The sequence below is a fragment of the Oryza sativa genome, chromosome 5 (genome assembly GCF_034140825.1).
Source record: "Oryza sativa Japonica Group chromosome 5, ASM3414082v1".
NCBI classification, from domain to species: Eukaryota; Viridiplantae; Streptophyta; class Magnoliopsida; order Poales; family Poaceae; genus Oryza; species Oryza sativa.
This window is the reverse complement of record NC_089039.1, coordinates 5,838,399-5,910,487: the sequence shown is the minus strand read 5'-3', so window position 1 is coordinate 5,910,487 and position 72,089 is coordinate 5,838,399. Positions and strand designations below refer to the sequence as shown.

General features: G+C 40.0%; 2 protein-coding genes, 1 long non-coding RNA gene and 1 pseudogene across 3 annotated transcripts; 3 read left to right on the top strand and 1 right to left on the bottom strand.

The window, feature by feature from the left end:
- Positions 1–15,425: 15,425 nt before the first annotated feature.
- On the top strand, positions 15,426–19,385 carry LOC4338039 (transcription factor MYBS3-like). The gene is made up of 3 exons (XM_015782179.3): positions 15,426–17,848; positions 18,192–18,388; positions 18,500–19,385. The coding sequence occupies exons 1-3, from the start codon at positions 17,485–17,487 to the stop codon at positions 18,800–18,802; spliced, it is 864 nt and encodes a 287-aa protein (XP_015637665.1). The 5' UTR covers positions 15,426–17,484; the 3' UTR covers positions 18,803–19,385.
- Positions 19,386–41,369: 21,984 nt separating this feature from the next.
- Positions 41,370–43,513, top strand: LOC4338037 (zinc finger CCCH domain-containing protein 35-like). Its single transcript, NM_001420246.1, has one exon. The coding sequence runs from the start codon at positions 41,453–41,455 to the stop codon at positions 42,659–42,661; it is 1,209 nt and encodes a 402-aa protein (NP_001407175.1). The 5' UTR covers positions 41,370–41,452; the 3' UTR covers positions 42,662–43,513.
- Positions 43,514–54,963: 11,450 nt separating this feature from the next.
- On the top strand, positions 54,964–58,040 carry LOC136356537 (uncharacterized; annotated as a pseudogene).
- A 10,432-nt stretch (positions 58,041–68,472) lies between these two features.
- LOC9266622 (uncharacterized) lies at positions 68,473–71,743 on the bottom strand. Its single transcript, XR_001545922.3, has 3 exons — positions 71,619–71,743; positions 69,216–69,347; positions 68,473–68,776 (listed from the first exon to the last, which is right to left on the bottom strand). It is a non-coding gene; the product is annotated as an uncharacterized lncRNA (long non-coding RNA).
- Positions 71,744–72,089: the final 346 nt, after the last annotated feature.

Here is a 72,089-nt window from a genome sequence, read left to right as displayed (position 1 = left end):
ATCAATGTTTTTCTTGAGCACCTCTAGGATGTTCTCAACCTCTTCTTCGCCCATGTCGCCCCCTAGCGATACGAGCTTTGTGGGGTTGGCATCATCAATCTGTATCTTGATTACCTTGCCGTGAGGGGCGGGCTTTGGCGCGTGCTTCGCCCGGTCATGTGGTTTGGCCTCAACATTATGCACTGCCCTGTTGATTATGGCCAGACCGCCCTTTGAAGCAACCGAAGGCTGAAACCCCTTGACCACGATCACTCCTGCCGGGTCAGTCATCTTGAGCTTAAGATAATTGTGGTGGGAAATGGCTTCGAACTTGTTCAAGGTCGCACGGCCGAAGATGGCATTGTAGTTGTACGGGATGTCGACAACGTCGAACAATATTTGCTCTTCGCGTCTGTTTTCGCCTGTGCCGAAAGCTACCAGCAATTGCGCTTGGCCTAGAACTTGGACTGCTTCTCCGTCGAAACCACGGAGCGAGGCCGGTGCTTGGGTAAGGGCTAGGGTGGGCAATCCTATCTTGGCATATGCTCCGGCGAAGATGACATCGGCCGAACTCCCTTCGTCCACTAAGATTTGCCGGACCTCGAAGCCAGCTATCTCAGCCAAGATCACCAGAGGGTCTTGATGCGGGAACATTACTCCTTCAGCATCTTCCGGCCCAAAAGAGATTTGCTGGTTCAGAAAATGTGGGGCCCCTTCACCCGCCGAAGTGATGTTGTTGACCATTCGAAGGTGCATCTTCTTTTGCCGTTTCGACAGCTGATTCGGCGGGTCGGCCCTTGTAATCACTTGAATTACTCTGCGCTGCACATCTTGGCGCTGTTCGGCTAGGGATGCTTGTTCTTGAACGGCTTTGCGAGGTGCTTCGACAGCTGCTCCCTGCTACGGCCTTAGATCTTGCGCGTTGCCACGCTGCCGAATGTTTCGGCATTGCTCCGTGGTGTGCGAAGAGCGTCCGTGGAAGGCACAGTAAAGGTCTTTTCGGACCTTCTTGCGAACTGGCTACTGATGGTTGCTTGCTTGCTGGGCATCGAACTCCTTGCGGAGGGCTTGAACTTCTTCGACATCCATCACAGCCTTGCCCGCACGGTCGGTTCTGAACTTCCTCCAGGTTATGGGAGCTTGGCCTTGCCTTAGCGGTTGTCCTTGGTTCGCCGGCTGGGGCTGGCGAACAGCGAGAGGAGGTGGTTCGGCGACCTGAGCTTGTGCTTGGGCTTGGGCAGCGGCGACGGAGGCTTTATCATACTCAGCCTGAATTGCTTGCCGTCGCTTGATATACTGCTGCGGTCGAAGGCTGCCCGGCGAAGTACAATGGCGCTTGCATGGCTTGTGGCGGAGGGGGCTGGATCGGTGCTTGTGGATAGACTTGGGGTGGGACGTAGCCTGCCGAATACTGGAGGATTGAGGCCGAAGCGGCCTTGGCCCACCTCGCTGCCTCGTACGCCTGCTGCTGTTCTTGCATCTGCCGAAGCATGTCTTGGAGTCGTGTCATGTTTTGCCGCATGGCTTCCATGTCGGCTTCGGCCTGTGTTTCGGGGTCAGGGTTGACTTGTACAGCGGCGAGCGCAGTCGAGGCCGCTGCCGGCTGTGACGGAGCGGCTTGGGGCACCAGCAGTTAGCTTGTCGAAAGGATCTCCGCCCTAGTTTGGAGTGCTCTTGCCGTCGCGGCCGCCTTCGCCGCATCAGCCGTGTTCGGCACCTGCCCCAAGGAAGCGGCAGGAGCCAAAGACGGTAACAGTGGCGCGGATGCCGAAGCCGGTGGCGCTTCGCCATCTCCGGCGATGGGCGCCGAAGGCTCTACTCCCTCTTCGGCGGCCATCCCCCTCCAGCTTTGCTCTCCTTTCGCCTTGTAACCTTCTCCTTCACGACCCTCTTCGGTGGCATTCGCTCTCAGTGGTTTCGCTCGGAGGTTCCCACGGTCGGCGCCAGCTGTTGTCGAAACGACAACTACATACGTCGAAAGATGTTGAGAAAGACGTGGTTACTCAACAGTGGTTGGAAAAGAAGTAAAGTGTATTAAATTGAGAATTTTTCTTGGGATCCCCCTATTACATGGCCCTAGGAGGCTATTTATAGCCTCATTACAGGTTCTTACTACTAGGGTTTAGGTTACACAGGGGAATTTACATGGTTGCCCTTATGAAAGGGACATTTACATGGGCATACAGTGTAATTGAGGTATATAGGCTCCTAATGGGCAGCCAGGCGATCGCTGGCCCAACGGCCACTGGGCTTGAGAGGCTAGGATGGCCTCATCGGCCTTAGCGAGGCCGAACTTGCTATGGCAAAGTCGTCTCCCTTCGGCATACACGCTTCGCCTTACATCCTTCGCCCAAGAGGCCTTTGGCTTCGCGAGATACCCACGCGATTCTCCGCCCTTCGCCGTCCTTGCTCCATAGTCTTCGCCATGGGGGCTTCGCCCTGACTAATCTTGACGTCTCAGGCTTGAATCCTCGCTGGTCTCATGGTTTCGGCAGGTTTAGTCGAATGGCCTCATGTCATACCGCCAACAAAATATATTAAAAAATTATAATGTACATGGTGAGATTAATGTTTTCTAGCCATCGAGTAAAATGAGGAAAAAAAACTCACTTTTGCCCTATGGATAACCATGGTAAATTCAAATATGAAACGATCACTACAGGATAATGTTTCTAAAAAAATTGTTGTTTCTTGTGATCCAAATACTCCATCTTCAATTGCTTCATGAACTGAAAGATTTCTTGATCATGTTAGGCAGATATAATTCTAACATTCCTGTGCAAAAGGCACATGAACTGGGCACATCAAAAAGATATGCTGCAATGTCTCCTCTTGTCAGCAAATACACTCCTTCCTCTAAACTGACACCAATATTAATATGATAGCCAAAACATTCCAGAACACCATAAATTTCAGATAGGATATGATGAGGTATAATATTTGTACTAGGCGTATCCCATGGAAGCACAATATTCGACGTATACTCAGCTACTCCCTCCACCCTAAAAAAACAAATATATTATGAGATGTGACACATCTAGTAATATGAATCTGAACAATATCTATCTAGATTCGTCGTACTAAAATATGTCACATCTCTGTTGACGACCAAATTTGGTAAATTATGAACCAGGTTCGACAATTGGATTGAGGCGGATTCGATAAAGAGATTGATTCGAAGAACAGAGTATGCATCGGCTGCGAAGGCATCGGCTAGAGTCTGCATCGGCTGAGATGGATTGGACAGAGGATAGCCGATATCGGCTATAGAGGTGACGCGGCCGATTCCAATGATAACATTTTTGAAGATATTTCTAGAATCAATCAAGGCGCTTCATGAAGATTGCCGCGACGGAGATAGGGCTCTCAGATAGGCAATTGTATCTATTAATTAGGATATTTCATGTAATTTCCTTAGAGATATGTTTGGGCAAAAGTCTGCCGCAAAGACTTATGGTATCTTAGAGTTTGTTAGAGATAAGTGTCGTGTCCGGTAAGGACATATATTGTATCTCGGGTATAAATAGAACCCGAACCCATGTAATCAAACAACAATCATTCAATACAATCTCGACGCATCGCCACACTTTTTACTTTCGTTTATTTCGACGAGTTCTTGCTTTCGAGTTGAGCTGCATCGATTCGATCTTCAACTAGAGGTAAAGCTTGTTATGGCGGCTTGCGTTCTCGGGGTTAATGCTTCCATCTTTATGATACTTTAACCCTGTTTATGTAATCCGTCGAGTTATCATATACATGTTGCAATCTACGTTAGTAGTGCTATATAACTTGTTACCGGCTGGTTCTTATCTTTAGGAAGCAATCGGTAGAGTTATGTTTTGTTATTAATCTAGATTGTATCGTGTATCTACCATCTCTTGTAGATTTTCATCATCCTGCTTAGATCTCATACTTATCTGTATGCTTAATGCTGCATTGGTTGAGTTCGATCTATTAAGTACTATTTATAATTGTGATATCTGGCTTGTTTTATAATTATCGATAAAGATAGTATTGGGGTTTCAGCCGATCTTACCTGATTTAGCTTTATGTTTTATGTGCTTAATTGATATGCTAAGTTTGCCCTTTATGTTAAGATCTTGTCACAATAAATTATATTAGGCTTCTGTTTGATATATTCTATCTATGTTATTATCTTAATGTAGAGTGGTATCAGAGTATTAGCCGATACATGCTAGATCTATCTGATCGGCTATGCTATAAGCGTTTATAATCTTCATGTTAACGTATACTTCGATCTAAGTGATTTATACTGTCTCGGCTATTCACTAAGGTGTGATGGCTCTGCTTCAATCCATTTTCTTGCTCCATGCCAATCGAAGATGAACCATTCACCTGGGACCGATCTATCCCAATCACTTGGTTTAAATATACATCGACAAAAGGATTATATAGCGTTAATATCTACAGCCGATCGAGTGGATTTAGTCTTATTTTGCTTACTTATAACTGCCGATCGATTCACATATGACATCGGCTCGAGAATAAATGATATGTCATCGGCGGCTGGCCGATCGGCTATCTTTTATGGATTTAACCGCGGTTTTTTTATCTTTATTTCTTGTTGATTGCAGGATCAAATCAACTAGCACGCTCACGAACCTAAAGGCAAGATTTTGGACCTGCACTGAAGTTAAGCATATCTTCCAGGCCAGTGTGTGTTTTTCGCATCAACAATCTCATACTAAATTTATTTTTTTATGGGACATAGGGACTACCTTAGTGGATCACTCACGTACAATTACATTTTCTTAATACACAATAGAAAAATAGATAATTTATTTTATGCTATTGAGTTTACCCTACTTCAACGATTTTTTATCGATTCTCTCTCTCTCTAATATACCATTGACTATATCATTTTTTCTACAATATGACATTGCGGTGGATTCTTTTTAAGAAATGCCTAAAATACCCTTCAAGTCATACAAGAGTTGATAATTGTTTGACCCACTAGAAGTTTTAAACATTATAAAAGATTTTTTACTTAGCCTTCTTACAATATATTTTTTTATATTTTAATATTTTCTTTCATGTTTTTTTAAAAAATTTTATGAAGCATATGAAAGAGGAATCACATATACAAAAGATTGTCGCATCAAGAAAAAAATTGTACAACATGTGAATGATTATGTACATAAAAGAACATTAATACAAGATTATTATATTAGGATATAAAATATAAATTATAGTTTGTAAAAAGTTAATATATGAAAAATGAAAATATTGAAATACACACAATTCTATATTATGTAAGTTGTAAGTCTTAAAAGGCATTTTGGGGTATCCACCTCAATAAAATAATATAGAAAAATTTGATAAAGTTAGTGACATATTATAGAGAAATCCAATGATAAATCGTTAAACTAAAGTAAATCAATGGAATAAAATAGTTTCTCTCGCAGAAAAATGTTTTCCATGACCTCTCGTGTTAGTACATTGTGCACGTAACAACATATATGTAGATATGAAACAAAAGATCAAAAGATAAGACCATAGGAGAAGAGACAAAAGGTAAGTAATTAATTAAAGCACTTCTGTAGGATTAATATTGATTCATCAACTTGAATTTGGTCCAAATGATTTATTCCCTTGGACCAATTGAAAACATGAAAATTAATGGAGGACAACTCCTAGCTACAGGACAGCCAAATAATCCTTGGTGAAATTAATTACAGGAAAGAGAGACCCACCAAAATTCATATGACGTCAGTGTAGTACCTTTTTAGAAATAATTAACAAGAGACACGTATGCATTGATAAGCCTCCTGTCTAATTGGCAGCACCTCCTGACTGATTCTTCAAACAGAAGGAGAAGAAGATTATTTTGTTCACTGTCAAATCAGGCCATGTAGCTATCACATTCACATGGATATGTTTTAGTCATGCAGGCATTACATGGAGCAACCAATTAAAAGAGGCATTATGATCTCTGACAAACCAATGTGCACGTGGTCGATCGATCTTCCTCTTGATTTTTTTTTATTTTCTTGCAAGGACCAGCAGATACGACTTCTAGTAGCTGACACTAAATACGTTTGCCCATTTTCCTAACCATCAGTACAAATATTTCTTATTGCAAAAACAATCAAATTTCTAGGATCGATGCGTGTGAATTTCAGGCCAGCTTCCGCTAGCTTCTTGGTGTCTCCCTACCCATTCAACTATGGTGGTAACAACGACGCTAGATTTAAGGGTTCAAGTAGAATGGGAAAAACCCAAAGGAGGAGGTTGTCGCAGAACGAGTTGGGAACTTTCTTAGGATCGGAAGGATGGCTAGACTGGGACCATAGTGACATGGCAATTGCGTGAGTGAATTCTAATCTCTCGAGGTGATATCTTCTCCTATATTTTTTCTTTCAAATTCGATACAAATAGTTATGATTTTTTTTAAAAAATGACAATGTATAATATCTATCGGTCTAAAATATCAAGTTCAAATTTAACCTACACATCAAGAAACAATAAAGACAAATTTAGATGTGAACGATATGCTACTATTCATACACTGAATTTCTTTTTTATATCTTAACGTGTGAGTTAAGTTTGAACCTAAAATTGTATGGTGTTGTGTAGATATGTTGTATGGGTATTGTCAAATTTTTCTAGAATTTTTTATAACCGTTTAGATGGTTTTTAAGCAAACAATGGAACATCCCCTAAAGGGATTAAAATAGTTTCCCCAATAACAAGATATTTAATTATTTGCCACTCTTAGATGTGGCATTTAACAATTTTTCTTTCGACCCACATGTCATAGAGTATAAGAGACAAATTGTTAAATGCCACATCTTAAAAGTGACAAATAGTTAAGTAATTGGTGGTGGTATCACCGAGCCTACACAAACCAGTGATAGGTAGAGTGGCGATGATGCTAACGAGGCTAAGTGGACGTATTGGTAGATCTGGTGTCAAAAACTACTGAACTAGGTGAAACCCCGCGCATTGCTGCGGGAAATCAGTATGATAACAATAAGTAAAAAACAATGTGTAAGATACCTAAACAATATAAACTTACGTAAGCATTAGAATCAATTGATGTGATATGGCTTAATTAGATAAGAGAGAAATAACATTAACCAAGTGAGGATAAACTTACATATGTACATAAGATATTATTAAAAAATAGTGAAGATATATATTGAAATATTATGTGAATTACGTGGGATGATGATTTAACATGCTTTCATTTTAAAAGCTCTAAAATGTAATAATTTTAAATTATAGATAACATAGTATGTTTGCATGATGTTAAATGCATTGATTGTTAGTGGATGATGATGTGTCAACTTGTTATTCGATGATGATATGGCATCTTTGTATGCTAAGCTTTAGGAGTTAGTGGGTTATAGCTTTATAGTAAGATAGGATATGGTGAATATGGTTAGGTGGGAGGCTATAAAAAAGAGGTACTCTTTCCATTAAAAAAAACAATCTAAGTGAGGATGTGAGATCACCTAGTATAACGAATGTTGGCATGATGGTGTCACATATCCACCTAGTTTTTTTTTTTTTGGATGAAGGGAGTATATATGTATGTCTGATCCAACCCTTGTTTACTTGAAACTACAGGTCACATACGCCTTATGGATTATAAAATGTCTTATAGATAGGATTCATACATGAATACTCATATATACGACTAAATTATGGAGTCATTGTTCATTGTTGTGTAGGGATTCATGAAATAAGATTGAATTTTTCTTTCTGTTCTGGTTCTGTTTCCAAGAATCCATTAACTCTCGGAAATAAGAGGCGTGATACCGAGGGCTTGATACAACTTATTCCCAAACTTTAGTGCTACTTTGATTCCTCCTGACCAAACCTTAGCCTCACATTGGCTTAGCACATCAGCTCACATCAATTCTCCCTGCCTAGATGTTTGGAAATTGGCATGGATGCCACTGCTTTCAGATAAAGGAGACGATTTTGTGTAATAAGAAGATTTGTGAGTGGATGGTGGCACGAACTGCTTTGCAGATATCAACTGGTTCCAAAACACTAGCGTGCCGCCTGACTGCACTAGCTTCTCCAACCACTATTCCACTTCTCTCACATGTTTTGTTATAAAACCAGCCCGATATAAACCTCGTAAATCCCAGTAAAAAAAGATATAAACCTCGGAAACTGAACATGGAAGAAACGCAATAGAAGATCCAAACATGAAGACAACACCGAGGCACGATATTTGTTAACGAGGTTCAGCCGAAGCCTACATCCCTGAGGCTCTGATTACGGACGCTCCTCCCCGATCCAGTATATTACAGTGTATCCGGGTATCCACGACCCTCCGCCGGCTAGGCCACCAGGCCAGTCGTACCCACACCTATGCTATTGTCATTTTATGGTTATAACAAGTCGGCCCCTCTATTTAAGATAGATTATAGGATAGAGTCCGACTATTACTCTAGTCCTAATACTTATTATAACTCCAAGTCCTAAACTGTAACCGACTACGTACACATATTCGACACAAACTCCAGCAATGCCCTATTATAACTCCAAGTCCTAAACTCTAACATATTGTACATATACTCTAACAATGCCCTACCTAGAACTTGAACTGTCAATGAGCCGAGCTTGAGCGATCAGGCTGCCTAGGCTTGAGCGCAACACATTCTCGAGATAAGCCTAAAACATGTGTCAGTGTTGTGGATAAGACATACCTACTATACTTGGGTTCATATTATACAAAAATATTATATCTCTAATCCCTTCTTACTATAAAGTTATAACCCACTAAGTGCAATTAAGATCCTAAAGCTCAAACCTCAATGTGCCACATCATCGTTAATTCTTAGTCATTGGATCAGTAGATTTGATCTTCTTTGAACCGTTGGATGAAAAAACACAGCCCAATCCATCTCACACCACAATCACCACAGGAGGCCCATCTAATTTGATCGTGGCCCAATTCAATAGTGAGGGATTTTTATACAACTTCAATTTACCAAATACAACCACCAATCTCAACAAAATATCCCACTGCAATGCGTGGAGTTTCAACTAGTAATATAAGAGAAAGTATCCTTAGATATGGTACTATTATAAGTCTGGAAGGAAATTGCCTTTTCCAGGATAGAAGTGTCAGAGTCCTAAGGGGGGATGGGTTGGGGATATCGAATCACAAGCCATAGCATAGCCAGAGCCACATCGAGAGATAATCTAAAGCAAGCCGAAACCCTAGTCACCAAGGAGATATCACCGAGTGTACTTGGCGAGTTCTGTTCGGCAAGTCATATTAGCTTCTCCCTCTTTTAATCCGTGTGACATTTTTTTTCTAGATATACATATATACTAGAGTAGTGTTACTCATCTTCAGGGCTGGAACCAGTATAAACCCTTGTCCATTGTCTCCAATATATGATCTTGTGTACATTTTGGTCCCAACGTTCTTCACACTTTACAAATATTGTAGGCTAGTATAACTCGTCGACAACATCTTTGAGCTTTCTAGCAAGCTCGGCTCAAATCGGTTAGGCTCGAGAGCTTGACCTGAGTAAGGGATAATATATAGGTATTTTTTTTGAAAGAACAATAAATTTAAGTTAATCATATTAAATAAAAAGGTACTCCCTCCGTCCCAAAATATAAGTATTTTTGGACTCTGACACGGTCTCCAAGACGTTACCTTGACCAACAATATCTATGAAACTAAGATTTTTTTAAATAAAAAGAGTTGCATATTATGATAGTTTATTTAATGATAAATCTAGTAACATCAATTTTACATGATTGATCTTTTTTGTTCTTTTGCTATTAATAATCAAAGTTAAAAATGTTTGGCTTGTCACTATGCTAAAATGCTTATATTTTTGGATGGAGGGGTATGGATACATTGGTACTAGGGTGTACGTGAGATTGTAATAATGAAACGGGAAATAGAGATTTTTATACTAGTTCAAGCCCCTGAGATAGGTAATAGCCCTAGTTCAGCTTATATATGTGGCTCTGAGATATATCACACCAATTACAAAGAGGGAGCAAGCTAGCTAATTTAGCCTATCAATTAGTATTCGTTGAGAACTAACCCAGCGACTTGCAAACGATCGGCGGCTATAGCTATATAGGCTTCCTCCTAGTTGATCTTCAATGTGGCTTATGGTTATGGCTTGTAATTAAATGCCCTCGCCTCCTGGGGTCATTGTGTTTACATGGACAGACAACCTCTTATTCAAGTAGAACTCGAAGAATCCACGTGAGATATGGACAAATAAGATTTTGTAGTCCCTAGGTCAGAGTCCGACATCTTTCCTTACCGGGGAAAGAGTTTTCATCTTTATCTGCAATATTCTCATATATGGGTATAACTTTCCATATAATGTTAGGTATATATGTGGTATTTCTGCTGACTACAAATCAAGTTTTAGATGCATATCAGATCTGTAACAATGATACAACTTGGCTCGCGAGACATATGAGCTCGACTCAACAAAGCTCGCGAGATTATAATGGGCTCGGACTCAGCTCATCAAGAGCTTGAGCCGAGGTCAAGCTCGTTAGCCTTGAGCTTTATGACAGCCCTATTTAGAACATAGGATTAGTTTTTAATTTCCTTGATCTCTAGTTCTCGACTTCGAAATTAACTGATTTTATTTTGTAAAATTTCTGTAAAAATCCTTTGAAATAGTTCGTTCCAACCAGTTCGTCACGTCGAAACACATGGCAGTTTCTCTCCATCTAAATTTCCCATCACATCATGATCAATATCGATATATTGAACTCTTCCATCCTTGCATCAGGTTTCGTTATTGTTTTCTAACCACTTGATTACCGTGAAAATCCATTATATTTTAAAAACTGTAAAGAAACTTATCTCACGAGATAATCGCGATAACTATAAGCTGCAATAAGCTGCAAGCACACATTCTTCTTCAGCTCTTCTTCCAGTTTTGCACCTTGAGACAAAGTTGACATGAAATAAATACGATTTCGTGGAAAATAGTAGATTTTAAGAAGGATCACCAGTTGGCAACGCAAATTTAATATATAATAAAGGACACATGATCACGTGTGAATACTTAATTAATTACCAACCCCCAAATCGACTGCATGTCTAAATTAACAGTTAATGTAACGCCTATGGGATCCAGTCGACAGGGGTGCAGGCATACGTACTGCATGCCGGATTTTCTTTTATGTAGTAATTTATTTATTTATTAGAAACACAGTGGGTTGGTCCTATTGTTTATATACACGTGGGATGTTCAAACCATCTTTAAAAGGGAAAAAATAGATGTATTATTACTCCTGCCTGCCTCGTTGATACGCTTATAAATCGGATGGTAAAAAATGGGGGCGTTGTTTCACTACGTATAGGAAATGATTTCATCACTTCGATCAAATATTTCAACTCATTTTATAAAATATTTTAAAGAAATATAACATAAAAGAAAAGAACACTGAGTATAATCCCTGCAACCTCTCTATAAGAGTCGCAACAACTGAATAATATTATTCAAAAAAAATCATAAGAACCAAACCTTAAAATATGAGAGAGTCAAAAACTACATACATATATACATACATACATACATACATATATATATATATATATATATATATATATATATATATATATATATATATATATATATATATTTTAAGATCATTTTCAAATCATTTTCACTATGAGAATATGCAATGTATGCACGCTCCCGCCTCACTATGAGACGGTAGACTCTGAGAGGAGATCTATACATGTATGTATGTCTTGTTTAGTGTGTAGTGATAAGAGTGCCTGATTTTTTTGGCTGTCCGGAGTGTCTGATGTTTTAAAGTTCCATTAATACATGTAGCCTTCTCACATTATAATTGTTCTACCAATTAATTTGGCAGCTGTAGCTGAGGCAAAAACCAATCAGCCCCTTTGGAGTAACTTATATGATTTCACTGAATTGTTGTTTCTTTTTTAGGTGTATTTCTTCGTTGCTGCATGCAAGGTTTGGAGAGTATGCTTTTTTTGTATATATCGATATGGTCTTTGAAATATAACCTTGATAGCTTATAATTGTAAAACATTTAAACAACCCGACAAAAAATGATATTTAGTCAAATTCGCTCATATGATTTTTAGTCAAAATACTCAAAAAGATATTGATATTCAATCTTTCGAGATTGACTTAATTTTTGTGACCGAAAGGAGTATTTCAAGGACCTCTTTCTTAATAATAAAAAAATCATCATGGCCTTTGATTAAAAAAAGCTACAACTAATTATATAAAGTTATAGATTGATGTAGGGACGGCCTCCTACATCGATCAATCAACAGTGTTAAGGAACATTCCAAGTGCAAATTAAATTATGTCTTTCTCGTTACTATATCAGTCCCAAAATATAAGGAATTTCTCTCTCATATCTAAAACTGTTGTGATATGAACTATCTTAGATTTTTTACATTTTTCTACCCCTTTTGAAAATTTATTTTATAAATGGACATTTTTTTCTCAGTGCTAGGGATATTGGAGTCAAGGTTCAATGTCCTCGGTGCCAATGACACCTGACGCCGACATCCTCGCCCTTCGTGGTAACTACGTCGCTATCATGAAGGGATCAATGTCAAAGAGACTAGCACCGGGAATCTATTTGTAAAATAAATTTTATAAAAAGTTCAAATGTATTTTTTTTCTATTAATAGGCCATTGGCGCGTGACCCCTTTACATCTCGGTTGCTAGGGAACGAGGGTTTCAATGCCATTGCCATTGACACCGAGATGTTAGATCTCGGCGCTGTTAGGTGTATTCCTTAAATAAATTTATATATTTTATAAAATAAGCTCTCGTAAAAGAGCCGCAATATTATAAAAAAAAAATCCAAAGTAAACTACCACAGAAACTCCATGCACCATACGAGGACTGGCCACTGGCCACATCAGCTCAAATGGCCACAGGGAGAGAAGAAAGCCAAGTCAGAGACGTAGAGGCAGTAGAGCCGTACATGTCAAGTTGGAATAGTTGAAGGAAGCAAATCGATCTCGTCAGACACGACACAGAGCCCACAGGAAAGTTTGTAGTATACACATTTGCTTTCTGCAATAATCTTCGATCACAACAAGGACGACAAATTCAGTAGAGTTGGTGTCCAGTACTCCAGTAGATATGTACTCCCTCCGTTTCTTATTTTTCTAGTATTTAAAACAATTTTGTACACATTCCAAATATAAAGATTTCTAGTATTCAAATTCTATAAGCAATGTAAGTGTTTTTCAGATACTTATTTCAATACACAATAATCGAAGCGTTTTCAGCCAATTATGTTAGGTACATGAAATTCAAAATTTAAAAATTGACTAATGAGATAACTGAAAAGAAAATATTTTTCCTATATATCTTAATCTTAACCAATTGTATTAGGTGTTTAGGAGGGAGTATATAGCCTCGGCTGTTTTGTTTCACCTGGTAATAGGAAAAATAAATTTACCTTTAGTTTGTTACTGGAGTTTGTATCCAGTAGGGTAGCCTCCAAATTAATACTACAGCTATACTTGGAAATTAAGATAGTACACTGTGTATATGGCACCTAGTACAGCATTAAGCAGCTTTAAATGGCCGGAGAAATAATTTTGTGGAGATATGTATTTATTATGAATAGCTCTCTCTTAGCTTACTGTTGAAACTTGAGTGAAGTGAAGTTGAAGCTTGAATAAATATATGATCACGAAAGCAAAAAAGCATTACCCGCCAAAAAAAAAAGAGAAGCAAAAACCATGTTTTTCTAGTCGAACGATCGATACAGAGGTCAGGAGTTGTACTTTAATTACTTGTCTATGAATACCTGGCTGTCTAGAGAAGACTTGCAAAGTGCGAAATAATTGGATATCTATATCCTTTTTCTTTAAGAACTTGGGCCGTATATCAGAATGGACGGATCTTATTGTAGGCCCAATTTCTGTGTAATGAAAAGGAATAAGCCCATTTGACATCCCTTATCTTTTTGTCGAGTTTGAGATCCCTAAACCGCAATACCATAAATCTTCAACGCCCTCCATCTTGGCAAAACCGTCCAAGTCAGGTAACATGGCAATATGGATGATTGTTTTCGCTAACATGGCATCCTTGTCAGAAAAATAAAATCAAAAAACATGTGGGGCCCATATGTAATTGAACTTCCACATCTCCCCACCTATTGTCTCTCCTTCCCGCTCCACCTCTCCCCTCTCTTCCCTAGGTGCTTGCCGACGGAGAGAGGAGCGGCAACTGATGGACGGAGGGTCTAATTTAACCTGGTTTTGTAAGTTGGGTTTCAAGATTTCTGGTATTGTAGTTTAGGGATGTCGATTAAACTCGACTTTAAGATGAGGGACAACAAGTGAACTTATTCCTAATGAAAAAGAGCCACAGTATCACTATCCCGGCCCAGCATTCATTTGGGCCTCCATGACAAATGCTTGGCAAATTAGTGGAGAGGATCAGCTCTTGGCCCTTGTCATGAAAATCAGTAAAGGCAAAATGGAAAAATGTTTTGGACATATGTGAAGAAACTGTGTCGGTTAATGCTCATAAAGTGTGCACAGTTCGTAGCATGGTACTACCGTACTAGTGCTGCGATCTTATCATCTCTTTTTCACATGGAACAGCCACGTTCTATTTCCCAAACCAAAAAAAATACATATACTATAGTATGTGCTTTGATTGCAAGTAAAGACCAAATAGTAGCTTGACTAATTCATAGCTAGGACAAAATACTCACTGTGTGCATTCAACTATTTTGATCTGGCGTATGTGATGTTGCAATATACAACATGGCAAACTGTCCAATTCCCACTGTAACCTTGACTGAACATGACATAATTACATGACAAATTGCCTCTCTTTGGAGCACGCAAGGTTCCATAAGTTGGTGTAAATGCAGAGCCAATGTTTGTGGCTTTCTTGCAAGGTCAGATATACAGATGGTTATTCTTGCTGGGAGGTACATGTGCAGTAGTTCTACATTTGTACTACTGCCCAGCTTCAGTTCACCTTGAAATGAGGAATAATAGGGAATCCAATGAGATTGTCTGGCTGCAGTACACAAATTTGATGTCTTTTCTTGTCCAAACTGCAGACTTTGGAGCGACTGGATGAGCAGGGGACATACATATTTCTCTGGATCACTGTCTCATGCATTTTCTCACAACATATTTCAACACTGGGTAAATCTGAATCCTGAAAGTTGGAGCAATGTATTGAATATTCTAGGAAAAACCATTGATGTCAACATGCCTTGTGTAGTTTTTCGTTATTTTCGTCGAATGAAAAAGTAAAGCAGGCTATGGTGATTGATATTATACTCCTATCCGACTGAAAGTTCTCGTCCTGCACAATTTTGTTTAATTTCTGTCAGTACTCAGAAAATGAAGTACTGACAGTACAGATACCACCAAATGGTGCAGAATTATGTCGCTGAATGTCTATCTTCGTTTCCTTTGCCATCATCCAAGAACATGAACCATATCCCCACTTGCCATCTGTTTTAGATTTTGATATCCCTCCTACTTAATATCTCTGTTCCTTTCCATCTTCTATAGTTGGTCATAATTCAGAACCAAGAAAAACCTTGTTTTATAGCAATCTTCAAAGAACATCTTGTGGCTTACCAAGAAGCTGGTCTGCTGGTGATGGCACCTGAATTATCATTAGTGTATGTTCATTCATCTGTGCTCAGGTACATATTATGCTTTGCCTTGAAGCGCAGAAGTAGGTAAAAAAAATCCTAGTTTTTTTTTTTGAACGGAAAAAATATCCTAGTTAGAGCGATAGGCTGATTGTCAGGGCATACACTACTTGGTTCTTGACTCTTTTTTTTTTCTTTGATGAATCCTAGTTTTGCTTTTATTTTTAAGCCAAAATTTCACATCTGTAACGGCTCCATGTTCTAAGCTGCAACAGATGAGTCTCCACATTTGTAACTGTGGGTTGTAACGACTGCTCTAACCATTATAGATGTAGGGTTCTGTGCTAGTGTTCACTTGCAATACAATTGCAATTGCATTCCTGAAATCATATTTTCTTTTTAGAGAATGAAATGAAATTCATTTCAGCTTTTGTTTTAAGGAAACTACAACCAATTATTGAAGAGGTTGCAGGTTGAAGGACTCCGAATTCCCGTAATCAGCTAAAATTCAAAAAATATGGGCATCCAAATCAGTCATAGGATTATTTGAACCAGGTGGGTAATTGGAATGTTCCTTTATTGTTCTTCTATCCTCATGCTTTTTCCCGAATGTGGACTAGGCAGAATAACACAGTATCTAACCTAACCGATTTGATACTGATCTACTGTCCATGGAGAAGGAATGTAAGGCATAGGTGCACTTACTTTTGATGGTTCTGAATTTTCGTCCAGTCCAGGCATAAGTACTATTTTTGCTGGTCATAGTTGGTCAATACCTGGAATAGGTTTGGAAATTTCAGGTTTTCAAATAATAATTAGATTATCAAGTAGCTTTGCAGACGATTTCCGGTCATATAAACAACTTGTTAAATTTTATTTATCAGTTAAAAAACAAATATGGGTTTGAATTCACGAAAGCAATACAAACTTCTCACCCATTCCCAAACGGTCAGATTAGGTTGTCCAACAAACTCTAATTCTGTCCACTGATTTTTTTTTTCAGTTTATGTCTCAGTCTAATGTTTTATCAGCAGCTGACATCCTTGATGTAATCCTCTCTATTTGAAACAGAGTTGCACCTCCACTTCCTATTTTCTAAATGAAAAATCTTTCTATGATTGGTCAAGTGCTGTTGCTATTTCTCTGCTGATAAACATCAGTGATGAATCTTGATACTGACTCTTATTTATTTTTTTCAAGAAACATCCAGAAAATAAATATATGTGCCCTGCTTCTCACTGTTCCATTATCATCCTAGAATAATCATACCCTCTCTCTTTCTCCAAATGATGGTCACTTTGATAAAAAAAACAGGCCCCATATTTAACACATGCTTAACCTATAGCAACCTGATTGATTTACAAGTTTTTTTTCGGTCAATTTGTACGAAATACACGTTACCAAGGAGCATATCCTGTTACAATCATCTGACTCTCTGTGATTGAAACCTTGTCTCTGAAATGCTTGAGGGCACAGCAATAAGTATTGAACAAATGTGTGATTCATGGATACATACGGTGTACTGAAAGTGACACCAAGCAAGAATTAGTATCATGGGCTCCAAAGACACCTGTGCTCATTCTGTTGGTTCTCTACACATGTTTTAGAATAAATAAATAAAATTAGGCCATATTTGCACTGAAATGTCTGCCATAGGGAGGTGATGCCAAGATGTCCATTTCATTCAGACAGGAGTGCTAGATGATTTCCCAAGTAGCCCCTACCACATTTTATTGCCCTCTTTATTAAGCCCTCTAGCTAGCTATAACACCTTACACACACCAAGATTAATTATCTATCCACAGGGACAGAGAAGAAGAAGAAGAAGAAGAAGACTATCATCTTGAGCTTATTCTTCCATTTGCTCCATCTTGAAATCATCAGTAACCATGGCTAGGAAGTGCTCTAGCTGTGGGAACAATGGCCACAACTCCAGGACTTGCAGTGGCCAAAGAGTTCTTGATCACAGCATCAGCAGCAGCAACAGTGGTAGTACTACTGCTGCTGCTGCTACTGCCTGTGGTGGCTTGAGGTTGTTTGGGGTGCAGCTGCAGGTAGGAGGAGGCTCATCTCCTCTGAAGAAGTGCCTCAGCATGGAGTGCTTGGCATCACCAGCATACTATGGAGCTTCTGCCTCGCCGTCGGTTTCGTCGTCGTCATCTTCGCTTGTTTCGATTGAGGAGAACACTGAGAGGGTCTCCAATGGGTACCTCTCTGATGGGCTCATGGGAAGGGTTCAGGAGAGGAAGAAAGGTGAGCCTGAATAAACATCAGCTTGTGTTCTTAGTAGCTTCCTCATGGTTTTGATGGAGTAGGGCTAATTACAATTTACACCACAGATGTGATTTTTTTTGTGTTACAACATTATCTTTGATGGTTTGCAAGTCCAGTCTACTTATCTTTAGTTCTTTACCTTTGATTTCTCTCGTTATTCACTGAATTTTGCACTTATCAAATGATTGATTGTTGCCACTTGTCATTATCAGTTGCTTCAGGTTTACTGAATATTTAAGTTGACTCTTAAAAGATCAGTTCAACATAGGAGTTGCTTGGCATTTCAACAAGTGTATGATGATCTGTAACTTCTGAATCTCAGGAGTTCCATGGACTGAGGAAGAACACCAGATGTTCCTCGCCGGCCTTGACAAGCTCGGAAAAGGCGACTGGCGGGGCATTTCTCGGCACTTCGTCACTACCCGGACTCCAACGCAGGTCGCCAGCCATGCCCAGAAGTACTTCCTGAGGCAGAACAGTATGACACAGAAGAAGAGGAGGTCCAGCCTCTTTGATGTGGTACATGACTCAGCTCAATTCTCAGATATCTCATCACATGTGTCACCTTTTGTTCCATGACACTGTATCTGTCATGTAATATGACCACCCTGTCATGTGCAAACTCTTCAGGTTGAAGGTATCAAGAGGGCAGCAGCAATGCCCATTTCAGGATCTGCATCTGAACTGCAGATCCCCGGCATGTCGATCGGTGTCGGCGTGGTGAAGGAGGAGGTTGTCCTGCCTCCATGTCTGAACCTGATGAGTAACAGTTCATCAGCATCACAGCACTCACCTTCCCTGACATTGCTGGCAAATCCTCAGGTGCAGCTCCAGATGCCTGACCTGGAGCTAAAGATGTCCACATCCCGGTTATCTGACCAATCCGGTCCGTCGCCGAGCACGCCTTTCTTCGGGACCATCAGAGTTACCTGATCTTCATCTTCAGTGCTCCTCATAAAAGTGGAGGAGTTCAGAAAAGGGTGTTTTGGAGATCATGTACCTCAATCAGAAAGTTAGGTGTTACTGTAATGTTAGAATGACAATCAGTGATCAGCCCATGCACAAAATAAGATAAGAAAAGCAAAGAAGAAATGGTTTTTATCATATCATACCATACTTTTGCAATCACCTTATAGCTTTATGTTGACACAAAGGCATGGCAAGGGTGGTTGCTGGTTTGGATTTTCAGAGCCTGGAGAAGGTGAAAGATGAGCTCACAATATTCAGTTTGCAGTGGGCAATGACAAGGACAGGCAAAAACCTCAGCTACCAAAAATTTCTTCTTTCCTTTTATTCACTGCATACACACACATGATCATCTCCTTGTACAGCACATGAGGTTAATTAGCTATGCATGCATGCATGGAACCAATTACAAAAATGTCTAAATTAATTGGTTTTTCTAGTACAAGTTAATTTCTTTTCTCTTTTTCTGAAAGTGAGGTTCTTGTACAGGTTGTGATCGATGTTTACCTGTCGTTTGGTGTGCTGCCAATAAAGATCTATTAATCATTAATCCCCATGTTTTGTCATTACACATGCAAGGAGCTCATTGATCACATAATAACATACACACCTAACTGACTAATGCAGAGGTCAGGAGATGTAACAGTGGATGTCATTTTCAGAAGAGATTGGATCAGATTTGGGTGAAACATCTTGACAGGCCACTTTTAGTACAGAACTAACAGATGGCAGGCATCAGTTACTTGCGTAATGAAGCAAGGATAAATTATGCAAGTTGAGGGGACATATTCTCTTTAAATTGCATGACCATGATCCTGCTCCAAACCTAATAAAGCAGGTTTTGACACTAACAAACATGATGGCACCATCATGAGGGGAGTAAAGCAAGCATCAAGGAGAAGATTGGGATAAAAATCAGACAGGGTATAATTTATACTTCCTTTCATATTATAAGTCGTTTGACTTTTTTTCCTAATCAAACTTTGTCAAGTTTGACCAAATTTATAGAAAAGTTTAGCAACATATAAAATATTAAATTAGTTTCGTTAAATCTAACATTGAATATATTTTGATAATATGTTGTTTTGTGTTGAAAGTACTATTATATTTTTTTATAAACTTGATCAAAACTAAAGAAGTTTGATTAGGATAAAAGTCAAATGACTTATAATATGAAACGAAGGTAGTAATACTCATGCAAAAAAAAAAAAAGAAAGCATAGGCAGAAGGAGAAAGCATGACTTCTGTTTACTGAATTTAACATTTGAATCACTCACTGGGTCCCTGTGCATCAATAAAAGATGAAGAAAATTGTTATCATAAAAATGTGATTGAGGAAGAAACCTGTTTTTTCTGCACTGTCATCTTATCTTTTGATCAGTTCAATTCGTGGTGGATATGAGAGGATAGGATTCTGAATGATTTAGTAAGTTGAAGAAAAAGTAATCTGAACATTATGAGGGAGATGAGCCCACACATCTGGAGACAAACAGCAATTCCGAACTACTATGACTACAAAAATTAGGGAGTAAAATTAAGATAGAATTAAATATGTGAGCTAGGTTTATCATGCGGTCAGTCATGGGTTACCTCATTTTTGGTCTAGCTTTATAAAGTCAAGCATCTCGCTTTAGTTGCTGAGCATTCCAAATCCAGGACAGGTACCAAATTAAGATTGGGAAAATTCTTTATTTATCATTCAATATTACCATTTTTCTACACTGATTTGATTGTTACCGTATTTTCTTTTTCATCGAGGATTGGCATGCCCCACCATATATACCATTGGTACAAGTATTTTTCCTCCTTTTGTGCTATCCATGTCACAGGATTTTTTTAGTTTTTAGTCTTTTCGAAAACTTGTTTTACAAATAATGTCCTCGGCGTAAGTGTCATTGATGGCTTAGTGCCACTCCCTTCACATCAGTGTCTTAGCTTCCGCGGGAGGAGAAGGGGCACAACACCAATGTCATTCGTGCCGTCCTATTGGACCATGAATGGCGCCAATAACACTGGCGTTAAGAAATGGGTTCATTCTTGAAATAACTTTTTTCAAGGATCTATTTATAAAAAATAGTTCTAAAATATAAAAGATCCAGATCCATGTCATATATATATGCCGTTGTACTAAACTACCCTTCATCTTCCTCTACTTTCTTCTTCGACCAATCTTATCTAGCAATGTCTCTCCTTTTTCTGTTTTACTTTTTCTTACTATAGAGCCTTTGATTTGAAAATTTGAACAAAAATAGCAAGTATTGAGGGCAATCTAGAACCTTCCGTTTAAATTTGCCCACTAAGGTTTGTTTGGTTAGCCTCTTTCCTAAGGAGATTGGAGTAGATTTTGGGAGAATCGATTCCACACCTATTAATCCCCTCTAATTTCTCCCAATCTCTATATGAAAGGGATTAACCGAACATGCCCTCTGAAAATAGTTTTGGTCTCGAAGTAGAATAATAGAGAGGAAGAGTTGCAAAGCATCGACGTGATAGAGTTATGGAAGGACTTAGTGCTTAGGTCAAGCACAACGGAGCCCTCTAGAGACATGTGTTTTGGAGGTTGGACGCTAATGTAAACAAACCACAGGTAGCTGGGAATACATAGATCCACTACCCACTCCTCCATCCAGTCTTGAAATTCATGTCTCAATGAGCAAAGGATTTGCTTTCCATACTTTCGATTATAAACCGAAGCATTTTAAAATTTTAGATTATGATTTTTAAGAATGGGACATATCCGGTGAAAACGAGCTAAGTGTTAGAAACTCGTGAAAATTATATCTAAAAGTTTTGTAAATTCATGAAAAAATACTAGAGATAGGTGTAGATATGAAATACATTCTCACCAAATCTCAAGTTCAAACTCAACTCCATTTAGGAGTAAAAAAACAAATTTCATATGAATAGTAATAGGACACTATTCACCAGAAATTTGTCTCTTTTTTTCTCTTAAACGAAGTTGAGTTTGGAGTTGAGATTTGGTGAGAATGTATTTCATATCTACACCTATCTCTAGTTTTTTTTTATGAATTTACAAAACTTTTAGATATGATTTTCACGAGTTTCCAACACTTAGTTCGTTTTCATCAGATATGTCCTCTTTTAAGAATAATATTATGTCACTTTTGTTACACGCAATCTTTTCTTTCCTTGATAATGGAAAACACATTTTTTTATTAATGTAAGTTGGCAAATGATGAAGAAACCCCATAAAAATCAAATTTTAAAAAATCAAAATCAATAGAGTTTAGCCCAACAGGGGTCCAAGTATCCTGCCGGACATCAGTGCCATGTTAGATAAGGTTACAAGTGACCTGATAAGACGGTTGCCACCATGTTGTAGGCTCCTTAGCCTCCTCACCTATGCCATTCTTGAGGTTGTAATATCCATTCAACCTATCTTCTGATGTAAATAGTTTGTGTAAATAGTTGGTGTTGTCGAGACACTTTATATGGGACTAACACGGGGATATGCATCTTTTTTTAAAAAAATTACACAGTACAACGCATGCATCTCCATTTAACAATAATTATTCGACAAATATACAATAACGATGGGACCAAGAGGAAGTGGACAAACAAATAGAGAACGATAAAAACCATTGGACTCCTTGGCCTATGACACTGACATAGCCCAAGGGAAATATTGTCATTTTATTATTTATGTATAAAATAGACTTGTAAAAGTTGCATTTTTTAATGTATAAAATAGACTTGTAATGGTTGCATTTATTTTATAAGAAAACACAATAACACACACGTACACCCTATCCCTTATAAGCACCTCTCACCAGGGCACCTAGCTGTCGACTTGTAAATAATTAGCCGTAAATACGAACCTATGTCAGCTAGGTATATAGGTTTCACCATAAAAAATCTAACTAGTTAAACTACACTCACCTCGCGTAATGGTTGCATTTTCACTCCATGGTAACATGCCAAATAAGTTGCACGTGGTGATGTGGCAAATACCATGCATACATAAATTTTTAATTAGATGTCATATAAAAGACGGTCCTATTTCTATTTCTAGTGCCATATATCAAAACAGGGTAATATTGAGTGGAAACTAAATATTCTTTTTCTCAATTCGTAATGGTTGCATTTTCAATCCACGGTAACATGCCAAATAAGTTGCACGTGGTGATGTGACAAATACCATATACAAATTTTTAATTGGATGTCATATAAGAGACGGACCTATTTCTAGTGTCATATATCAAAACAGGGTAATATTGAGTGGAAACTAAATATTCTTTTTCTCAATTGAATTTGGGAGACATTTGATGAAGAATATCTTAGAACTTCTCAATATTTATCGCAGGGACGTACGTTGTGCAGGTAGGAAAGAGGCCTAGCTAGAAAGGCCCATTCATGGGCTGTGCTGGGCTCTCATGTCATACACGGCAGTGATTTTCCTTTCCTTTTTCTTTTCTTATTTTTTTAGAAACACATAAACGTGCGCATACTCACCCCTATGAGCACCTTAGTTCATCATCTACCATTAAAAAATACTTAATCATAAATATAAGCATCCGTGTTAAGTCTAGAATTTAAACTTAGTTGGATCCGTTTCACCACAAGAAATCTGTTGATCGAGTTACGTCCTTACCAATGGTTTTGGAATTTCCAGACGGCACATTATTGTCTGCATGGCACATGAATATTGGAGTACTTTTGTCTTGTTTTTTTTTCTGCAGCAATCGGGTTGATGTCTTAAGACGTACTACCGAATAAAAACACCGATTCACTACCGACGAATAATAAGGTGTGACATATGTACTAAGGTTAAATTCTGTTGTCTTTGAACTAATTAAAGTTTAAATTGTTGACGGTATCTTTCAGTGTTACAAAACTAAAAATATGAGCTTTCGATGTTATATAACCAATTTTGCCAATTAATAATACGCATATGCGGTACGCTTCCAACATAAATTAAGATTTATTTTTGACATTTCATAAATTAGGCTTCGATTATGTTACACCCTGACCCAATTAACTCGGATGCATGGTCATGTATTATTGTCATGGAGTGTTATCTCGTAATGAAAATCAAAGTAACCATAAATAAAGCGTGAAATCATCAAAATTTTCTTTTTATATGTTAGGGGTCACATTCACGATATGTCGTAGTGTATGTGTTCTTACATTTATCGTGTAATAGAAAAAATGAGAATACTTGATCAGTTGTTCTCGTGGACCTACTAGCTCTCATCATAATAAGCACATACACTCGTTCAACCCAGATCTTTCGATCTCAATAATCTAAAGGCTTGCATTCAGGTATGGCATATTTGCGAAAAAACGCTCGCCGTTGCGGAAATTTCACAGAAGAACCCTTCCAAGGTTCTCTTCTCACGTCTTCTCACATGACCCTGATGACTTTTATCTTCCATGCACTAGCCTTTCTCAACCTCATGTAATAACATGTAAACATGTACCTTGCATTAGTTATATCTACTATACAATGATATTTGGAAAATTGTCTTTACAAATGTTAAAACGTCTTCACAAAATGTCTTTGTATACAAGACAAATTTTAAAGCGCTGAAAAGATACCAGTACAACATAAATTTAACAAAATATTATAAAATATTTTTAAAGTGTTTTTACTATAAAAGTATACTAGGCAATTTTAAAAGTGCTTCTAAAAATTGTCTCTAGACTATAGAAAACTGCTTCTATAAATTTGCCAAAGTACAAGCTCTATATAAGATTTTTGTTGTAGTGAAAACTGTCAAGACACAGGAAAAGAAAATTCGAGGGTTTATTCAAGAAATTACCGATGAGTAAGCAGGTTGTTTCTTCAAAAGAAATGCCCTACACAAGTCCAGCACTTTAGATTGAGAGCTGGTGGTCTAGAGTAATTAAGTGCATAGGATACGTTAACCTTATCATATATACCGATATAAGACCTATATGTACAGAGCATATCCCTGATTTTAGTGAGTACATAAAAGATGGATGTGTGCATAGAATATGTTACCCTCATCATATACCGATAAAAGACCTATATGGATGTGGCACATCTCTGATCTCACTGAAATCCTATAGAAAGCCCGCATACATATATTGTAATATTTGTAGGTATCAGGATCTTAACCCTGACGAGTGGAGTCATACACCCATGACTCCACCACCACGCCACACCACACCACTTGTGCTTTCCTAATACCTATACATTGCCACGACATATCCATGCATCGATCATCCCAAGCATATTACAGTAGCATATTCATTGCCAGCCACATAAATTAAATAGGCCTCCCATGCATGCAGCTGAAGATGGTGATGTGATCATATGAGTTAATTTCCAGCCACACATTATTAGAGGATTGATAACCCCTCTCACCAACCAAACTAATTAATCAGTCTTTGCATGCATATATAGCGGCTAAGCTGGCCTCTCCGGCGGCGACCTGGCGCCTCGGCCGTCGTTCGATCGGCCCCTTCCACACATCCGCTGCATCTAGATCTAGTCCTGGGCCGGCGATCTGCAGATCGATTTGCTAGGTAGGTTGGTAGCTAGGTAGCCAGATCAGTTTCGTTCCGTGCTAAGAATCAATTTTAGTTTATAAGAATCCAAACATTTTCAATATGACAACTATTAGGTAATTAACTAGGAGAATAATTCAAGCTATTCTAAATTTTACTAATAAAGTGACTGAAAGGGAACCTTTCCCTGTTACCTTAATCTTTACTTAAACCATCCTACAAATGTTTAGAGTAGCTAAGAGAGAACATAGAGCTCTATGCACATCCATATATATCACATACTGATCGAAAACTACACCCTCCGTCTCAAAAAAAATCCAATTCTTAATTTGAATCTGGACATAAAAAAAACCAATTCTATGTTTAAATCTGGACAGGATTGGGTTTTTTTTTTTGGGGACGGAGGGAGTATCTACTAGTGTACTTTCCTTTGTATAACTGCCGGCCGGTTGAAACATCGATCGATCGGTAGACGTGTCCCTCGATTAATGAGCTTGATAATAACGTATACTTAGCTAGCTATAACTAACTACGTACATGTGCATCTCCTGTGTAAGAATCTCAACAAAAAAAAACCGCATGCTGGTGCATCCATCGATATGGCTTCTATCATCAGGCGCCGCGTGTGCATGCAAATTAGGAGTACTAGCTAGCTAAGAGCACCTGCAATATTTATCTATAGGCTCTCTACAAGAGATCCATGTCAGCATATTTTCCTACTTGGAAGAGATTAAATGAAGAGAGAGAGAGAGCAAAGCCATCTACTAACCTGGAGATAATCTATAGAGAAAAATGTAGCAATAGATTAAAGAGCTATAGATACACATGTAGACATACTATTAAAGTGGTTTACTATTAATCTAGTCTATTGCTGAGATGTACATATTTTATAGATAGCACCTTACTTTATCATTACGGGTGCTCTAAGCTTAACAGACAAGATTAGAGCGCACTAGCTACCTTAAAACTGATATAGATAGATCGCGATCTGATCCGTCGTACATACGTGTCCCAAGAACTTAATTATGTTCACCCATGTGACATTGTGACACGGCAGGAACAAGCCATCCTATACTTTTCTTTGAAACATGCTACAAACACATGCGCTCATAACACTGCGCACACTTACCTCTACTAGCTAGTCTAGCTAATTAGCTGAAAGGGTATAGAAAGTAGCCCAGATTATAATTTCTTTAAATATAAAGAGCTAGCTAGATTAGACTTTATAGATTAATAGATATTTTAGTTCTTCAAATATAACTCTGTTTAAGGAGCACAGGTGCTTAAAAAAAAGAGCACAGATGACGTGGTACATGTTAGTAGATGCTAAAGTCATGGATCCAGGGTTCCACTTGAAATCCATTATTGTGCTCACGAATATATATAATATTAGTGAGACTACCTACTATGTGTTTGATTGTGATATGTGCTCGGATGTATCTTCCATACACAGAGAATTGCGAAACATAATAATTGTAATTTTGCAAGCGTAAAATAGAAGATTGTAGAAGATATTAAAAAAATACAAGAATGATCATTTGATGCTGTATAAAATACAGAATCGGATGAGAGAAATGGACACAATGAAACTTTTTTTATATAGGTTGAAGCTCTTGATAACTTTTCCTCGAAATCTCTATAAGATTATTGAATTTCAAAAGAAATGATGATTCAATCCGTTGTTTTCAAGGTCTTTATAGTATTTTTCCGATATATTAAAATCCTCAAAAAATCTTATGTATTTTACCAGTTATAAATTAAAGGCCTAAATCTGTTTTTCCTTGTCCGATTTATATGACAGCTCGTATGCCCTTAAAAGAAAAGAAACGGGTGATCTCACTTTGTTTCAAACCCCGAAATAATATGAGCAAATTTCCTGTGTACCCCTGAAAACTCACTTAATCATTTTCATACCCCTGAAATTTACCAAATCCCTTCTATACCCCTGAAATTTCAATTTGATCCCTTCCATGTCCCTACCGTTACATTTTCCATCATTTCACTATTACGTTTGGTTGCAAATGTCCTTTTTGCCCTTGATGCTTTAGGTTTAAATATAAGCTTCAAAAACAATTAAAAATTTTGTTTGAGTGTACAGTATGTGCATTTTATAAAACTAAAGAGACTAAATAATTAGTGCAAAATATTTTGACATAAATTTTGAAAATAAAATAAATGTAATAAATTAAAATTTTTATTTGAAATTTTAATAGGACAAAGGATTTTTTTTTATCGTGAGCATTCATTAAAAGAATGTTGTGAACATTGGTAGTTCTATTTTTATATGAATGCTCCTCATTTTTATGACTTTTTTTAAAAAAATAAATATGTATTTTTTATTTCATTATCTAACAATATTTTTTGGGATAAATAATGCATCGAACAACAAACTCATAACTATAATAGTCTCATGCGAGAAGCTTTTATATTTTTAATAATGTAATTCATGAATTTCTTTGTTTATCCAAGGGTAAAATGGTCATTTTTATAGAAAATAGACGGTCAACTGACGAGAGGGGTATGAAAGGGATCAAAATCAAATTTTAGAGGTATACAAAGAAGTAAGCAAAATTCAGAGGTATAGAAGGGATTAGGTAAAATTTAAGGGTATACAAGGGATTTTCTTAAATAATATAGTAATCGATAAGTAATTAATGCCGTAGATCAATGAAGATCTTTCCTTTCAACTCCTTGATCCTCGGATCGATTATGATTAGTCAAAAGTTGTGTACGAAAGCTATTAGTTAAAAACCTTAATTAGGAATGATCATGATCCATCTTCCACGTGTACGTCCGTACTCCTATAAACTAGTAACCCTAGTTCTTCCTTTCCAAACATTTGGAAGTATAAACCAAAACGATGGCGACATCTGTCACCAATGAGGAGAGGATCTTTCGGTCGTCTTCCTCGTCACTGATGCCTTCATCACCGCCATTGTCGCGCATGCATGTGCTTGCATATTTGCTTATTATGCTGCGTCGTCATCACCTAATTAATTAACTTAGCTTTTGATAGCCATTGCCCATTGCATACCACCGAAGAAACCTAACCTTGTACAGTAAACATTGCTCACTTTCGGAAAATGTTCTCGTGATCGATGCAATATATATACCTCTTAATTGATTTCGTTCAGACTCGTTTGACGGTCGAAGGTAATTAATTAATTGTTAAGCCAAGAAGTTGATTGGAAGAAATAATTGAAGACATGTTAAAATTAATCATAGCTACTACTCCGTCCCAAAAAGAATCCACGTGTCCAGATTCGTTGTTAGGATTAGGTTTTTTTTGGACGGAGGGCCGGAGGGGGATGGAAATATCGAAGTTATGCAGTACTGCAAGCACTTATAAAGTATTTCTATGAAGATTATATTAATTAATAAGATCATTGAAATTAAATTGAATATGATTGTGATTGATTGAATGTTGAAATAGCTATTTTCTACAATAAGATTAATGTTAAAAGTGGCTATATTTTGAGATATAGATATAGGGAGTAGAACTTATATCATGAGAAGTACTCTTGGAAATGGATTGGTTTTGCAAGATCACAAAGTAAGAACTAGGCCAACCAAAGATGATGAATGGTTGGAGTACCCAAAACCAAAACTCTTAACGGAATTAAAAATTACCTATGTAGCCAATAGAACTCGGTCTGACCGGAGTTCTTGCGCCGGTCTGACCGCGCCTATACCGCCGGTCTGATCGGTGTAGATCAGCTAACCGTCCTTCGCTTGATGACGTCGCCTATTGCAGCCACCGGTCTAACCAATGTAGAGACGCCAGTCTTATCAGGCAGTAGCCGCCGGTCTAAACCGTCGTACACTCATTGGTGTGACTGCTGAAATACGACCAAACACAAATCGAAAATCTCTCAAAGTAGATTGAAATTTATTACTTCTATTTATGTTTACAAAGTGCAACAACAACACTCTCAGAAATCTCGACTAAAACTTGAAACCCTAACTTTTCTCTAAACTCAACTCTCACAAAATCGATATCTAGAGATCTTAGCACATCTACTATTTATATTAATAGATAGGCAAACTAAAGCCATGAATTCAGTTTGTACAAGAAGTCCTAAACCCCTAACAAACCTTCTCGTACAAGACATAAACTTTAAAAAGTCCAATCGTACCAAATTTGGACTCCTTCCAAATTCAACTCCTTATCCCATACGCATACAATCTCCCTATCGTATGCCGCATGGAATTTTCACCAACCACATGTATTGATCTTTAGCCTAAACATTCCTCATGATACTCTGATCGTCCGAACGTCACATTCTTCCATGTTGACTCATGATCCATCACTGGCAATTCTCTCTTGAGACATCAAGACACGCGTACACATGAATCAAACAAGAAATCATATCCGAGCAAAAGTTCTTTTCCCGTTTAACTCAACATTAGCATCCAACAGTATTACATACATATCGAAATCATCTGGAAGTCATAAACATGAATTAATCACGAGTATCCAAATAAACAACCCGAAACTGAAGTCGACACAGAATTAGTCGGTCATCATCGGGCTGACCGGTCTGACCGCCCAATACGTGCGGTTTGACTGGCACTATCCACTCAGTCTGACCGGTCACACAGTCAGCAAACCACTTCGTCAAGAATCACAAAATATCAAAACTCAATGATCTCATGTGTCAATTATTCAACACAAAGTAATAATCAAAAGCACCTAATCAAAACATACTTTGACTTCACAGGTTTTACACACCAAGACCAAAAAATGATCGCGTGGATTCATGGTTGAGTGATTGCGACTGATTTCTACGCACAACATTCTTTTAATTTCCTTTTGAAGGTTCTTTCATATTCTTTCACAAATAATTGAAAATTCATAATCTGGATCTTTAATTCCATTAGAAACAAAAATCGAACAAAGAACCCAAACTTAGTACCAGTATATTAAAAAGGTACAAAACTCACTAACTAGCTAGATCGAGTGACCTGCAAGGGAACCAAAAAAAAAAAAACGTCCGTACCCTAACTAACGAACAATCGATTCGCCGGGCGGCTGGCCGACCGGCCGACGTCGCCAACCGACGACGTACGGCGATGGCGACGGCGCGGCGCCGCTGCCATGCAGGAAACCGAGAGGCAACTTCATTTAATGAGCAAGCCACGACAAGGGCACATCTAGTTATTCACCGTACTCTGTCCCAATTAAGGCCTTCTTTAGTTCTAAATTTTTTCTTTAAACTTTTAACTTTTCCATCACATCCAAACTTTCCTTCACACATAAACTTCCAACTTTTCCATCTTATCGTTTCAATTTTAATTAAACTTCTAATTTTAATGTTAACTAAACACATCCTAATCCGTAGAGGTGCCACAGGTGGCATCTACTCTATAGGCTACGTGGTGCTTGCGCCTTGGCGGCGAGGCGAATCCGGCCGGCCGCGCGCGGCGGGGGAGGAGGAGAGCACGCCGTACGGCTGGGCCGGCGTACGTGGGCACGCATGCACCGCGCGGCGCAGAGGGTGCCACGGCACCCCCTTCTCTCGCGACGTCCATGGCTTGCCTCCCCGACCTGCCGCCACCGTCGTCCTTGCCTCCATGACGTGTTGTTTCTGAGTAGTACTTCGTACATTGCTACCGCTGTTGTGTCGTCCAATTATTATAGTTTCTAATGATTGAACATTTGTATAACCATGTAATGGATCGTATCATCGCTATATACTCTCCCTTCGTTTTGATATACGTTTAAAGTTTAACTATTCATTTTATTTAAAAATTTTATGTAAATGTATAATATATAAATCATGTTTATAATATATAAATCATGTTTAAAGATGTGCTATAACGCATCCTAGGTGTGTAGCAACTAAAGTGCGCATCTCACATGGTAAATGGTTTACTACGTGTTATATGTTCTCATATATCTGATAGTAAAAATTTTACTATTATACTTAATACAGTGATTTGTGATGATTACATTCTCAATAAAAAAACACTAACATTGGATGCGTTTTAATTATAAAGCACCCCAGGTGCGATGTAGTTTGTCTTTCATATTTAAAGTATTCACTAGTAAAAAAATCTCTCATAGCGCCCAACCTTATACTTGTCGGTTCATTTAAAACTAGCACCTATAGGCCTTTTTCCACCTTTGCACAGTGAAAAAAAAATAAAGAACCGATACCTTTAAGAAATATAGGTGCCGGTTTAATAGTCAAAACCACTTACACTTATAAAATATTATATGTGCCGATTCTTTTAAAAAACTAAGACTTATACCCAACCGAGATGAGCCAGCCGCCTATATCCACTCGAGTATGTCTCCTCCTTATCCAGTATCCACAATCCACTTGAGAGGCGCGTCTCTCCTCTTCTCGACTTCTCCGACACGCTCCAGCCCCGTCCCTCCTCTCGTCCTCCTCCGCCGCACTCCCCTCCCCCTCCCCCTCCCCCTCTGCCAGATCCGGTGGGAGGGGAGGCGACAGGCGGTTGGTGACAGGCGGCAGCGCCCTCCCCTCCCCTACTCTCCCCAATCTCTATTGCAGAATTTGTTTAGATGTTTTTTGAATTTGTGGATGATTTTGTTGTTAAGTATGTTCATTCAATCTATGATGTCAATTTGACATGGGGATTTGGAGATTTCAATTTGATGTGGGAATATGTCGGTAGCAACCCGATGTGGGGCATGGCGCGGCGCGGTGACAGTGTTGGTGGGTTCGGCTTGATTCGAGCCAGCACTTTTTTTTTGGCTCTTGCAAATCCATAGGTGCCGGTTTCTTCTATTGGTGACATCTATGAACCCTTTGCAAACCAGCACCTATGCCATATTCTATACTAGTGATTTAAAGTTTTTTTACCAAAATAAATCACTAGTATAGAATATGGCATAGGTGACATTTATTTTGGTAAAAAAACTTTCAAGTACACACCTAGGTGTATCTTGAAAATTTTGGTTCATCAAGATTCTGACATCTATGGTGCAATCTAACCCTAATTTCCCTTTCCCTAGGTCTATAGAGGGTTGAAAGCCCATAGGACAGGACATTTTTTTTCATCACATGCTGACCAAGATGATGAAAAATTAGTATAGACTAGTCGGGATCTTTTTTTTTTCTAGATTCATCGGTACGAATCATCCGTATTAGGCATTAATTGTAAACGAGAGTGTAATAGGGTAGCGCATGAACTTGCTCACTTTGCAAAACGGACGGCTCATTGCGTTGTTTGATATGATCATCACTATACACAAAGGCTATTTGGTGCCGGTTGCCAACATCACATAGGTGCTGGATTTGATAACCGGCGCCTCGCAAGCGGCACCTTTGAGTTCTCTCAAAGGTGCCGGCTTCAAGAACCGGCACCTTTGAGGTGTACGGACCGCAAAAAAAAAAACGGCTCGTCTCAATTCGAGTCGATGCCTCCAAGCCAAAAAAAAAAAATTCGAAAAAAAAATCACAAATCATACATTCACATCACCCACTTGCAGCAATCACAATCATCACCAACAAAAATCACACAAAACAATCACAAATCATCAACAAAAATCACTCAACAATCACAAAAAAATCACTCAAAAGCACCGCCGCCATGGGGAGCCTGCCGCTGTTGTCGTGGGGGAGCTCGATGCCAGCTTCGGGAGCCCACCGCCTCTCCGCCCGTGGGGACTTCGTCGCAGGGGCCGCAGGAGCCCACCGTCTCTCCTCCCGCCAGATCTAGTGGAGGGGAGGCGCCGCTTGCCGTCGCCGTATGCCGCCACTGCCTCCCCTCTCCCCGCCGCTGCCGCCGCTGGGCTGCACCGTCTCCACCCGCCGCCACCTCCCGTCGCCCACCGCCTCCCATCTTGCGCTGCCGCCTGCCGCCTCGGCTCCTCGAAGAGAGAAGAAAACGAGAGAGATAAACAAGATTGGGAGAGAGAGGAGAGGAAAACGAGAGAAAAAAAATGGATGGATAAGACTTGGGCACTCGGCCTTATCTCCTCGGTGGGCCCTGCTGGCTCAGCTCGGCGCTGTGGATGGATGGATAAGACTCGGTTCTTTTTGCCGTCACCTATAATTTTTTAAAGGTATCGGTTTTTTACGATTTCAATCCGAGTAAGTGGGAAAAGGCCTATAGTGGTGACACATATTTGATGTTTTATAGTAGTGATACTATGTCTTTTGTTCAACATATATTGCACTAAGTGTGTAATTCTGTGGTCTAATCAATAAAGCTCTCGTTTCCTTAAAAAAAATCTTAATACGAACATGATTACATGACAGCTCCAATGAGGCCGTGATCCAGTCCAGGAATAAATTCAAGATTTCTATAAAAAAAAGTTACTCCCTTCATATTTTAATGTATGACGCCATTGACTTTTTAATCAACGTTTGACCACTCATCTTATTTAAAATTTTTATGCAAATATAAAAATACTTATGTCATGCTTAAAGAACATTTGATGATAAATCAAATCACAATAAAATAAATTATAATTACATAATTTTTTTAAATAAGATAGAAGGTTAAATGTTTATTAAAAAATCAACTGGGTCATAAAAATACGAAGGGAGTACTGTACGAAACCCCGAACTCGATTGCTGCAATGAGGCCGTGAATCCGTGATGGTCCAGTCCAGTCCGGTCCAGTCCAACGCAATACCTACCTGCCCTCCAATTCTCGTACCCGGTGGGACCCACCCCCACCCTCCCACGTCGCGGCCAGAAGCCGCTCTCACCTCGCGTCCACGTGGCGAGCGCCGGGGAGCGGTGTCCCACGTGCGAAGGCGTGGTGCGCGGGATGGGCCGCCCGCCAACGTGGCAGATAACTGGGGGCCCACATCGACGGTGTGGACCCCACTCCCCCCTCCACCTCTTCCTGCCGCTGTCGCCTAGCCACTGGGGCCCACCACCACCACCACCGCCGGATCGGGTGCATTGCACCGTACAAGGGAGCGAGCGGGCCGGATAGGGTGGGGGCCCAACAGGGTCCAGCTCGATCCGTGGATGAATACGAAGCATGCAACACGCAGTGGTGGTACACTGCACCCTGCGCGTACGGACCACCACGCGTCCTCCGCCAACAGTGGGCCGCGACTTGTGCCAGTGAGTAACTCCGGGATCGTGCCACAGGATATGCTTTTGTCCATTTTATTCATAAATATACTTTGCCAATTTAGATATCTGACATAAGTAGTAATATCTCGATCTGGTCGATCGAAATACGTTGGCTTGCCTTAAATTTAAATTCAAGTGGTGTACTCAGTATTTTTTTTAATAAAAGTATAGTATAAATATAGGTTGCAGTAGAAATAGGAACCGACCCTGCACGAGGTGCCCATGGACATGCTATCAAGATCATATGACACACGTGATGTGAGTATAGCTCAATTGGTTAGGTTCCTTGTGGTAGAACGAGTCCACTCGGGTTCAAATCCTTGATTTGATATGGGTGCTCGTATTTACGGCTAATTATTCTTTTAGTGATAGGCAATATACTCGTCGATAGCGAGGCACCAGGGGTGAGGTGCTCATAGGGGTGTAGGGTGTGTGTGCGCGTTCATAAGGATGAGTGTACGTGCGTTGTGAGCGTATGTGTTTGTATTGTGTTTCTCAAAAAAAAAAAGATCATATGGCACACGTCGTCGTCAACTAGATTCAACTGACAGTTGGGATACAGCTGAAGAGGAATCCTCCAAGAGCCCTGGACACGGTCCTCCGTGAGCTATGCTCGAGATGCATCAACCACCAGCCCCAAAAGCATATGCCCCTATGGGCTATGCTCGGGGCACATTTGCCCCCACGCTTGGGCCTCGAGTGCTTGGGGAGCAGTAGCGCATGGATCCTACCAAGACTCGCATTCAATGTGAGGCAATGTATGTTAGCCCGGGGTGCGATCGTTACAACACGGGATAAGACATCACACGCCAAACATGTGATAAGCCTTCATCATCCCAATATGGAAAAAAACGTGGTTGTCAAGCGGCACTGTTGACTGCCATGCCACTAGGGATGGCAATTTTCCTGCAGGGTCGGGTTCGATACGTGGACCCATCCTACGGGGCTAGGGCCGGGTGAAGTTTCTACCCCGCGGGGAATCAAGGCCGAGGCCCAGCAATTGGGTGGGTGAGGGGACGGGGGAGGCATTCTACCCTTGGGGCTTCGGAGGGGGAATATTAGACTTCTTAATATAGTGCTAACTCTACATATAAACCCCATTAGGCCCAACCCAACTTGGTGAAAATCCTAACCTAATACACCCTCACTGCCCCACCAGTCCTCCAGACAGACACGCCACCACCACACCCTCTCCCCTCCAGCCCACCCCTCTCCCTCCGGTCGCACGCGGCCACGAGCCCCTCTCCCTCTCCCTCCGGTCTTCACGTAGCGGCATGAGGGCGACGCACAGGCGCGGCAAGTCGGTAATCGGCGAGCGGGAATGCACGTGAGCCTTCCTTAGGTCTCCCGACAGTCACGCCACCACCACACCCTCTGTGTGTGTGTGTGTGTGTGTCTCCCTCCTCACTCCTCAGCCGTCGCCACTACGCCAGTGCGCCAGTGCGTCCCTCCCGTACCCTCTCCATCTCGCCCTCTCCCCTCCAGCCCTCCTCTCTTTGTCTCCCTCTGGTCTCCACGCAACGATACGCAAGCGGCACGAGGGTGACGCACAGGCGCGGTGAGCCAGTGATAGGCGAGCGGATGGCACACCCGAGCCTCCCTCAGGTCTCCACGTGGCGGCATGTGGGCAGCACGCGGGCGGCATGAGGGAGGTGCATGTGAACCTCCTGCCTTTGTTCCCGGCGACTGTGGGACCCCGGAGGCCGGAGGGGCCAAGGCCGAGTGTTGATTTGGCCCCTCAACTCCACTCGGGGCCGGAGCTGGGTGGAGAAGTCGAGGGGTGGGGACGGGGCCGTTCCATCCCATCCCACGACGTTGCCAACCCTACATGCCATGTGTCCGGTCAATAACCATTATGTTCTTTCTTCCGACAGTTGATGCATGGCCTATTGACCAGGCCCACTCGTCAAGAAGCGTCAAGACCAAACACGCCTAACTCCTATACTGGGAGCTACTTGAAAGAAACAGGCCACTGTGCTATCCCCTTGCAACAGTAAAAGGAGGACCAATGCCACGAAAAAAAATGTGGGGACAAGAGGAATTCATACGGTTAGACTAAGTTAGGTTCTAGCCACAATATAGTGAAGAAGAGATCATCATCTCCAACTTAGAACAACTTGAACCCAAGAACACATTGTAAATATCTTCTTCATCATCATCCATAGCAAGATCACAGAAGTAGGGTGTTATGGTTTCGAGAACCCAAACCTATCTACATCATCGTATTCTACAACTTTGGTTCATCTACGTGACGCTAATCGCTTTATTTCCGTCCACCTATTCCCTGGCCGAATCCCAAGGGGGCTATCTTACCTTTCAGCTAGATAAGCTTCCCGCTCCCACATAGGCGTTTATAATGTGCGCACACTCATATATGTGAATGCATAGACACACACCATACTCATATGAGTTTCCCCAAAATATTAGGCCGGCGTATCTTAGATTGTTCTCCATATTATTTGTATCACTTAATTGAACTTTCCATTATTTTCTTATAGCCAACTGCTCTATTCAATATTAAAAAGAGGTTAAAATTCACTAACGTTTAAATTTCAATGATCACGAATATTACATAGTACTAATATAATTTCAACACAATTTTAGATTAGTTAGGGATTTCCCACTTGATTTTTATCTTATTAAGCATGTGTGAAGCCAAAAAACAAATGCACCAGAGTTTTTTTTTTACATTCTAATGATATGACTATATTTATCATATTCCTTTGCTGAGATTCGGTTCCCGTGATATCACTATGGATTCATGGCATTTCGTATCTGAATTGACCTTGCATTAATTATATTATTAGGAGGTAAATTGTAATAAATAAAAACACAACCTTGCATTATTAGGAGGTAAACTGTAATCAACAAAAACACACCATTCAGTAAAAATGTTGCAAAAAGGATTGTTAAAAAAGATATGTGGAAAGTATAAGGTGATTGGAGAAAGTTGTTGGGGTTCACGATCACAAGTTGTGTCACCTACTAGTACAGAGAACGTTTGTCCAGATGATCCATAAGCCGTTTACATGGGTCATTTTTGACCTGCCTCTAGCCAAGGGCCTTAAAAATTAGGTGTTTTTACAGTCACATTAAGGCCTTGTTTGGGGAGCTTAAGATTCCGAGAATTTTGCTGGTTGGTAGCCAGCTTCTGAGAATCTGGAGAAGCTGGGTTTTCTAGTTTCTGGGTTCTAGTTCATTTTCTAGATTCTACAACTACAGATTCTCAGAATCTTGGTGACAATCTGGACTATTTTGGGAGAGTTGGAGATTCTGGGAGAATCTGCAGCAGCTAGAAGCTCCCCCAAACAGGCCCTAAGAATCGTCTGTCGGTGACATGGGACCGGGAGTATCGTGACTAGAGGCTTGAGGCAGACACAATCGCCCACGTGGCCTGGCACCCTCGGGGGGCGTCGGGCCCGAGGGTGATGTGTTCGCCCTCCTCTTTGTCTCCCTGAGGGGGTCGGACCGCTCCCGCCTCGGCCCCGAGGGCTGGGGCGCCCCGACCCCTTGTGGATTTTGCGCCGCGTGTATGGGTTAGGTGAGCGCAGCAGCGCTCACCTAACCGCATTTATTGCGGTTTGGACGAGCGCGTCACGCCGCATGTAACGCAGTGCAGCGCGCTCGTTTATCCGGTCAGTGACCAGTCACAGACCGGTCAGATCGTGGGTTAGGTGGCGACAGGCGGTCTGACGCACGCCTCGCCCCATCCCGTCAGGACGAGAGCCTTCAAGTACTCGTCCCTAGCCGGAGCCGGCGTGTTAGCTCCTGGAGATGGCACGTTGGTTCCGGTCAGATGTATGCCAGGCTTCATCCTAACCATTACAGGCAAGATATTGTATGAAGAAGGGCGAACATGCAGATTGTTAAACTGACACGTGGTGGACAAGAATGACCGATTTGTGACCGGTCTGACAATGGTCATGTCGTCAGCAAACAGCCATGTTCCCACGTCGCGCCTGCTTCCGGCGGAAGTGGAGGTAGGTATGGGCCGTCCCGTCAGAAGGTCATTCGGACGGCAGCCATGCAAATCTCCGTCCATTAATGAAGAGAAGTCAAGTTGGAGGGAAGAGAGGATAAGTCCCCACAAAAAAGAGAGAGATGGAGCATGTGGTATCCCCTTGAGGTATAAAAGGAGGACCTTGCCCACTTAGAAAGATGGGGGAGGATTTTTAGGAAGAAAAAGAAGAGAACGATCGGGGGCTGGCTGGCATTTTGTAGCTTCTTCATACACAGATCCACCAAAACACAGGAGTAGGGTATTACGCTTCTCAGCGGCCCGAACCTGTATACATCGCCCGTGTCTTGTGCTTTTTCCATGCTCGCGAACCTTCCACACACAGACCAGGAGCTTAGAACCTCACCCAGGGCCCCCGGCCGAACCGGCAAAGGGGGGCCTGCGCGGTCTCCCGGTGAGGAGCCCCAAGCTCCGTCATCGTCCGAAACATATATTTATGCAGGCGGATATTTTTAATCTTCACCTATGAAATACATTTTATATGGGACGTTTCTAAACACATCCATCCTAAAAATTCTTTTCACACAGGCGGTTATAACTTATGAACCGCATACCTTGTTGTATTAGCAAAAGATAAAAACAAAAATCCAGCCGTTATGTAGTAATCAATGTACATACAAAATTGGCATATTTCTTATCAGCACACATGGATATCATCACATTACAAATTCACGGTCACATTCATCAGCAGTAGCCCCACAAAGATCTACAGTTGCTCAAGCCCTTACAGGGGCACACGGTTGGGGGGGGGATCTTGAATCCCCTACCCCGTTCGACTCTATGAATATGTGATGGAGGAGAGAGGGGAAAAGAGGGAGAGGAAGAAGAAGGCTAAGCCCCCCTCTGCTCCAAATCCGGCATTGCCACTGAGCCCTTATAGTCATCTCACCAGCAAGAACTCTCACCACCAACCTAAAATTCAAACTCAAATGACCATGGGAGCTCAAGAGGAAAATGAATAGTGAAAGGAAACCCTAAGAGACACAAAAACAAAAGTGAAATTACCAAAAGATCACTGGAAATGGTGAGAGAAATATATACATCTTTGAAGTAAAAAATGTACCTAGAAGTTTTAGCCAGAAACGCCTGGGCAACACTTAGACACTGGTAGAAACTAGTTAGCTTGGAATTTCCGGTCGAATTGCTAGAAAGTTCCGGGCATGGTTCTCTATGGATACCCAAGCCTGTGCAAGTGTTGTGCAAAAATGTCTTTCATCTATGAATGTGGACTGTGAGCGCTTTAGATCAACATAGGCATATGATTGGTACCCTCTGGATAGTACGGATTTCCTAAACTCAAAAGCAATATATAAAATTAATTTAAATGAAGCTTTGAGTCCTCTCACCATTATCATTTCTTTTCTGGGGTCTGCATGCGCATCTAATCATCTTGGACTAATTATCTGCATTGAACTTGATAAATTCATTAGTCTCATAACCGTTTTTCCATTAATCAACCAAAACACACTCATGCCTTGCTCGTTTTATCCCCCACCCGAGGGGTTTGAGAGGGATTTGGAGGGGATTAATTCTACAAATATTATGGTGTGGAATTATTCCCCCGCAATACTCTCCAATCCCTCTCTTATGAGGATTAAACAAATAAGTCCTTATGGGGCTAGATGCACTTTTAGCTGTTAAAGTATAAAAATATCAGTAGATCATGGAGAAACACCATTAGCATTCTGCCTCGACGGTGTTGTTGGCTCCACCAGTGCTCTTCAAATCAATTGACATATTCCATTTCTCACTGAAACTTCCATAAAAGCCAAGCAAAGCATATTTCAACGACAATCCTGAAGAAAATATGTGGCATCATATTTTGACTTATTTCGGTCACTTTTGTTACTTGAGTATGTTGATTTGAAAATATGGCAACATTCATGAAAAAAGTTATATTTACTCCTCTGGACTAATTGAAGGACCACTTAACCCTCTAAACTATACTTTTTAGCTTATTTTACCCCTAAACTATTAAAAATTATGCCAGTTGTATTGTACAGTAAACTTTTTTAAGCCATAGATGACGACGTTATTAAAGTTCAAAAATATTTTAAAATTTTTCATGGTGTTTGCTTGAATTAAAAAATGCAATCGTAAGTTCTAAATGCATCCATGTTCTACCAAATTCTCAGTGCAACCTATGATTTTATAGAAATAAAAAAAGAAAAATAGTGTTTGGAAAGTGAACTGAACTGTTTTCAATAATTTGGGACGTAAAATGAGAAAAAAATAGTGTAAGGTTAAGTGATGCGATCAAATAGTTGGGGGAGTACTATTTTTCTACTCCATCTATTCCAAAATATAAAAGAATTTAGAGAAAACAGAACGAATCTGGACGAATCTGGACAGAACGAATATGCCATATCCGTTCAAAATATGTTATAAGGAGTAGCAACGAAGGGAAAAAACAAATTTTAGGCGTCCGGATTCATCCTCATTCTATTTTTACGGAGCGTGCAGGCAACAATCAAACAAAAACCGGATAAGATCTATTCCTCCGCTAAATTAGGCAACACAACAAAGCATTCCCCTAAAATCAAACAAAGAAGGTAAAAACAGGAATAGATTAACGCAATCTACGTGGTGCGCGTAGCAATTTTCGCCTTGGGCTGTACGCCTCCCCCCCATCTCCCACTCCCACGACGTGTCCGCACCCGCGGTCCACCTCCCGATGCGCATGTCCTACGCCGCCCTCTCCCCTCCCTCCACGTGTCCCCCATCCCCGATGCCCCCCACGTGGGACTGACCTGTGGGCCCCCACCCTCCGATTGCCCCCACGTGTCAGCCTCCCCCCTCCCCACCCCGCGCGAGACGGCGTCCGTTTGCCACCCCGCGGCTAACCCAACCATGGTTCGGAAGCGTCGCGACACCGCGAGGGTTAACCCAACCGCGGTTAGCGGAGGGGGCCTCTCTGGTTTATATAGCCGCGCCTCCTCTTCCCCTCCTCTTCACCACAGCGGATCACGGCGGCGACTTCGGACGAACACCTTGCCTCGCCGGAGTTGGAGAAGAGGAGAGGAGTTAGAGAGCAAGATGATGATGATGGGTGAGGGCGCGCACGCGCCGCCGTGGCAGCAGCACGTGGCGTCGCCGGTGAGCGGCGTGGAGGGAGGAGGTGGGAGGGAGAGCGAGGTGGTGGCCGCGCCGTACCACCTGCTCGACACGCTGCGGCATTACCTGCCGTCGAACGAGGCGGCGGCGGCGGAGGATGAGGAGGAGGCCGCGGCGGTGGCGGCGGCGGTGGACGCGTACGCGTGCGATGAGTTCAGGATGTACGAGTTCAAGGTGCGGCGGTGCGCGCGCGGGCGGAGCCATGACTGGACGGAGTGCCCCTTCGCGCACCCGGGGGAGAAGGCGCGGCGGAGGGACCCCAGGCGGTACTGCTACTCCGGCACGGCGTGCCCGGACTTCCGCAAGGGCGGGTGCAAGCGCGGCGACGCCTGCGAGTTCGCGCACGGGGTGTTCGAGTGCTGGCTCCACCCGGCGCGCTACCGGACGCAGCCCTGCAAGGACGGCACCGCCTGCCGCCGCCGCGTCTGCTTCTTCGCCCACACCCCCGACCAGCTCCGCGTCCTCCCGCCCTCGCAGCAGCAGGGCTCGAACAGCCCGAGGGGTTGCGGCGGCGGCGGCGCGGGCGCCGCGGCGTCCCCGCTCGCCGAGTCCTACGACGGCTCGCCGCTCCGGCGCCAGGCGTTCGAGAGCTACCTCACCAAGAGCATCATGTCGTCGTCGCCCACCAGCACGCTCGTCTCCCCGCCGAGGTCGCCGCCGTCCGAGTCCCCGCCATTGTCGCCCGACGCCGCCGGCGCGCTCCGTCGCGGCGCGTGGGCAGGAGTCGGCTCCCCGGTCAACGACGTGCACGTCTCGCTCCGCCAGCTCCGCCTCGGCTCCCCGAGGTCGGCGCCGTCGTGCGCCTCCTTCCTCCCCGCCGGCTACCAGTACGGCTCCCCCAAATCCCCCGCCGCCGCCGCCGCCGCGGCGCTCTACAGCCTCCCGTCCACCCCGACAAGGCTATCGCCGGTGACGGTCACCACCGCCTCCGGCGCCACCGTCACCGTCGAGCCGCTCGACCTCGGGCTCATCGAGGAGGAGCAACCCATGGAGAGGGTGGAGTCCGGGAGAGCTCTCCGGGAGAAGGTGTTCGAGCGTCTCAGCAAAGAAGCCACCGTGTCCACCGACGCCGCCGCCGCCGCCGCCGGCGTCGCGCCCGACGTCGGCTGGGTATCCGACCTCATCAACTGAGCAAACCCAACAAGGCGGCAGCCATGGCTGAGTAAGAATTTTCCTCATGCCTCCATAGTGGAAGCAGAAGGTAGCAGGAAGAGAAGGAAAAAAAAAGAAAATGGAAAAGTTTTTCCAACCAAAAAAATTCTATTATTTTTTTATTTTAGTTTCTTGCTTGTTAGATTCTCCTAATCCTTGTACATATGTTCATCATCATCATCTACCATCCTATGTGAATATTCTTGGATGGATGTTGGGGGGGCCAGGGAGGCAGGCAAAGGCAAAGGCAGGATTTGTTTTGGGGTTTTTCTCAGTTCAGTTCAGTTCAGTCCAGATGGTGGTGGCCATGGCTGCAGCTGCAGTACAAGAAGAAGAAGATCAGAAATGGATCAAGATATGTGGTTAAATCTTGTTTTGTACATAGTGTGTGTGTCAAGTGTGTATTTTTACTTGAGATCTTGTGGAGAGATGAAGCATGCATAGAGCATGATCTGATGATCTGATCACAACAACGGCGATGATGAAGATGAAGAACAAGAAGGTGGTGGTTTGGCCGGATTCTGCGCCAGTTTCTGCGATTCCAGAACGTCGTCATGATGATTATTATTGTTATTGCTGTTAATTAAGTCTGAAGAATTTAAGCTCGTTTTCGTCGGATGGTATAGCCAGCCGATGGTTCAGCTAGCACCTCCATTATTATTATCACTATTGTTCCTCTTTTTTTTTTGTTCATTTTGTTTCTCATCAAGATGGGATCGATCCGGCGACATATTATTGCTCTGTATTTTGATCATCAATGTTATTGTTGTTTACCTACTGATCTAGTAGCTCACAAATTAGTACCATTATTATATTGTGGTACTTTTTACTAAGCTTCGGCTGTGTTTAGATCCAAAGTTTGGATCCAAACTTTAGTCCTTTTCCATCACATCAACCTGTCATACACACACAACTTTTTAGTCACATCATCTCCAATTTTAACCAAAATCCAAACTTTGCGTTGAACTAAACACAACCTTCATGGGAGGTTCAAATGTTTTGTCATGTGAGGATGAAATGGGTATGGTTTAGTGAAAGTTAATGCTTATATTTGAATAGCTCACAAATTAGTATCGGTTTAGTTGTCTATGAAAAACTTGACAGACGGGTTTAAAATGATCCGCAGCTTCTACTAGTGTCTGTCGAGGGAGAAATTTTCTTTTTCAAAACCTGAGTTCGGCCTATCCTATACCAGAGGCTCTATCACCATGTCAATATTGAAGTCCTTTGAACAAGACCACATCACGAAGTTTATTGAATAGTAGTTACTTTTTTTAGAAAAATAGCTCTATTAATTAATAAACTAGTTGTTTCCCATAAAAAATGGTACTATACACACATACACACACAGACTATGTTATAAAGGTTTTTTTCCGATTCTTTTTCTCAGCTATAAACCCCATAATAAGTTCTTATTTAGGTACCGTGCAAGGACTATATGGTATGTGAAGTTTGCGTCATAAAAGAACTTCTACGAACACGGCAATTTTTTTAAACAACCCTCGTAAAATAGTGCAGAGTTTTATATTGAGAACACGCCAACGAACACGATAAATTGAGCTGACTACATATGGATACATGGTTATTAGCTAGGGCAAGCATGCATGCATCTCACAAAAAAAAATCTTGCAAATACGGATGGGATGAAGTTGCAGTCGAGTACTCCTACAAAACTTATCTTAAGCATCGTACAAGTAGATGCACTGTGGCAATCCAGTACAAGTACATGTACATACAGCACTATGGATTGACAAAGTTAATTAAAGACAAAGGGATCCATCATCCATCATCCGGCCATGGCGCCATTGCCGGTGGTTTTTTTAAGGTGCAACAGTAGCTAGGGCACAGTTGTTTGAGCCAGAAAGTCATGGAGCTCTTGTGAAGAGGGAAGTAAGGGTGTGTTTAGTTCACGTTAAAATTAGAAGTTTGATTGAAATTGGAACGACGTAACGGAAAAGTTAGAAGTTTGTGTGTAGGAAAGTTTCGATGTAATGGAAAAGTTAAAAGTTTAAAGGAAAAGTTGAGAACTAAACCAGATCTAAAGGAGGAGAGGATGAGTAGCTAGGCTAGCTGGGGCCATAAGGTCCGGCCGGTCGGCATGCGGCAAGAATGGGAGAGGTAGATGAAGAAAGCAGGCGACCTGATCGAGGGTTCATCGGTGGAGCACGTACCGCACTTCACAAGGATTTGTAGTTAAATTTCAATTTTGTTGTTTCAAAAGTGATTTTTAAATACTCCAACTAATGTAAGTTGATAAGATCGAGTATCTTGCGATTTTAATTTTGTGTGGGTAACTGTTTTACCCATGCAGGCTTGCTCGAAGCCGTTTACATGACTACAACAATTTATTCCCCCAATTATAAAATAAATAATTTTTTTACTGGACATAGCATATGTTCAGATTTATAAAGTTGGTTTATTTTAGAATGGAGGGAGTAAGCTAGGCCTTGTTTAGTTCCTAAAATTTGTTTTCTCAAAAACGTCACATCAAATCTTTAGCTATATGCATGAAGCATTAAATATAGATAAAGAAAAAAAACTAATAGTACAGTTTGCATGGAAATCGCGAGACGAATCTTGAGTCTAATTAGTCCATGATTAGCCATAAGTGCTACAATAATTTACATATGCTAATAATGGATTAATTAGGCTTAATAAATTCGTCTTGCGGTTTCCAAGCGAGTTATGAAATTAGTTTTTTCATTTGTATCCGAAAACCTCTTCCGACATCCGATCAAACGTCCGATGTGACACCCAAAATTTTTATTTTCGCGAATTAAACAAGGCCTAAGGTAAAGGCATTACCTAAAAATTAAATTTAAGAAATAATATGTTTTTACTATTTAAGTTCCGAAAGATATGGTGGAAAATAGCAAAAGGCCACTAATTTAATTCTGAAATTTACTCCCTCCCTAACAAAATATAAAGTCACATAGTATTAAAAATCTAGACAGAACCATCTTATACTATGAATTTGGATAAGATGTTATCCTGATTCGTAATACTCCTTGTCCCAAATTATAATACTCCTTCCAGATAATCCAAATCAGTTATCTGAAACGTCAAACAAAAATAACCGGTGGTACTACTAAATATTCATATTTTCGGTCAGAGGGAATAATTCTAAAGATCAACAAACGTTAAAGTATAGAGGGGATTTTCCCTATATCCTTTGTACATTTCTTGTATGAATTGAAGAAAAACTCCATGCATCTAAACGATTTCGTGTCGTGAATCCCGGAAAATAACCCTCTGCACCCGATCGGGCCACCTAAATTTTGGCCGGATATTAGATCGAGAGACGCGTATCCGGATGGATGGATATGGATATGGATACGGATTGGATGCATGCATTGCATCCATGGATCGATGCATGAATGCAGCAGCAGAAAGCATTATCCATGGACAGATCGATAGACGGATGCAAACAGTGGCAAAGGGAGACGAACTGGGTTGGAGATAGTGCAAAGGCCGGGGCCTACGGCAACAGAGGAATTATTACGTGGCTGAGTTCGGGAGATGGAGTTGGAAACTGCAAGTACGAAACACGATGTTGCTCGTTAATACGTGATTAATTAAGTATGAGTCTAAAACTTTGAAAAATAAATTAGTAAATTTTTTAAATAAACTTTTCTATATAAAATTTTTATAAAATATACCCCGTTTAGCCGTGTAGAAAATGTGCTCGTGAAATAAAAGAGACGTTGGGAAGGAAGGGGCAGAGCAAGTAGCTGCTGCTCCCAAAGGGGCAGAGCAGCCCTGGAAGCTGCTGGATCTGGTAGCTAGAACCGGACGCAGTACGTGTCTCTTGCTGTCACAGTGCTAAATAGGAGTTCTAGCTACCTACCTTTTTCTTTTCTTTGGAGTGCAGATCTCATCCGATGGCAAAAGAGATCTGCCAGCTAATGCTTGTAGAGAATGCAAGGATATGATTGGATAAGTTATGGAAAATTGTTTATATGGGTAAATTAAATATTAGATTATAAACCTAATAAAGAAAGTAAAATTTATTTTACACTACGAACTATCGAAAACGATAAAATAGTTTAGAGTAGTAAAATGAAATGCTCCCCCATCCCAAAATAGTAGCTTATGTCTAGATTCGTGTAAAAAACTAAGTAATTTTGAGATAGATGGAGTAGCTTAGAATAAGTTAAAAAAATACATACATAAAATGCTCTTTTATGAAAAAAAATACCTTTAAAAATGTGGCATGAATAACCCACGCACAATCCATCATCCATAATCTACGAACAAACGAGCTCTTACTTGTATGACTTATCCTAGCTAGTTGTTATGGTGCAATATGTTATGACTTACTTTCTCCGCTTCTAAATGTAAAGGATTTTGATGATAAATTGGATGTAAATGAATTGTACTCCTTAATGTAGGTTAATCCTCAAAATTTCTTATATTTAGGAACAGAGAGAGTAACATATTTTTTTATATTGGTCTTTGACTACTGCATTGATATGAATGTATTTTTTTAGCTTTGGCTTATATGCCGAAAGACATGCGACCAATAAAAAAAGAATGGGACAAGTCTATTTGTCCCATCAACTATTACGTCTATCTAAAAAACGTTCTTAGTTTGAAAACCATGTATAAGACTCCTTTCAACTCTTCACACCATTTAATTTTGTCCTACTCATTCAAAACATGTCACAAATTATCTGTCTTGCAATTCAAGCAAATCTAGCACAAGCTCAAAGCTCCATGTTCCATAAAAATACAAAATAGTCACCTTGTCCTCCCATGCACTATATAACCTTAGCCATAGATCAATCTATCGGCTAAATCGTACAGAAGGAGACTCGAATGGTTGCATCCTACACCACCAAAGATCATGGAAGATGATAAGATGATGTGATTTGTGGCTTGTAGTGTGAGATCGATAAAGGATGGTGCATGTAGACCGAGGGCATGGTGATGGTGGTGGCACAATGAAGAGGGAAATGGGAGAGTGAGTTTTCTTAATAGAGGAGAACGGATGAAAGGGGAATTGATATTCTGCTAAGGTATATATATAGACTTTTTTTGGAGTACTTTATCTTAATAACAGCAGGGAAATAGGTGTATTTGAAAGAAGTTTAAATATGGTGATGGGTCCAATTTGATAGAGTATTGACCATATCATTATAGTGGATTATTTATACAATTATAGATATAAATTAAATGTTTAGATAACTAAACTTAACAAATAACTTAAAAAATATAGGATAATTACAAGGAAAAGAAAGTCTATTTAAAGAAAAAAAATAGAGATTTGGAGTAAATAATCCGCGATGATAATCTGATGGAGTAGCTGAAAAGGACATGCCTATGATATGTCAGATATAAGAGAAGCCCTACTGGAGATCTTAATTTGCTAATAGTGTCCCTGAAATAGATCGAACAACATGATATATGGACGGCTCTACATCGTCGTCCAATTGATCATGCATGCATTCGATATGCATCAATCTTACCATCATACTAGATCGAACAGTTGACAGGGCATGCAAGTATGAAATGTTGACTCTGGGTGTGTTCGGCACCCCTTTTTCCAACCCATCCCCGTTTTTTGTGCGCACGCTTTTTAAATTGCTAAACGATGTTTCTTTTTTGCAAAAAGTTTCTATACGAAAGTTGCTTAAAAATCAAATTAATCTATTTTTTTAAAAAAATAGCTAATAGTTAATTAATTATGAACTAATAAATCGCCCCGTTTTCCGTGTGGAGGGATTAGTTCCCATTCAGTGAATCCAAACACAGCCATCTATAAGCTGCTAACTAACTAGCTGTCCTTTTAATTCTAGATCTTTCTGAAATCTTGACTGCGATCGATTTTTGTTTGTGTATGAACTGGATTGAATGCACCGGAATAACAAATTAAAAGTAGCCGAGTAGTCGTTCGCCATCAGGATTGGACGTCAGGTGAGGAAAATTTGGCTCCCTATCTTGTCAACTAATAATCCACCAATTCTCACTCGTATTCGAGTTTCACCCGGGTGCATGACTACATCACAGTGCATACGTGTACCATGAAGAAGAACTATTCGTCCTGGCCATCACAAGTTGCATATGTGCGTTCATCACTTCATCGACAATGACAAAAGATGCATATGCATGAGAACACTAAGGTGGTGTTTGAATATTCTGAGGATGAAGATGAAAATTAAGTGTTTCACGCAAAACAAGATTGTAATAACATGTGATTAATTGAGTTTTAATTATTTCAAACTTAAAAAATAGATTAATATGATATTTAAGAACAACTTTCATATAGAAAGTTTTCACACGAAATGCACCGTTTAGCAGTTTAAAAAACGTGCCATGAGTATCCAAAATTTAATCCGACTTTTGTTAGAGAAAAAAACAGGGCCTTCAGACTTTGGACGACATATATGAACGTATGGGTTCTTTCGAGTAAAGGGGGACTTTGTCAAAGTTGTACAGGATTAGATCTAATCCCATCAATCTAAACTCGATGAAAAACAATAAGGTACGAGGTCATGGGCGGATTTACCCATTAGGCAAGATAGGTCTATCGATCTAGCTATGACTTGTGTCGCCCCACACCCCAAGATCCTTATACCCCTTATAGTAGTCATGGTCTTCAAAATTAGGTATAACAAGGTGTGAATGTCTAACAGATCAGTCCGTCTCATCAGTTATCCAGTTGAACTATAAATACAATATGTGTTGTGTTCAAATGAATGGTCTTATCGAGTGAACATCTTCGTTTTCCTCCCCATCTATATTTTAAAGTTGTGTAGTGGGCTCAAGGGCCAAGGCCTCCTAGCTAGTGTTTGCTAAACAAATATACATGCTTCAATTCTCAACATGTTTATGCTTGGCTAGACAAAAGATAGAAGTCTAAATAAGTTAAAGATAATTAGTTTTTCCAAACTTTTGAGTATTGAATAGATGTTTACACAATATGTTTATGCGTGTATTTTATTTATCTTGTATTTAGTTGGGTTTATTCAATGGATACCCTCTGAAATTTATTTTGTGTTCGCCATTAGCTATATAACAATTAAAGTTTTAAGATTCACGTGTACATCTAAAAGAATTTGAGGGTGCGAGAGGATTGTGAGAGAGCAACAACCGATTATACTTTTCTTATTTACGCATAAGAAGCTTCAAAGAATACATATTTTCTCCCTTGTCATACTTGCTTTGTAGACATAATTTTGGTTGTCTACAGAATATTGTATCTATTTTGTTTCTAGTTGTTTATGACATACCCTCAGGATATATACTTCATCAAATCCAGGATATCTACTTTTCTGAAAAGATATATTACAGCTGAGAATAAGCAAACAAAAAAAAACAGGTCATGGATGACTTAGAACTATTCTCGGACTGCAATGTTTCCAATCTTACAGACCAAATCCAATGCCCTGAGTTTGACATTCACAAAAACAACTACCTTGACCGGATATTATGCAGGAGACAGCATCATGGTAGGGTCAATCCCTTGAACAACTACATGTTAACTATTCACAAATAACTGACCTAATGGCACACTCACTCACACTACTGATCACAGTCACAAAGAGCCTGTACTCCACTGACCTTTGACTCTCTTATGTCCAAGCATTATCCTCTTACCCCACAAATCAATTAAAGCCATGCAACGTACAACAACTTGCATTACTTTAACAGCATATGAACGGAGGCTTTGTTTAGTTGGGGAAAATTTTTAGGTTTGATTTTCACATTGGATATATGAACACACATTTGAAGTATTGAACGTAGTCTAATAACAAAACAAATTACAGATTCCGCCAGAAAATTGCGAGACGAATTTATTAAGCCTAATTAATCCATCATTACCAAATGTTTACTGTAGCACCATATTATCAAATCATGGCACAATTAGGCTTAAAAGATTCGTCTCGCAATTTACACGCAAACTGTATAATTGTTTTTTTCCACATTTAATAATTCATGCATATGTTCAAACATTCGATCTAATGGGTGAATTTTTTTTAACTAAACAGCCCCTAAGGATAGGATTGTCACTAATCCGAACCATTAAATATCTCAAAAAATCTGCCAGGGAGATGTTAACTAATCACTGCATATGTCTGTTGTTTTTTTCCTAGCCTGACAGTGATCCCCATCCTATGAACTGCAGTTTAGAACTGTAGCTAGCATGCATTCCCAATGGATAAGGTTGTCTCCATCTCCCTTTTTTTCTTCTATGAAATAGTGCGACCAAATTGGTCCAACTGCATATTGAAAATGCTATATAAAAGTAAAAATTAATTACACCATCCTAAAAAAAGGAAAACTAAACCGAGCTCTGAGGATTATAAGGTAGGGGTCACTTGTCAATACTGGAGCAGATTGTAGTCCAGAGCCAGTAATATTTATGAATTAATTATAAAAAGATGTGTGTGTATATACAATGATTTAAAATATAAAGATTTATGTGTGTTTCTTAAAATGTATCAGGACGTAGGGATGTTCATATATTTTTTGAAAAATACGCACAAATTCTTATATTTAGTTTGAAACAGAGGGAGTAGATAATAAATTGAAATAATGAATTCAGGGGCAGTGTAAGATTGAAGAATTCTTCAAACTTTCCTAGGTGCAAAGCTCTCTAGCTAGTGGCCTTGTGATTTAACTGGGCTGCAATGATTCATAATCATGGTAAGATGCAGCAAGCAGCATGCTTTATTAGACGTAAAGGTAACACCTCTCAGCTGGTAAAAGCAACCGCGCATACGTCTGAATCTTGTTATGCTCGGCAACACTTTCAGAAACAGTGATTGGAAAAAAACGTATGGTTTGCCTACATTTTGCTTTAAATTAACTTTAAATACTTAGAAATGAATCTCTTAGATTATGCATCTGATCCATTGGATGGAGCTAATAAAGCTCACAGGAGACACATCTGATTGGATTGCTCTTGGCTTTTGTTAGAAATGCGTCACAGCTTTGAAAAAAAATGTTCTGGGTGCCAAAGCTGATCACAACTCACAAGATGCTAATGATGTAGTCAAACTGCAGTTAGCACACATGTAGTTGAGAAGCTGTGGGATCAAATTGGGATACTGTTTGCAGCTTTGCATTATATATGGTCCAAACTAACAAAGCTCTTAGTAGTCTAAATGCCAAACTATGGATGCTTTTCCTTAATTATTAAAGCTTGTATATATATACTAATGAGCTAGCTAGGAAAAGTTAGGCCGATGATGAGCTGCATTTTGGATTATAAGCCACTCCAAGGGGATTTTTAACTGCAGCTATAGCTACTCAAACGGCTATGGCTCGTCACAAAAGGAACTCCATCAAGAGCCCACTTGAAGCCTATACTTCGAAATCCTAGATATATTGTGGGGAACACAAATCGAACATAGCTAGGTTGAATCGTGATGTTAATTTTAATCTAGGTGAAAATATGTATGATCCTATTCACAAAATACAAACACGACTTTCGATTATAATAACTACTTTCCTCAGTCTATATATATATACACTGCTTTTTCAATCCATCCAATCACTGTATTATTTCTCACTAGTAATTTCCATTGCTAGAAGTGATATTTTCCAATCAAGTAAACATAAAAGGTATCGAAGTAATTTCACCTTGACTTGAAACTACGCTAAACAACCTAGAATAATCCATTATATTTATGGACGGAGGGATAGTCACAAACCTATATATATTATCTGAAATTGTATATAAACAATTTTTGAATATTTGTGTTTATTTGTACATATTCACATACAAATAAACTTCATTCAAAATTTTAATATCTAATAAGTTTGAAGTTTGAAACTAATTAAATTAAGTTATTAATGGTTCTGACATTTCAAATTAGTTATTAAACATTTACAGTTGGCTTCTAAATAGCGTATGTATAAATCCATCCTAATATATTTTTTATTAATTCTATTTTCGTTCTATGTACATCTAGAGTTAATAAATAAAATTTATACTTCAATTGGAATCTCAATTTTAACATTATGTGATTTAGTGATTGTGAAATTTGGAAATTTAATAAATATAAAGCTGCACTCATCTTGGAATATTAATTTAGAATTTTAGTATTTTAATTAATTTTAATATACTAATCCTAAAATATAAAATTACCGTTAGCGAGATGTAACTAAAAGACTGACTCATAATTAATACATACATTGTTGTACTGTTTTAATTTCATTTATTATAAAAAATAATTCTTACATTTAGAATTACTCCCTCTGTTTCACAATGTAAGACTTTCTAGCATTACTCATATTTATTTAGATGTTAATGAATTTAGACATATGTATGTGTTTAGATTCATTAATATCTATATTTATGTGGGCAATGCTAGAAAGTCTTACATTGTGAAACGGAGGGAGTAATTAACAAGCCGTACTTGGAATAGACTCAATTTTTCTTCTTTCCAATTTAGTTATTAAGCGGTGCTCGTCTTGGTATCTTCAACACCCTCTGGTGCACCTCCTTATATATCTTATATATACCTCTCTGCAAAAAAAAAGAAGGTTGTAATCATAAAACTATAAGGACTGGCCAATGTTTAGACATACAATGAGGGGAATTACAAGTCCATAAAGTGGTCAACAAATTTCATATTTAAATTCTTTGTAAATGAGGGGAAGAAGGGAATTACAAGTTCACGTAACAAGGAAAATGCAATGATCAAAAAACAAAAGGACGATACGTAGTATCATTTTTTTCCATTTGCTAATTGGAAAGTCTATGTACCAAAATGAAAGATATATAAGTTATTGTACTAAATTGTACTTCACATCACAAGTTCATGTACTAGTAGTGCAATTTGCTCATTATAGTGGCTATAACAAATATCTTCATGACACAAAACAACACCTTTCTGCACTTATGTAGTCTATACATGCAAGCCAGCTCATATTTTGAAAAATTTAACCCGAAGAAAAAAATTTCTTACCCAGTGGATCAAGTTGCAGGAATCTTGTTTTCTCTCCCAATCATCTCAAATTACCCATCACCATACTCAACTGCAACAATAAAAAGTCATTATCATGTAGTGGAGAGATCTTGGCCGCAATAGGTGAATCTAGTAGGCAGGTTAAAAGTCACTAAAGGTAATTAATTAATTTAAGAGAATTAGTTTTCTACACTTGCATGCAAATATGCAAAATTAATTACAAATATGCCATTGCAATAGATGCTCTTTGCCAGATAGAATACCTAGAGACCTATGTTTGTTACCACTAAGAAATATCCACTACTGCTGGAGAAGAGGTCTTTGGAGGGTCGGCCGATTTCCACAATAGTCTCGGTTTCAAAACGAACCGGGACTAAAGTGGCTTATTAGTCCCGGTTTATTACTTCAACGGGACGAAGGGATCTTTAGTCCCGGTTGGTAGCAGGGCATGTCAGACCTCTGTCGGGGGGCTTGGGATCTTTAGTCCCGGTTCGTGTTACCAACCGGGACTAAAGATCTTTAGTCCCGGTTGGTAATACAAACCGGGACTAAAGTGATTTGAGATCTTTATGCCCGGTTGGTGTTACCAACCGGGACTAAAGTTGCACAGCTTTATATACCCATTCTTTCTCCTCCAGCCCGAGCCATTGCTTCAAAATTAAGCTTTGAGGGAGGGAGGTGCTGTCAAAATTTTAAGCAAATATTTTTAGTGGTAATATACAAATTTGAGGTCTTCAAAAGGTTAGCAACTTCATCCTACTCTTTGTTTTGCTTAGCATCTACATTTGGAGCTATTTTTTTTACATATTTTTCCCTCTAGAAAATGTGATGGAAGATGATGAGAGAGAAAGTGTGTGTAGGGAATAAAGAAGATTATAAATACTTGTTTGAATAATTACATATAATTTTGTATGAAATTATAAAACTAAGCTAATTTAATATTAAAATAAGAAAAACATATTAAATATTTGTTTATAATGTAATTAAAACATGAAAAATATGTACAATGAATTTAATAATAATGATTAATTGTATGAATAATTATATTCAATTATTGTATTATTATGTAATTACCTTGTAAATCTTGGATTTTGTATAATTACGATTTATATGTATTTCATATAGATGGATCGGCAATGGATGTACGCGGATCGGCGGTCGAAAGAGTTTATTGACGGCATGCATTATTTTTTGGGTGTGGCCAATGATAACAAGCGTAACGGTTTTATAAGCTGTCCATGCGACAAGTGCAAAAACCAGAAGGAGTATTCCACCACACGAACTATTCATGCCCACCTGTTTCAGTGGGGGTTCATGCGTAGCTACAATTGTTGGACCTCGCACGGAGAGGTTGGGGTTGCAATGGAAGAAGATGAAGTAGAAGATGAGAACATTCCGGACTGGGCTCAGTATGGCGGATTTGAAGAAAACACAATGGGCGAGGCTGAGCTGGATGTTGAAGGGAATCACGGTGCTGATGAACTTGGTCAAATATTGCAGGACTTACAGGAGGACTGCAAAAGTGAAAAGGAGATGCAGAAACTGGAGCGCATGTTAGCGGACCACAGAACAATGTTGTACCCAGGTTGCGAGAAGGGCTACAAAAAGTTGAGTACCATCCTAGAATTCTTGCAATGGAAGGCTAAAAATGGTGTGAGTGACAAGGCATTCGGCGAGTTATTGAAACTCGTAAAGAACATTCTTCCGGAGGGGAACGAATTGCCCGAAAGTACGTACGAAGCTAAGAAGACAGTCTACCCTCTAGGTCTGGAAGTACAGAAGATTCACGCGTGTCCGAACGACTGTATCCTGTATCACGGTGAGTACGAAAACCTGGAAGCATGCCCTGTTTGCAAAGCACTACGATACAAGATAAGACGAGATGATCCAGGTGAAGTTGACGGACAGCCTTTGAAGAAGAGAATTCCTGCTAAGGTGATGTGGTATTTCCCTATAATACCAAGGCTGAAGCGGTTTTTCAGGAACAAATCTCATGCTAGAATGATGCGGTGGCACGCAGAAGAACGTAAACAGGATGGGTTGCGGAGACACCCCGCTGACGGGTCGCAGTGGCGAAATATCGACAGAACATTTAAAGACTTCGGCGAGGATGCACGAAACGTGAGGTTCGGTTAAAGCACGGATGGAATGAATCCGTTTGGAGAGATGAGCAGTGGCCATAGCACCTGGCCAGTCACCATGTGCATCTACAATCTTCCCCCTTGGCTATGCATGAAGCGGAAGTACATCATGATGCCGATTATTATTCAAGGCCCGAAGCAACCTGGTAACGACATTGATGTGTACCTAAGACCATTGGTTGAAGATCTGAAAGTGCTGTGGAGGAAAGAGGGCATCCCCGTGTGGGATGAGGACAAGCAGGAGCAATTTAACCTACGAGCGTTGCTATTCGTTACAATTAACGATTGGCCTGCACTTAGTAACCTATCCGGACAATCAAACAAGGGGTACAATGCTTGCACTCACTGTTTGGATAAAACTGAAAGTACTTATCTGAAGCATTGCAGGAAGGTTGTGTACATGGGCCATCGTCGATTCCTTGCTGCAAACCACCCTGTACGGAAAAAAGGCAAGCACTTCGAACATAAGGCAGACCATCGTACTAAGCCTAAACATCGCAACGGGAAAGCAGTGTTCGAAATGGTGAAGGATCTGAAAGTAGTATTTGGAAAGGGGTCTGGCAGCCAACCTATAGAGAGCGAAGATGGTCACGTGGCGATGTGGAAGAAAAACTCTATTTTTTGGGAGCTACCCTATTGGGAGGTCTTGGACGTTCGCCGCGCAATCGACGTGATGCACCTCACTAAGAACCTTTGCGTAAACCTGCTGGGCTTCTTAGGTGTATATGGGAAGTCCAAAGATACACTCGAAGCACGCAATTATCTCAAGCATATGGAACAACGCGAGGGCCTTCATCCGGAACCGAACGAGAAAGGAAGCTATTACTTAAGTCCGGCGAGCTACACCCTAAGCAAGAAAGAGAAGGAGAGTATGTTTCAATGCCTAGAGAGCATCAAGGTACCGTCCGGATACTCCTCGAATGTAAAGAGAATAATAAGCACGAAGGATAAAAAGTTCACAAACCTAAAGTCTCATGACTGTCACGTGCTTATGACACAACTGCTTCCTGTTATAATTCGTGGTATCCTTCCTGATAATGTGCGGGCAACAATAACGAAGCCTTGTGCTTTCATGAACGCAATTTCACAGAAAGTCATCGATCCAGAAAGTTTAGCTGCCCTTCAGCATGACGTGGTGCAATGCCTTGTCAGCTTTGAGTTGATCTTTCCACCGTCATTCTTCAATATAATGACGCATCTTCTGTGCCACCTTGTAAAAGAGATCGGTATTCTCGGTCCTGTGTACCTACACAACATGTTTCCTTTCGAGAGGTACATGGGCGTTCTAAAGAAGTACGTTCGTAACCGTTCTCGTCCGGAAGCAAGCATCGCGAAGGGGTATGGAACAGAGGAGGTCATTGAGTTCTGCGTAGATTTTATTGAAGACCTCGAGCCAATCGGGGTACCCGAATCAATCCATGAGGGGAGACTACGGGGAAAGGGCACACTTGGAAGGAGAGCAATTATGACTGTAGACAACGATTTATTCCGTAAAGCACATTTCACGGTTTTACAACAATCTTCGTTGGTTGCTCCTTACATCGATGAGCACCTTGCGATTGTTCACTCAGAAAACAGTGGCAAGTCCGATGCCTGGATTACACGCCATCATATTGATACTTTCCCCGCTTGGCTGCGAGAACACCTCCTGGGTAACGAGACGATTGACCGACAACTAGCCTTCTTGGCTAGGGGACCCTCCGGCTCGGTAACTACATTCCAAGGTTATGAAATCAATGGATACACTTTTACACGAGAGCCTAAGACAAAAAGAGCACGAACCAGAACAATGGTGTTCGTATCGATGCCATAGGACACGATGGTCCAACTAGCACGTATTACGGTGTCATCGACAACATTTGGGAACAAGAGTATGGACCCCTGAAGGTCCCTCTGTTTCGGTGCCAATGGGTTAGGCTGACTGGTGGAGGCGTAACGATTGATGACAGCGGGATGACAACGGTTGACCTAAACAAGGTAGGATACTCAGATGAACCATTCGTTCTAGCCAATGATGTAACGCAAGTTTTTTACGCGAAGGACATGGATAGCAAACCAAAGAAGGGGAAAGGGCTCGATGAGCCAAGACGCCATGTTGTTCTCCCAGGCAAGAGGAAAATCGTTGGAGTCGAGGATAAGACTGACGAAAATTACGATCCGTTTGAGGGGCAACCTCCGTTTGCAGTGACGGTTGACCCGAGCATCATACTATCAAAGGAGGACACGCCGTACTCATGCAACGATCATAGCGAAGGAACAATAGTGAGGAGAAAGTACGTGAGGAAGACAGTGACCTAGGTTGTTTGATGGAAGATGTAAATTATTTGTATTATATTGAAGGTCGAACAATTTGGATCAATATATTATTCTCAACTGCTTAATTTGTAATGTATTACTATTTTTCAACCATATGATATTTATAAATGGTTACTTCCATTTATTTACACTTTGAATACAATTAATTAGGCAATATGTTATTTATAACTGATTATTGGTATTTATTTCCACTTTGAAAACAATTAAGTAGGCCATATCTTCATTATAAATGATAATTTCTATTTATTTACACTTTGAATATAATTAAATTGGCCTTATGTTAATTATAAATGATTATTTCTATTTATTTATACTTTGAGACCATTTACTTAGGCATATCCTGTTTATTTCTATTTATTAAAATTTTGAAAACATTTAATTCGGCCATACATAAATTACGTACGATTTTGGTATTTATTTGGACTTTGAAACCATATAAATCGGCCATGTGCTAATTATATTGGATTTATTGGTATTTATTTTGACTTGTAAGACAATTTAAGAAGGCCATAAATCGGTTCTGTGTACTCATCTTTAGTCCCGGTTATTAACAGTATCCGGGACCAATACAAATTTTGGAATAGCGGGAAAACATCTTTTGTCCCGGTTCGTGGCTTCCACCGGGACTAAAGATATCTTTAGTCCCGGTTGGTAGTAACAACCGGGAGTAAACATTTGTTCTTTACTCCCAGTTGTTACTACCAACCGGGACTAAAGATATCTTTAGTCCCGGTTGAAGTCACGAACCGGGACAAAAGATTACCGGGTATAAATATCCACTGCATCGGCTTCCCCGCGCCACACTTAGACTTCTCCACGATCAATATCCTTCCTCCCGCGCCATTACCGCCCCAGACGTCGCCGCCGCCTCCGCCGTCGTCGTCGTCGTGCTCGCCGCGCTCATCCGCCCTCGCGAACGCCACCGGCAGCGTTGCCTCCCTCAAGGTGAGGGGCGCAAATCTTGCGCCTCCGATCTCGCATTCTCTCTCTCGATCGATCGATCTTGACACGCGCCGGCCGACCGGACCTCGCCGCCATCGTCGTCGCCGACTCCACCGCCGGCCGCCGCCACCGTGCGCCGACACCACCGCCGCCGTGCGCCGACTCCACCTCCACCGCCGCTGCCGCCGTCGCGCGCCGATTCCACCTCCGCCGCCGCCAGCGCCGCGCGCCAACTCCACCTCCACCTCCACCGCCGCCGCCCCCGCCACCGCCGCCGCCGCCACGCGCTGACTCCACCGCCGACTCCACGGTGGAACGTTTGAACGAGAACGTTTTAGCGAACGACGACTTAGCGACTTAGCGACTTAGCGAGAACGACGACTTAGCGACTTTGACGGACAACAACTTAGCGACTTAGCGACTTTCACGAACGACGACTTAGCGACTTTGACAGACAACGACTTAGCGACTTAGCGACTTTCACGAATGACGACTTAGCGACTTTCACGAACGACGACTTAGCGACTTAGCGACTTTCACGAACGACGACTTAGCGACTTTGACGGACAACGACTTAGCGACTTAGCGAGTTAATAACTTAGCGAGAACGATGACTTAGCGACTTAACGACTTAACGAGAACAACGACTTAGCGAATTATACATGTATATGCAACTTCTTGAAAGATACGGGACTGAGTATGGAGCAGTTGCTAGAGGACGCACCTATCGAAACGGCTCCGGTCATGTACACGTTTAAACTCGGTGAACCGCTAGTCACGCTTGATAAGATCAGAGAGCTACCTACACAGATGTACCGGTTCCATCAATGGTACATGGACAAATCAGCGATGCGTAGAGAGATGTTCGGAGCTAGGGTGTGAAACTCAGATTATTACCAAGGAGAAGATGTTATTTGGATCCGCTACAAAGAAGTCTTTGACTTATACCACCTGAAGGCCCTCGACGTCTCTATTCTCAACGCGTGGACTTTGTAAGTACTATTTATAGTTCAATTTTGTTCCTCCTTTGAACGTTGCTCACACACATTCCTTTTCCCCGTTGTAGAATGAAGATTCAGTTGTGCCGTAACCACAACAAATTCAATACTGGATTCATGGACCCACGCAAAGTGAACACGCTGATGATACAACAATACGAGAAACAAACCGAGGACAATATCGTCCATTTCCTGGTGCAGCAGCATTATAAGAGGTTCATACTACTTCCCTACAACACATCGTGAGTTCCTACAATCATAATTAACTTCAATTTTGTTCCTTCAATTTTGTTCCTACAAAGTTCCTACAATCATACTATGTATCATGTAATGCAAATTGCAGATTCCATTGGGTCCTTCTTCTTTTCGACCTTGAGAAATCCAAAGTTCATGTCTACGATTCAATGGATAAACCGGAGAAAACTTTCGCAAAGATTTTCGAAGTGATAGATAGGTATTGTCATATATTGCACTGTCATTATGAATCATTGTATAACTACTAGATCTCGGATAATAAATTAATCCTTCCTAACAACTCTAAATAGAGCATGGATTCGGTTCCGTACATTGGTCCGCGGGATCTGGAATGAAAAACTCACCCGGAGGTTCAATTTTCCAGTTAGTACATACTAGCTCCAATTTTGTATTGAATCACTTCTTTGTTCTAAATCAGATATGCATACTAAATCTCTCGTTGTTTATCTTTCAGTGTGCAAAGCAGGAAAAGGGGACTAACTTGTGCGGCTACTACGTATCCCATTACATGCACTGCTTAGCACACCAAATCAGGACTGGCCAGGACCTTGAAGTACGTAAATTTATTCTTCCGTCAATTATTGCTTACTGGTTTCATATATATAATCCCCTTTTTTTTCCAAATAACAGATGATTTACCTGATAGATAACACCACCCACGATGATTTCATAAGGGCTGTGCAAGAACAGATAATGGGATTCATCAACAAGCATATTCTCCATCCCACAGGAGAATTCTATTACGATGGATCGACTATTCATAAAGCCGGTCCTTCTTCTTCCGATGCCACCAAGTTGTAGTAGCAGAAACAAAGATTACAACGTCCGAACGAATTGTAATATATATCTATATATTCATATATGCACACATGCATTTACTTTTGTGTACTTGGTTTGGTAATATATGTGTATATTTACTTACTTGCAAACTCATATTTTGTTAATATATATATGCATATGGCCTCTAATTACTTAAGTGCACACATATTTGTATATACATACATACATACATACATACATACATACATACATACATACATATATATATATATATATATATATATATATATATATATATATATATATATATATATATATATATATATATATATATATATATATATATATATATATTACACACATGCATATATGTGTGCACTATATGTATATCTATACATATATATAATGCATTGCACATATTCATATATATATATATATATATATATATATATATATATATATATATATATATATATATATATATATATATATGTACACCAGGCAGCACAACCAAATTAAAAAAATAAAAGAAAATTCTTTAGAAGATGGCTTTGCCGGCCACGTCGCTCAGCCACCAACCGGGACTAAAGATGGAGATTTACTCCTAGGTATTTGAACCGGGACTAAAGACCGCCATCTTTAGTCCCGGATTCTTCCTTCCGGTTCGCTACCCGGGAGTAAAGGGGGTTGCAAACCGGGAGAGATGAGCACTTCTCCGGTAGTGATCCACTTTACCCTCATCGTTACGTTGAATCACCTTCAATATTACTACATTAATAGAAGAAAGAAAGAAAGTGTGATACATAGAGGTTTAGATTTGGAGTGTACAAGAAAAGAAGATGGTTTTGTGGGATGACCACTTGTAAAAGTTGGTGAGACATAGAGAGTAAAAAGAAGGGCAAAAATGTCAATTGCAACAGAAAACCTAAGACAAAAGAAAACTTCACACACATACACAACATGCTAATTTCTGGCCCAATACAATGGTAGAACTTTTTAACTTGAAATCTTTGTCGTGTTACATTTGCCACAATACAATGGTATTCTTTTGCGACCATATTTTTTAAAATTTACTTAATTAAAATGAACATACATAGTTATACCACTGCAGTAAATATTTTGTCATAGTCCACTATTATGTATGATTGTTGGCAATAATCAGCTCCAAAATCAACATTTTCTAACATATGTTTTACGAAAAAACATTTTCCAAAAAAATTATAAAAAAATACAGATTAGAAAGGTTCAAAATGTGCAGCCAGAATTGATTAGGGTGAAAAAAGGATGAAGGGAAAACTGAGAAAGAGTCACAGCAATGTACACTGAGATGTATATACAGGGAGAAAATTTGCACAATCCCCTTTATAGTTTATAACCTTGAGTTTTGCTCATTCTCTTATATACCTCTAAATTTTAGTTTAGATCCCTTCAATACCCTTTTTATTAGTTGACAGATAAATTCCTATAAAAATAGTCCATTTTACCCATTGGTATAAAGAAACATATAATTTATGGATATATTGTTAGAGTGTATAAAATTTTTACATGGGACTATTATAAGTTTGTTATGCAATATATTATTTACAACAATTTATTTTTATAAAAAATAATATTTATAATTTTTTGGTTATTAATAATTATTATGTAGCAATTTTTTTAGTAGTATCACGAATTCTTATGTTTTTTATGTGTGTGTGTGTGTATATACACACACATATACATATACATACATACATACAAACAATTTTTTTTCTTATACAACAAATCTGTCATACTATAAAAATATGCTACATATACAGTTTTGATAATTAAAAAATAAATAATATTTTTATATCATATCTACAAATAACTTTTTCATAAATAATATCCCATCTAACAAACTCATAAATATACAGTAGCCTTATATAACAAACTTCTACACTAACAATATACTCCATAAATTTATATGTTTCTTCATACCAACGATAAAATAGATTTTTATATGAATTTAACGGTGACTTAATGGTAATCTAACTAAAAGGTATGAAAGTGATCCAAACTAAAATTCTAAGGGTATATAAGAGAATGAGTAAAACATCAAAAGGTATATAAAGAATTGGGTAAAATTTTAGGATACATAAGAAATTTTGTCATACACGAGTGGTTCCATGTCTTCAAATGGACCAGCACCTAGGATTGAACACGTACATGAAGTGACCTGCCAAGCAGGCAAGGGTCGATCAATGGAGAGTTCCAATATCTAAGATCACCTTGGCAGAATTAAAATAGAAGGAAAAGTGGCATAAAGAAACTAGCACGATGACTTGGTTAGATCTTGTGTGTAGTGTGATCTACCGGCAACCTCGATATCGACAACTAGTGGTAGAAGAATAACTGGTGAAGGCGACAATCGGATTAGAACACGTATTGTCATGGACACCAAAAGAAGCTACTGATAGATAATGTAGGGTTATAGGCCTAGCTAGAGATTAATTTGAGGGCATGATACAAATAATCAGCGTTTTGCGTGAGTCTCTATCCATGATACAAATACCAGTAACGGGCACCAACTATATTATACGTACATGATATAGCTTGGTACAGATGGTTGTAATTTGTTATATCTTCTATGTCATCTTGCGATATCGATAAATGTATGTAACATCTTCTATGTCATTTCGATCTCACCTGCCGATGACACACTACAGACATATCATCTCTACAATAAGTTAGCTCATAACACGATATCACTATCTAAAAAAATGATTTTTCACTACGAGAGCCATGGATCTTCGCATAGCTGTGGACAAATTGTATTTTCGACCGTGATGACCCGTCTACATAGTTGTGGACGGGGGTTCCCATGGTCATCCGCCGCTCGCTTAAGCATGCCACCTACGATAATGCCCCACGTGCGATAATATCCCTATTTTCGCAAGCGGACGGTTTAAGTGGGTCATCTGTGACTATTTATTTATGCAAACAACATCTTAAGCGGGTCATCTAAGAAAATGTCCACCTATGAGTATATATACTCTTCTTTCCCGCAAGCCCACCTATAAGTATATATACTCTTCTTCCCCATGAGTTACTCATTTTGCCCAAGTATTCTCTCTCCTAAGACACAAAATATATAGGGAGAGGTTTTGAACTCAAAATCTTTGGTTCTATTTTTAAGCTTTGGATACGATGGATCTATGTATGTTACATGTATATATATACCATGGACATGTCCTATAGTTACAGCTAGCCTATAAAGATCAATTTTTGCAGGCGGACGACTTGTAGACGGCCCATTGCCCCGCAACATACATAGATCAACTACCCATCAATCTAACTGCAAGCTAAAACCAACAAATCACCACGTTGTCTTACTAGCCGTTAAACAACCGAAGCACCATGTCTGGTCATCTGCCTATTGAATGTAGCTCATCCTCGAGCCACCCGACCTAGAGCGTTTAACTCCACCGATCAAGAACATCAATCACCTCCATCTTTAATACATCTTGTATGTCATGTCTGACCATCTCCTTGAAAGCAGCTTATGGAAAAGTCCGAATCACTTGCCCAAAGTGGTCGATACCACCAATTAGATCGTCAATCGCTTATGTGGTCAACAACCCAAGCACCACTTCTGGTCGCCTTCCTATCGAATAGTTCATGCCAACACCCAAAGTGCTTTGAATGCACCCAAAGTGCCATCGTGCTCCAGTTTACGTCAATGTCCCTCCTCCGACATTAGGTGTAGTAGTCGTGATGTGGGGCACCTACATCGCACTTCTACATGGAATCTCCTGTAGACTCTGATATCATTCATACTGATGATGACACTGGTAACATAGTTCAGTTGCAGCCTACATCTCCGAGACAATAATTACATATGTTCCTCCCTGATCTAGCATAGTTACAACGTATTATGGCATTAATGACCTTTACCGGCTAGGTCACTGGCCAGTTGTCCCTTACCTATGCTATAATCGCCATACGATTACAATATGTATGTTTCTATATTTAATATATTTAAGAGAGCCGAGTATAGACTCATACTCCTATAGCTGTAAAAAAATCCTGATTTATAACCGATTACATGCATATATTCAATACAAACGGTAACATATTACTAATGAAAAAAATAAGATAAATCATAGATAAACAGTGTGCTACCATATATTGGGTGGCTTATCCATGTTTATTGCACAGTGAGGTTAATCAATTTGTATATTTTGAATCATAATGCTTGTTGTATTGTACATTGAAAAGTTCCTACATTAGATCAAGTTTTACTACTACTTTCTAATTACTACTACTATTAATTAAGGTATCATGAGCGTGTCATTCGTACATTTGGTGATCGACATGCATGGCGCACTTCATCGGTATTCTAGCCCAGTCCCTATCTTAATCCTCCGTACACCCCTATATCTTGTTAATCAGTTAGCCTGCATTGTCTTGCGTTGAAGCATGATAATTAACAAATCATCAAGGATGTTAATTAACGAAAGGCTAGCTGCCTGCAAGTGGGTTAATTAGCTAGGGTTGGCAGATTAGATCATGCATATCTCCTTCCCCCATGTTCCTATGCGTACGTATTATATATCTTAGCCTCTTACTAACATTTGTATGAACACATATATTATAGTATTATTAGCTAATTAATTTATAACTTTTTAATTCCCATGTGCTTAACTTAATTGCTGCCATCGTTTTGATTAAATTAATCACTACTACCCCCAAGAATCTGGCACGTACCCTCTATCCCATTTTAAACTTAGCCATCATTTTCCGTGCCCAAATTTAATCATCCTTCTTATTTAAATTTTTTTTAAAAAAAAATAAAAACATAAGTTATGTATAAAATATTATTCATGTTTTATCATCTAATAACTATAAAAATATTAATCATAAAAAAATTCAAATAAGACATACGATCGAAGTTGACCACGAAAACTTATGGTTATAATTAAAATGAGGCGGAGGTAGCAGTATTTACTATATAGGCACTAGTATGTGGACATGGAGCATCAAATTAACTATTCAAGTCATACGCAGCCGGCTGCTGTTTGGTTAATTAATTTGCCATCGTACACTGCCACGTACTTTACTATAGTAGCTATAGTCGCTACTACTACGTAGGACTACCACATATACTTAATTAAATTAAGTTGGAAAATCTATATATTTGTTTCATGCGACTGCAAAAACGTATGATCCCACGGTCCTAAAATATAGCATATTCTAGCTAGCATTCAAAATTTATTTTAAAATATCTTCTCCCAACTAATAACGATCATTCTCTATTTACTTTTCTCTAACTTTTTTTTTCATCTCAACCAATCACAACCATTTTTAATTTAAACTCACTTACTTTCCTCCATGTTAAACTTTAAAGTTGTTTATATTTTGGGACAGAGGGAAGTACTCTGTTAGCTAGCCAGCAAAGGCGTGTGTGATGTCACCATTCTTTTCATGACGTAATTGCGTTCGAAGATAAATTGATAAATAAGTATGGTTCATTTGTTGACAACGTATATATAATTAATAAGCAGTGTCTGGTCACGTGAACACGTACTCTAGCCTTGCTCCAAACCTAACTATGTCTTCATTGATTATTTCAAGTTCATGCACAATGCCATTCTAGACCGGATCCCCTTTATACCCATAAAACTAAATGACTAATCATCATCCTAGATCTGCCTAAAAAGCAGGCTGATTAGGTGCAAAAACGTACAAATTAATTAAAGGAGTTGCAGTCAGATGCAGATATAAAAGGAAGAAAGAAAGCCATCACACATGCATGACATTAACCATCATCAGTTCAGTTAGGTTTTGCAGGCCACTACCTCCATTTTTAGTATCTAGAATTGGATGGAACATTTTCTACTACTACAAATCTAGTATTATGAATTTTAACAGAAAACCTATCCAGATTCACAGTGTTAGAAAATATCTCGTCTAGTTATAGATTCTTATGTTCCGGGACAGAGGGAGTAGTATTAATCAGGAGTTCATATCAGCATAAAACACTAGCATTGCTACGTATACCTGTGATGACTACTCAGTCAAAAAAAGAACGAAAAAGAAATTATGTTGTGCTATGAATAACACTGATAGCTCCGTGAAGATAACATGAAAAATAGCCAGGGGGTTGAAAAGTAAGGTAGTGACAACGTCAAGCAATACTAAGAAAGCATTAGATGTAACACTCACCAGATCTGCCACTTCTGTTGTTGCCTCCCTACTTTTCCTCCTCTATCAAAATATCGCACTTGTTGACTAAGAATAAATCACAAAAAAAGAGCAGTTTTTATTATTTTTTTCTTTTGGAAAAATAATGCAGACAAAGTATTGTTTCATGTTAGTAAACTTTTTTTTTTGGACAGGGGAGTAAACATCACCGTGGCAAATATATGTGCATCATAGTACTCCCTTCGTTTCACATTCTATCACATTCTAAGACGTTTTGGTCTCTTCATCCCTCATTTAGATTCATTAACGTTGATATAAATTTAGACACATACGAAGCACATACATGAATCTTTTCAAAACTCCATAACGTCTTTTAATGCGAAACCAAGTATGAGGTAACAGTTTCATGGCTGACCAATCATTCTTTCCCCAGAAAAGTTCATGACAAGCTTCATGCATCATCTGGTACGCTCGGCAACACCACCAAATGAACTTATCAGAGCACCGTCGCGCAAGAACCGGCTTTTTTCAGCTACCAAAAACTGTATTTTCGCTGAAAATTTTTAGTGCCAAACAGTGAGGTCTGAATAGTCTCTCAGACACTTAACCTGGCCCATCCCCAAGAAAACGACGATCAGCGCGTCTTCTCAAGTCTGAACTCCAAAGAAACAGGCAATTAAAGGCACAATAATCTGCCACTTGGGGTTGCAACCAATGGAAGGGATGGTCAGTCAATTATGGGTCTGAGCAAACACTGCTGCTGGATCCTTCCCCCTCTCGTACACTCAGATTCCAAAGATGCCCCTCCTCTCAACACATGAGGTCGTACTCCATAATGTACTGCATTATTGCTGTGCTACTGCAACTGCACCGGCAAACGCAGGTGTCACCTGACGATTCCACAAGTTTTTGCAGCCGTTGGGGAGCTCTAATGAGTCCATGGCCATCGCTTTCGGAGCAAGGACTCTGCATTCTGCAAAAGAAATAGACCGCCACAGTGCTAAAACGTTAGCGATCTGGCTCCGTCCATCTGTGGCACAGCTAGACGGCAGCATGTTTCCCAGTGACCCGGTGGGATGTGAAATGCCACATCTTTCCAATGGTTTCAGTCCCTTTCCAGGTCAGGTGTAGCCATCGTTGATGCATCACATCATCAATGCAGAAATAAACTAGGTCCTGCATCCATCTCCATTTTCACTTCGTTTTCTAGATGCTACTGTACATTATTAGGATCCATGCTCTGCAGTGATCTCTGAAGGATTTTAACACAGAAATGGATGGGGAACGTCTTGCAAATCTTTATTCTGAAAAATCTCAAGGTATCAAATTCTAGCAGGCTATAAAGCATATGGCAAAGCAGAGCTTAAGCAGCAGAATAAGAGAAGTCATCAAGGACGGTACGAAATGCATGATTCTGCTAAGGGGAGAGGGGAGGAAGCTAGCACGGTGGCGTGCCTATCTTGAAAAAGAAAAATCGCTGCCGTACTAGATGTCCGCATCGAACTTGCCACACTGCTTTCAATCGGCATCACCACCCCCACCATATGATATGCACCATCTGTACACGAGTCGCGACACCTAGCACACCAGGAATCAAGGAAGTCATCACTAAACAACATTAACGGAAGCAAGTTATCATTTAATGGTAATCAATCAACCTTGCGCCAAAACCAATAATAGCAAGAGAAACTAATTTCTTTCACAGCAATAAAAATTTGCAGAAAACATATGGTTGAAGAACAGCAGCTAAACAAGTAGTCAAAATTTATGAAAGTTTTTGTACTACTTTATTTCCTGTCTTCGTCATAAAAGTTAAACATGTATCACGATTAGCCTGCCAAATAAACTGTAACAACAGTTATTTTTGTTAGCAAATCAAGGAACAGTCTCCCTGTAATTATGCAAATAACAAGGGAAAATGATGGACATGACCCCATCATTCTTGGGAGCATCATAACAAGTACAAAAAAACAAATATAAGCAACAGTCTGATTATATTGTTCGTCATTATCCTCACCATTGTGCTTTGGACTCAAAGACCTCTCCAACACTATGTTCCCGCTTCCCAACACTTGTCACCCACTTTATTCTTCATGTACTCCATTATCCTCACCATCTATGTTCCTCCAATATCAGTGGGCATGTGCACCTACAAGCAACAAGGAATAACAGAATTATATACTTCCAAAAAGTATGATATTAGTCTGTTGTCTCAAAGGGAAAGTGGATCATGATATATTTACTGCTAACAGTAGAGGATGGTACTAAACAATCTGCTAGAGTGCCCAATAAGCCACACTTCGGTTAATTTGATTTGATGGATTAGTGCTGAAGATTTTTATGGTTTATCTGATTCCAACTTCAATGTAGAGCTGAAGAATTGGATATTTCAGGGGCATGGTAACCATCAGATTGAGGAAGTACACGAAAGAAGCAATGACGAAAGGAACTGCTGACTTGTTACAGCGCAAGGAAGCTGACTAATATAAAATTTTGTCCATTAATAGATATTGAAAACTTCACTGATTCCAATAATTTACTATATGCTTCAAAAGTTTTAACATTAAGCATAGCTTTCTTGTGTGTTATACATGCATCGCCCCTTGCACAACATTCACATTGAACATGATATTGGGAACTCAGTAAGATCAGCTTCCGCAAGGTTCTTGATCAGTGAACTGTGGCACTGTGCAGTGCTCAATCTTTTCTCTTTTGTGAAGATGGTGTTGTATTGAGGCCAACGTTATGAAAGGTTTTCTCAAGGATTACAGATATGCTGGTCAAGGATAGTACACTGTTAGTGATAATTCTCGTGCCAAACAGTAGTTAAACTACCACTTTGCTAACAACAAGATAGGTGTTTCTTTTTGTGGAACAACTCTACCTATGTGCCATAGATTTGTAATGCTATCAGCCTATCATATAGGTCAATCATACCACCTTTAAGTTTTCAGATTCAACTAGGTAGGTTTAAGCCAGAATTTCAAGGATCATAAGTGCTGTATGTGTCTCTGTGTTGGCAACATCGCTAGGGCTGCATTCGTTCCTGCTGCTTCCCAACTCACCCCCCCCCCCCCCTCGTTTTCCACGTGCAAGCTTCCCAAACTACTAAATGGTACGTTTTTTACAAAAAATTTCTATATGAAAATTGCTTTAAAAATCATATTAATCCATTTTCAAAAAAAAGTTAATGCTTAATTAATCATGCAATAATACGTGCTTCGTTTTGCGTGCTGGGGAGGAGGGGTTCCCAACATAGCCTAGAAATGTTTCAATTCAACATGGTAAGTGTTGCAGAACCTAACTTGGGCTTTGCATAGATAATTGTATTAGCATATGCCACTGTTTTCTTTAGATAAATTTTGGTTCCGAAAGATTAAACTAATTCTGAAATATTATCTGTATTATCATTTTATTATATTATTTCTAATATCGATTAATGAGTTAAGAAAGCTTACAATTGGAGCTGCTTAACTGCTTGAGATCTTTCAACAGCAGCAAAAGAGAGTTTATAGAAATCAGTAAGTTCTTGAATTCAAAGAATTTCTTCATCTATTTTACATCTGGGTATATTTGGACTTTTTTAAAATCTACCATTATTGAGATTGGTAACTGACCCAAGAAATTTGATTGTGCTGCAAAGCAACTCGATTAAGCTTCACACATACCATGGTGGTCAATCACTATAATCCCCCATGTTACCTACTGGATTTATCGACCCTATATTTGGCAAACCCCTTTGATCCAACACTAATTTTCTGTATCAGGAGGTAAGATGCCAAGGTGGCAAAGTCGTGTACCACGCACTGAATGTTTGCATACAGATCAGAATCCCTCTGTGGGAATCACCAATTGTTAGCAATTTTCTCTTTAGTAAATTATGAAGTACTGAATACTGAAAAAGGCGCAATTTGCATTTATTTTCTTAACCCATGTTACTTTTTAGCAATATGCAGCCCAAAATAACAAGCTAACATAATCTGAATATCCATAATAATCCCGTACTGGAAAAAAGGAACTTTGTGTAACTTTTTTTTTTCCTAATTTGAAGTCTAAATGCTCACAAGGAAAATCACCCCTAATGATCACGGCGAAACACGCAGCATCTCACGATAAGTAGCATCGAACAACCACACGAAAGAAGCGAACAGGATTTCATCCCCTGAGTCTAATTGTTACAGCATCACTGCAATTTACAACCAGAATGGAGAGTGACATCATGCTAGGTGCGACCAAAGATTTTTTATAAATCAAAGAGATCGCCATCGCCAAATGCTAAAAACCAAGCCACCACGCCAGCGCCGCCAGGCAATCTGCAGCAGTTGGGATTGGGCGTGGCGTGCGTGATGCGAGGTACATCTCGCCGAGGAACAAAACATCCCACAGGGGATGGAGCGAGAGAGGGAGAAGAGATGCGCACCTTGCGAGCCGCGCCGGGTGGGGGCCGAGAAGGAGGAAGAGGGTGAGAGCGAAACCCTAATTTGATGCGCCATTGCCGCCGCGGCCGCGCCCCGCCGCGAGGCGAGGGGAACCAGTAGTCCCCGTACCGTACGCCGGAGGATGGAGGAAGGAGAAGAGTGTGGATGGCTTGCTCGTTGCCCGATGTGGGCCACACGGTGTAGGCCCAAAATGAGGCCCATTCATCCAAGCAACGGGCCCGCGTTTCGTAGGCTCGAGTTTTTAGTTCTGAAAATAAGTCTACTGTAACTCGCTCGATTATAGGTTGAATTTAATTATGGGTCTATTCACTTTGATGGCATTTTCAACCTTACCAAATTTTGGCAAAGTTACCAAAAAAGTAGTTATATTTAGTTTCCTGCCAAATTTTGATAACTATATAAGAAATCATGCCAAAATTTTGGCAAGTTTTTAAATTTTTGGCAACTATACC

Bases quoted from the DNA above. Each gene is read 5' to 3' on its own strand.
- LOC4338039 (XM_015782179.3), top strand. From the start codon at position 17,485: ATGGCTAGGAAGTGCTCTAGCTGTGGGAACAATGGCCACAACTCCAGG. The intron at 17,849-18,191 runs GTGAGCCTGAAT...TCTGAATCTCAG, and splicing joins GGTTCAGGAGAGGAAGAAAG to GAGTTCCATGGACTGAGGAA. The intron at 18,389-18,499 runs GTACATGACTCA...CAAACTCTTCAG, and splicing joins GGTCCAGCCTCTTTGATGTG to GTTGAAGGTATCAAGAGGGC.
- LOC4338037 (NM_001420246.1), top strand. From the start codon at position 41,453: ATGATGATGATGGGTGAGGGCGCGCACGCGCCGCCGTGGCAGCAGCAC.